Source organism: Bufo bufo, chromosome 1 (assembly GCF_905171765.1).
Source record: "Bufo bufo chromosome 1, aBufBuf1.1, whole genome shotgun sequence".
NCBI classification, from domain to species: Eukaryota; Metazoa; Chordata; class Amphibia; order Anura; family Bufonidae; genus Bufo; species Bufo bufo.
The window spans coordinates 184,564,010-184,624,957 of NC_053389.1; the positions used below are offsets into that span (position 1 = coordinate 184,564,010).

The 60,948-nt window shown below is 43.8% G+C and overlaps 1 long non-coding RNA gene and 10 other non-coding genes across 13 annotated transcripts; all 11 read left to right on the plus strand.

Annotated features, from left to right (window-relative positions):
* The first annotated feature begins 36,094 nt into the window (after positions 1-36,094).
* On the plus strand, positions 36,095-45,198 carry LOC121001892. 3 transcript variants are annotated; one of them, XR_005779169.1, is made up of 11 exons: positions 36,136-36,168; positions 38,193-38,227; positions 38,422-38,485; positions 39,204-39,238; positions 39,433-39,496; positions 40,605-40,639; positions 40,834-40,898; positions 44,030-44,071; positions 44,278-44,350; positions 44,848-44,891; positions 45,068-45,198. It is a non-coding gene; the product is annotated as an uncharacterized LOC121001892 (long non-coding RNA). The 3 variants fall into 3 exon arrangements; XR_005779170.1 differs by lacking the exon at positions 38,193-38,227 and having other exon boundaries at positions 36,132-36,168; XR_005779173.1 differs by lacking the exons at positions 38,193-38,227; positions 38,422-38,485 and having other exon boundaries at positions 36,095-36,168.
* Positions 38,032-38,102, plus strand: LOC120987473. The gene has a single exon (XR_005776071.1). It is a non-coding gene; the product is annotated as a small nucleolar RNA SNORD50 (small nucleolar RNA).
* LOC120987469 lies at positions 38,271-38,360 on the plus strand. Its single transcript, XR_005776067.1, has one exon. It is a non-coding gene; the product is annotated as a small nucleolar RNA SNORD35 (small nucleolar RNA).
* On the plus strand, positions 39,047-39,117 carry LOC120987474. Its single transcript, XR_005776072.1, has one exon. It is a non-coding gene; the product is annotated as a small nucleolar RNA SNORD50 (small nucleolar RNA).
* On the plus strand, positions 39,282-39,371 carry LOC120987470. The gene has a single exon (XR_005776068.1). It is a non-coding gene; the product is annotated as a small nucleolar RNA SNORD35 (small nucleolar RNA).
* On the plus strand, positions 40,448-40,518 carry LOC120987475. Its single transcript, XR_005776073.1, has one exon. It is a non-coding gene; the product is annotated as a small nucleolar RNA SNORD50 (small nucleolar RNA).
* LOC120987468 lies at positions 40,683-40,772 on the plus strand. Its single transcript, XR_005776066.1, has one exon. It is a non-coding gene; the product is annotated as a small nucleolar RNA SNORD35 (small nucleolar RNA).
* Positions 42,713-42,780, plus strand: LOC120987477. Its single transcript, XR_005776075.1, has one exon. It is a non-coding gene; the product is annotated as a small nucleolar RNA SNORD50 (small nucleolar RNA).
* LOC120987467 lies at positions 44,122-44,210 on the plus strand. The gene has a single exon (XR_005776065.1). It is a non-coding gene; the product is annotated as a small nucleolar RNA SNORD35 (small nucleolar RNA).
* Positions 44,712-44,779, plus strand: LOC120987476. Its single transcript, XR_005776074.1, has one exon. It is a non-coding gene; the product is annotated as a small nucleolar RNA SNORD50 (small nucleolar RNA).
* LOC120987465 lies at positions 44,927-45,003 on the plus strand. The gene has a single exon (XR_005776064.1). It is a non-coding gene; the product is annotated as a small nucleolar RNA SNORD34 (small nucleolar RNA).
* Positions 45,199-60,948: the final 15,750 nt, after the last annotated feature.

A 60,948-nucleotide genomic window follows, 5' to 3' on the forward strand; every position in this document is an offset into this window, starting at 1 on the left:
TGCATAAAGTTCTTGAGTAAAGGCTGCTCTGGTAGGCAACGATGAGGGGCTTTAGGAAAATAATATACTGCTTCCTTTTTGGAATGTCATCACAAGCGGATTCTCCCTCCACTATTCTCTTGACTTTTTTGATAAGGGAAGAAGCTTTTTCTTTTGGAAGAAGATAAAAATCCTCAGGGCCTCCCCTATCACTGGAGCTGGAATCTGAATCCAATTCCCCTTCTGAACGGATCTGAGTATCCGACTCCTCAGTAGATAATGCTGACGGGATGGGAGAGCCCCGTCTTGGACGTTTACAGGATGTTTACTAAATTCCTGAAAAACCTCAGAAAGCTGGTTTTGAAACCAGCCTAAAACCTAGTGAGTTTTAGATCCAAAGAGATCGTCTTCAGAAACAGAGCACTGACCACAGATGTCTGCAGGATGGTCGTCTGGAAGTAGGCACAACGAACCCATCAAACCTGAGACGCGGCCTCAGCTGGATTTGAAAAAGAACACCTAAAAAGGCAAAAATCAACAGGGTCCCCCCTAGGTAACGGGACAGGAAAGCTCCTTCCCTACCTGGCTGCAAAAGCAAGGGAGCGGGGGGTGGGCTGAGCCTAGGAAACCCCAGGTATGCGCATTTAACCCTCAACTTCACACTAGAGGAGATAGAAGAAAAAAACATGAGCGAGGGTTGTTTTAATGTGGTTTTTATAGTATCCGCCCCTGGATGGTTCTTTTTAATTTGAATACTGTTCTTTTTTTCTGTACTAGTAGGGAGAAAGGAAGATTAACCCTTTAGTGTGCTGCTGAGGGACGATATGGAAAGCTGAGTTTTTAAATGTATTGCTTTATCCAGTATTTACACATAATTCTCCATTATCCCAGCAGTATAAAATGATACATTATTTCAAATGATATGTTATTTCTCATATGAAATAAAGTGACAACGTTTCAGTCGTAGTTAGATTCTTGTCAAGTCTCATCTGTGTTTATAAGTGTGGAAGGTGTACTGCAGAACTGTCACGGTCCCTTAGGTGACTGATGTCAGGAAATCAAGGAGATTGTCTGAGCGTGGAGGAATCTAACGCCTCCTTAATTTCTCTTGATTCGGTGTTGATAGGGTTAACGACCACTTCCCTTTTCTCAGCTGTTGCTCAGTGGTCATCACTTCTACCCTTTATAGTCTCACCCCACCCTTCTGACTGTGCGGTTGATAGCTTAATTTCGGTTTGGCTGAGCTGGTGTGAGATCCTCTCTGGTGTTCCTGTTCTTCCATCTCTACAGAAGTTAAGTGTCGCATTTGTTTTCATTTGTTATATTCCCTGTTGTTGTTTCTGGGCCTGAGACAGAGACTTCCATTCGTCCATCTGCGGAGGAATGGGTTGTCTCTGGTCCTATACTTATTCCAGGGCCTAGGTATCCTGCTTATGAATATTCCTACCTTCAAGGTCTATTCATATTGATAGGTAGTCAGGGCCCGGATTAGGGTTGTCTAGGAGGTGACCTGTTTCTTCTCTAGTTTCAAGGCTCAGTTACTGTTCCCCTTCCCTCCTGTGTTCAGTGTGGAGTTTCCGCCCCACACCGATCGTGACATTATGAACCGCCTGAAAAACCACCATTTCGTTCAGGTCAGTGCAGCTATGGATCCTATGTCTGTACTGGTCGAACAGCTGCAGGGACTGTTTTTGGAGGTAGCTGACCTCCGCGCACCAGTCTTATGGATTCAGAGACCACAGGCGGCTGGTTCCGATGGTGGGTACCAGGCCTGCCCTGAACCTGACAGATTTTCTGGGGGTAGTGACAATTTCATTCGGTTCAGGGAATCGTGTAAATTGTACTTTAAAGAGGACCTTTCACTAGAATAAAAAATCTAAACTAAGCATGCAGACACGGAGAGTGGCGCCCAGGGATCTCCCTGCACTTACTGTTATACCTGGGTGCCGCTCCGTTCTCCCGGTATAGGCTCCGGTATCTTCTTATGTTCGGCTCCACCCAGTTGAGCCTGCCGGCGTCTCCTTCTCCCAGGCTGTAGCGCTGGCCAATCACAGCGCTCAGCTCATAGCCTGAGAGAAAAAAAAAACTTTCAGGCTATGAGCTGAGCGCTGCGATTGTCCAGCGCTACAGCCTGGGAGAAGGAGACGCCGGCAGGCTCAACTGGGTGGAGCCGAACATATGAAGATACCGGAGCCTATACCGGGAGAACGGAGTGGCGCCCAGGTATAACAGTAAGTGCAGAGAGATCCCTGGGCGCCGCTCTCTATGTCTGTATGCTTAGTTTAGATTTTTTATTCTAGTGAAAGGTCCTCTTTAAGCTGCGTCCATACTCTTCTGGGGATGAGTGTTAAAGTGTGGGTATGATCATTTCTTTGCTTAAGGATGATGCACAGTCTTGGGCTTTTTCTCTGCAGACTGGATCACCATCCCTCCAGTCGGTAGATGAATGTTTTAGAGCCTTGGGTCTTATTTATGATGACCCGGATCGGATCTCTCAGGCTGAGACCAAGTTACATGGTTTACGGCAGGGAGAACGCTCCGCGGAGATCTATTGCTCTGAATTTAGGAGATGGGCTATGGATACGGAGTGGAATGATCCTGCTCTCCATAGCCAGTTCTGTCAGGGTCTATCTGAGAGGCTGCAGGAAGCGTTAGCCTTTCATAAAAAACCTGAGTCATTGGAAGCAGCCATGTCCCTTGCTGTACGTCTGGCTAGACTCCAGAGAGGGAGATCTAAGGGTCCTGATCCTCAGGACGTACTGTCAAATAAGCAGGCAGCTTCCTTTGACACTTATGGTAAAGAGACACCTGTGGTTATGCCTTTTGAGGAGCCTATACAGTTGGGGGGAGGTACTCCTGGGACTGCTGGTAAGAGCTCTGGTCATATAAAGGGAGTCTGTTTTTGTTGTGGAAAGAAGGGACATTTCGTGAATATTTGTCCGTACATTCAGCATCAAGGTGTAATAAAAAAAAAAACGCTTAATCCCCAAATTACTATTGGTGGTGTGGGTGGGGAGTAAGAAAACTTACTTTTGTCATTTACTGGTAGTACCCGATTTCTCCTGTCTGCTGAGTTGGCGCTAGAGTCCAAAACTGTGGAAATCGAGGTATTTATCGACAGTGGTGCTGGGGTTAACCTGATTGATGGACAGTTTGTTCGTATTCATGGGTTGACTACTAGTGCACTAAAGAGAAGCATTTCTGTCTTTGAAATTGATTCTGCACCTCTTACCCAAAAATGCCTGTCGCAGGTGGTAAATGACATCCATTTAAGAGTGGGTGATTTCCATCAGGAATCTATCTCGTGTTATGTGTTGGAGGGTCTGCCTGCTCTGATGGTTTTGCGCTAACCTAAGCAAACATAACCCTACTATCGACTGGCAAGCGAGACAGATTCTCAAGTGGAGTGATTTTTGCATGGACAACTGTCTTAATGCGTCTTTCTCTGTGGTCACCACTAAAACTGTACCCTCGTTCATTTCTGAATTTTCTGATGTGTTTTCCGAGAGTGGAAACCAGGAGTTACCCCCACAGCGGGAGTATGATTGTCCCATCAATCTTATTCCTGGAGCTAAACTGCCCAAATTTCGGTTGTATAATCTTTCGGAGCCTGAAAGATAGGCTATGCGAGAGTATATTACCAAGAGCTTGGCGAGGGTCATATCAGACCATCCAAATCCCCAGTGGCTGCTGGGTTGTTCTTTGTAAAAAAAAAAAAAAAAAAAGATGGTACCCTTAGACCATGTCTGGATTTCCGTGGGCTCAACCGTATTTCCGTCCATGATCCTTACCCCCTTCCTTTGATCCCGGATTTGTTTAGTCAGATTGTCGGTGCCAAGGTGTTCTCTAAATTGGATCTGAGGGGGGCATATAATCTGGTAAGGATCAGGGAGGGGGATGAGTGAAAGACGGCATTTAATACCCCTGAGGGTCATTTTGAAAACCTGGTCATGCCCTTTGGGTTAAACAACGCTCCAGAGGTTTATCAACACTTTATCAATGACATCTTTCATCATCTGGTGGGGAGATTCGTTGTATATCTGGATGACATACTAATCTATTCTCCAGACATGGAGACTCATAAGGATCATAAAATTGTTGGTGAGCCGGGTATCTCAGGTGTCCTGATAATACCCAGGGGGCGCCACAAACTCCAGTGTTACCAATAAAAATTATAGTGGATTACACTATTAATATCCTAGCGAAAGGTTGCACTTACTTTACCGGGGAGAAGGGCATAGGATAAAGCTCAACACCTATACCTCAACCTCCCCCGCCGAGATCGCTTCCCAAGATGTGATGATAGCTTCCTAGTCCCCAAAAGGATGACACCGGGGGTCCAATATATGCAGGAAGTCTTTTATTAGTTCAGCTCGACGCGTTTCGGGAATAAATCCCTTTTTCAAGAGCACATACATATAACAGAAAAGGACGAACTTAAATAGGGGAATACAAACACATGATATGGGGTCATCCTCCTTAGGGGAGGGGAGCAAAGGCCAAAGAATGAGGTCATTTCCTGTCCATTGTTGTATCCATTAGGCATAATGATAAAATCAATACATTCAATAATCTTATGTTCACTCTTTATCCAAAGTGTCCAGTGGATTTGTAAATAAAGAATATTTATGTAGCCATACCTAAAAACTGAAGAAAAATGGAACCGGAAGTGGTCATGTCTTGTGTTCCACCATGGAACGCAAAAGTTTTCCTGGAGTGTATCTCACCGTAGAACGCAGTGTTGGGCCTAAATTAATAAATGGAAGATGAGCTATTATTGTTCAGAAGCCGATGCGCTCAAAATAGGAGCGCATCAGCTGAGACTGCTGTTCGTATGAGGCCTGACAAAGTGAAAAACGCTCCGATGCGTTCCACTGTGGAACGCATTGGGCAGGAAGCATACTGTATCGGCACCGATACGTTTCACTGTGGAGCGCATCGGGCAGAAAGCATGGGGGCAGAGTCAATGTAAAGGAGCTCGCCCCAATCCACTTGTAGATGGGAGGGCTGAGTATTATACCGGTGCGTTCCACTCTGGAACGCATCGGTGGGTAAAATCATATTGACTTTTTGACTGAGAAATAAGGTTAACTAAATGATTGTTATGTATGTACTTATCCTATTAACCTGTTAAACATAAAGCTAATAATTATTATTAGATATTGGGGAATGAAATAAACATTGGGTATATTTATGATGACAACCATTCAGGGGCATTGGCTAGGGACAGAGCTTATAAAATATGAGGATAAATTAGGGATTGGAATGAAAATACGAATCAAAAATGAAAAGTAATGATAAATAAATAAATAAAATAAGGTTTGGAAATTCAATTAATAAGAAAAAAAATCCATATAAACACATAAGAATATATAAATATATAAATGCATATAAATACATAAATACGTAAAATACTCATGGAATTATGAAATAGAAATAGAATAAATAAATAATATAAATAAATAAATAAATAATGAATGGTATCATATATCTCAAAGCGTGTATAAAATAGCAGACGTTCCAGTAGGTGTGCACATATAAAAACGTAGGTATATAAATAAATAAACGTAATGCAATATGAATGAATACAATTACAGAATAGTCAATAAAATATGGGTATAAGTATATTAAAATCTATTACTAACATAATAGGGGGGGATTATATATAAAAACACATAAAAGAAATTAATTAAACCGTCTGTATCACAAGAGTTATTAGTAATTACTGTATTCAAGAGATTCATTTAAACCAAAGGGAGTTAAAGTATTAAAACGGAAAATCCAGTACATCTCCTTCCTACAAAGTTGTTGGAAGGATTTAGGGACCCATTCAATGGGAGTCAAACATAGGAGGGATGCATCGCCATCATGTTTTTGTGCAAAGTGTCTGGAAACGCTATGTTTATCATATTTTTTCTTAATATTAGAACGGTGGGAGTTAAGTCTCTCTCGGATGCTTTGGGTGGTTCGACCTATGTATTGTAGCCCACACGGACATTCCAACATGTATATTACATTTGTGGTGCCACAATCCATATAGCTTGAAAAGGGAGATTTTTTCTTTCGAGGGATTGATAGTGACCTCATTTATGCCATGGATAATTGTTTGGCAGCATTTGCACAATTTATGCCCACATTTGTATGATCCCTTGGGTTTCTCTGAGTATCCCAAGGACTTTGATCCGATGATGGTAACCGTATTGAGTTTGTTCAGTTTCGGACGGGATGGGGCTAAAATTTGCTTTAATGTTTTAGCTCTACGGAATGTCATATGTGGTATTTTGGGCATTGATTACCCCAAAAAGGGGTCCTTTAAAAGTAAAGGCCAATGTCATTTTAAAATTGCTGTGATTGAGATGTGGGATGATGTATATCGGGTAATGAAGTTGTAGATATACTGGTTCTTCTCACTTGTTTGTGTTCGATGTTTCGGTCGCAGACAATCCGTTTGAGTAGTTTTCCCAATTTTATTAATTGAGTCGAAAATCAGACCCTCTGGGTATCCCTTTTCTAGAAACCTAGACGCTATAATTTTTAATTGGTCTTTTAAAATTACCGTATTTTTCGCTTTATAAGACGCACTTTTTCCCCCCCAAAAGTGGGGGGAAAATGGCAGTGCGTCTTATAAAGCGAACACTGCCATGTTTACTTTGGTCACGCTGATACATCGCAAGCCGCGATGTATCAGAGGGGTGGGAGGAGGGGACGGAGGCTGGCAACACTCGCGGCGGGGCCCGATGCAGTCACTGTACTGTAATACATCGGACCCCGCTCACGGTAATTATCACATGTAAAGTCTATAATCTTCAAGCAGTGTCTCTGCTTTAAACTAGGGCAATCCTCTGTAGTGCAACTCACTATGAAAGCGGCAGGCAGAGCGGCAGCGTAACCTCGCGATTCTCACTCATTCATGGGAAGGAAGTGGGAGGAGCATTAATGAGTGAGAATCGCGAGGTTACGCTGCCGCTCTGCCTGCCGCTTTCATAGTGAGTTGCACTACAGAGGATTGCCCTAGTTTAAAGCAGAGACACTGCTTGAAGATTATAGACTTTACATATGAAAACGGCTTCATTACACTCTGCTTTCTTCTATACCAGTACTCACTATGAAAGCAGCGGTCCTGCCGGCGCGTGACGTCACTCACTCGGTCATGCTCCTCCCACTTCATTAATGAAGCTGGCAGGAGCGTGACTGACTGAGTGAGTGACGTCACGTGCTGGCCGGACTGCTGCTTTCATAGTGAGTACTGGTATAGAAGAAAGCAGAGCCATTAAAAGATTTTACATATAAAGTCTACTGTGTGCCCTGTGGTGTAATGGGGGTCACTATTCACACAGGGACAATATACTGTGACACATGATACTGTGACCAGCATAAGATCATCTTATGCTGGTCACAGTATCAGATGTGTCACAGTATATTGTCCCTGTGTGAATAGTGACCCCCATTACATAAGATGCTATATATGATGCTACATCCCCCGTAGTAGTGCGTCACCCACAGGTCCCCCCATAACAGTGCGTCATCCACAGGTCCCCCCATAACAGTGCGTCACCCACAGGTCCCCCATAACAGTGCGTCACCCACAGGTCCCCCCATAACAGTGCGTCACCCACAGGTCCCCCCATAACAGTGCGTCACCCACAGGTCCCCCCATAACAGTGCGTCATCCACAGACCACCATTAGTTCAAAACCCCTCCAAAAGCACACCATTAGTTCAAAACCCCTCCAAAAGCACACCTTTTGGTTAAAAAAAATTTTTTCTTATTTTCCTCCTCAAAAATCTAGGTGCGTCTTATCATCAGGTGCGTCTTATAAAGCGAAAAATACGGTACATCATTGGAGCAGTTTTTTCTAACCCGCCTCATCTGACCATAAGGTATATTGCGTTTCCACTTGTGATAATGACAGCTTTTGTAGTCCAAATAGCTGTTTGCATCGACCTCTTTGAAATGTGTGCTTGTCTCAATTGAATTATTAGTGATGGTTAGTTTCAGATCGAGAAAAACAGTGGTCGAGGAATCTATCTGCGCAGTGAATTTCAAGTTCCAATCATTTAGATTGATGTCTGAGATGAATTTATCAAGTGTGTCTCTTCTTCCTTCCCAAATGAAGATAATATCATCAATGTACCCTCTATACAATTTAATGTTGGGGTGATCCAATAGGCCAAAGGTTTCTTCGAATGCCCCCATAAAAAAATTAGCATACGATAGCGCAAATTTCGTGTCCATCGCTGTTCCCCGTTTCTGGATATAAAAAACATTGTTGTAGGTAAAATTTTTGAAAGATTGTGTCCACCGGAGGGTGTGCTATCATCTTTCTCTGAGAAGGCCAGTTTCAAGTCATTCAGCACAAGATTGTAGAAGGTCTCAATATGGGACCCTCTACTTTTTTCTTGTGGGCGGAGAGGAAGTGGAATTTTGGATTGAACTGGGGGGTTGTCACATAAAATCGGAGTGAGTATTTGTATACTGGAGAATATTGATCGGGGAGGGGTAGGAATAGGGGAAAGTTGATGAAGAGGCAGATTTTCGGAGAGATTGTGAGGTAATTCTAAAAAATTATCCGGACTGGAGAGGGATTCGCTATAGGTGGAAATATTGATATAGAAACATAGAAACATAGAATGTGTCGGCAGATAAGAACCATTTGGCCCATCTAGTCTGCCCAATATATCTGAATACTATGGATAGCCCCTGGTCCTATCTTATATGAAGGATAGCCATATGCCTATCCCATGCACGCTTAAACCCCTTCACTGTATTTGCAGCTACCACTTCTGCAGGAAGGCTATTCCATGCATCCACTACTCTCTCAGTAAAGTAATACTTCCTTATATTACTTTTAAACCTTTGCCCCTCTAATTTAAAACTGTGTCCTCTTGTGGTAGTTTTTCTTCTTTTAAATATGCTCTCCTCCTTTACCGAGTTGATTCCCTTTATGTATTTAAAAGTTTCTATTATATCCCCTCTGTCTCTTCTTTCTTCCAAGCTATACATGTTAAGGTCCTTTAACCTTTCCTGGTAAGTTTTATCCTGCAATCCATGTACTAGTTTAGTAGCTCTTCTCTGAACTCTCTCTAGAGTATCTATATCCTTCTGGAGATATGGCCTCCAGTACTGCGCACAATACTCCAAGTGAGGTCTCACCAGTGTTCTGTACAGCGGCATAAGCACTTCACTCTTTCTACTGCTTATACCTCTCCCTATACATCCAAGCATTCTGCTGGCATTTCGTGCTGCCCTATTACATTGTCTTCCCACCTTTAAGTCTTCTGAAATAATTACTCCTAAATCCCTTTCCTCAGATACTGAGGTCAGGACTGTGTCAAATATTCTATATTCTGCCCTTGGGTTTTTACGCCCCAGGTGCATTATCTTGCACTTGTCCACATTAAATTTCAGTTGCCAGAGTTCTGACCATTCTTCTAGTTTTCCTAAATCCTTTTCCATTTGGCGTTTCCCTCCAGGAACATCAACCCTGTTACATATCTTTGTGTCATCAGCAAAAAGACACACCTTCCCATCGAGGCCTTTTGCAATATCACTTATGAAGATATTAAACAAAATTGGTCCCAGTACAGATCCCTGTGGAACCCCACTGGTAACATGACCTTGTTTTGAATGTTCTCCATTGACTACAACCCTCTGTTGTCTGTCACTCAGCCACTGCCTAATCCACTCAACAATATGGGAGTCCATGCTCAATGACTGCAGTTTATTGATAAGTCTTCTATGTGGGACAGTGTCAAAAGCCTTACTAAAATCTAGATATGCGATGTCTCCTGCACCTCCACCGTCTATTATTTTAGTCACCCAGTCAAAAAAATCTATAAGATTTGTTTGACATGATCTCCCTGAAGTAAACCCATGTTGTTTTTCATCTTGCAATCCATGGGATTTTAGATGTTCCACAATCCTATCCTTTAATAGGGTTTCCATTAATTTGCCTACTATTGATGTCAGACTCACTGGTCTATAGTTGCTCAATTCCTCCCTACTACCTTTCTTGTGAATGGGCACGACATTTGCCAATTTCCAATCTTCCGGGACGACTCCTGTTACTAATGATTGGTTAAATAAATCTGTTAGCGGTTTTGCCAGCTCACCACTAAGCTCTTTTAATAATTTTGGGTGTATCTCATCAGGCCCCTGTGACTTATTTGTCTTCACCTTAGACAGCAAACTTAGAACATCTTCCTCTGTAAAGATACATGCATCAAATGATTTATTAGTCATCCTTTCTAGTGGAGGTCCTTCTCCTTTTTCTTTTGTAAAAACTGAACAGAAGTATTCATTAAGGCAGTCGGCTAGCCCTTTATTCTCTTCTACATACCTTCCGTCCTTTGTTTTTAATTTAGTTATTCCTTGTTTTAATTTCCTTTTTTCATTTATATATCTGAAGAATGTCTTATCCCCTTTTTTCATAGACTGAGCTAGTTTTTCTTCTGCCTGCGCTTTAGAAGTTCTTATAACTTGCTTGGCCTCTCTCTGCCTAATCTTGTAGATTTCCTTATCTTCATTGCTCCGGGTTTTTTTATAATTACAAAATGCTAGCTTTTTATTTTTAATGATTTGGGCCACTTCTGCTGAGTACCACAGTGGTCTCTTCCTTTTTTTGCTTTTACTGACAAGTCTAATGCAATTTTCTGTTGCCTTCAATAATGCACCTTTTAAGTAGTCCCATTTCTCCTGGACTCCATGTAATCCGTTCCAGTCTGATAAGGACTCATTTATGACTAATTTCATTTTTGAAAAGTCTGTTTTTCTAAAATCTAAAACTTTTGTTTTTGTGTGGTGGGACTCTTGATATTGATATTAGGAACTTCTTCTTCGGAGGGAGAGGGTGGTGGGGACCTGTTGTTGAAGTGGTCTGGTAGAACAGCAGATGTTTGTTTTGACAGAGGGGACCTTTAAGTAATATTCTCAATCTGAGTCCTGTCATATTCTATATGTCTGTCCTCGGTGTTAGGTATCATATCCAATGAGGTCGTTATTGTTAACGGTTGGATTCCTAAACGATCAGTAGGTATCTGGTTGGATCCAGATGAAGAGATTGGTGGACCCGGGGTCCTTGATGTAGTATGTGTATTAGTAGAATGGGGGACGGTTTTTTGGGGGAGGTTCCTCAGGGGGGGCAATAGAGTTGGAACCGGCTCTGGTCGGGGATGGAGGCACCGCCCATAGTTACTGTTGTAAAAGGTCCTGGTCCTCATATTAGTTCTGTGATATAATGGTAAGGGAGGTGGGGGCCTATGTGGAAGTGGGTACTTAGGGGCAGGACAGGTGACCGACTGCACTGTCTTCTTTCTGTGGCGATGGATGTACATTAAGATCTTTCATGTCTCGGGTGAGTTTACCACATTTATTCCGGACCGTGATGTACTCTTGTTTATGTAAGGAGATCCTATCTGGAGTCAAAGTGTTCTGGGACAGGGCCCTCCTGGGGTCTAGGTGGAGTTTAATAAGGGACAATAATTTATTACACAATGATCGGCGTTTCATGATAAGCAATTTCATAAACTGTATAGAGCATTGTCTAGTTATGTTTACCCATTCTAATACAAAGCTTTCTTCATCTGGGAAGGTCGGCTTCAGACATGAGCGTAGACCTCTTGGTATCAAATTCAATTTCAAATATATCTCTAAGAAAAGGCAGTCTAATTTGTGATGAAGATAATTCTGTATGTCGCTTCTATAGTTTTGATTAGTATACGGTTGGTTATCAATCAGGATTTCGGGCATCTCAGATAATGAGTGCAATGGATTATCAGTCAAAGTTACGGGCATCTCAGGTAATGAGTGTAGCCCAGTGTCACTTATCTCCAATATGATGTCTTCTTTCTCGGTCACGATGTTCCATCTATGTAGTTCATTAGAAACTCTTGTCATTAAAGTCGGTAGATCCTCCATCAGGTATATGGTTAATCCCGAGTCAGCCTCTTGAACTCTGATCATGTGAGACAGGTGTTACAGATCTTAAGAGAGAATAAATTGTATGCGAAGATGGAAAAATGTGTTTTTGCTGTTCAGGAAGTGCAATTCCTAGGTTACCTGCTCTCACACTCAGGTTTTTGTATGGATCCCCAGAAAGTCCGTGTGGTGTTGGACTGGGATCGACCCGAAAATCTGAAAGCGCTTATGCGGTTTTTGGGATTCACCAACTACTACCGTAAATTCATCTTGAACTATTCAACTGTGGTTAAACCTTTAACAGACATGACTAAGAAGGGGGTCGATTTCTCTGTTTGGTCTGAGGCGACATTACAAGCCTTTTCTGCTGTGGAATGGGATGTTTTGCTTTAGCCCCTATTCTGGTGCAACCGGATGTGTCTCAGCCATTCATTGTAGACGTTGATGCATCCGAGGTAGGGGTGGGAGCAGTTTTGTCGCAAGGTCCTTCACCTAGTAAATGGCGCCCATGTGCTTTTTTTCTCTAAAAAAACTTCCAACTGCTGAATGAAATTATGACGTGGGTAATAGGGAATTGCTGGCCATTAAGTTGGCTTTTGAAGAATGGCGCTATTGGTTGGAAGGAGCAATTTATCCTATTACGGTAACTACTGATCACAAAAATCTGGCTTACCTTGAGTCGGCTAAACGACTGAATCCAAGGCAGGCCAGATGGTCGCTGGTTTTCACCAGATTTAACTTAATTGTCACCTACCACCCTGAGGTTAAGAACGTCAAGACGGATTCTTTGTCGCGCAGCTTTCCTGGAGGGAGGGGGTGATTCTAAAGATCCTAGCCCTATTTTGTCTGAAGGGTCGTCATATCTGCCCTATATCCTGATTTTGAGGCTAAGGTGTTGGAGGCCCAAGAGGATGCTCCGGACTCTTGTCCTCCAGGGAAATTGTTTGTTCCTTCAGACTTACGTCATAATGTATTTGGGGAACATCACTGTACTGTCTTGGCTGGACACCCTGGGAGTAGATCCACTGTTGTCGGTTTAGCAAAATGGCGCATTTTATAGCATTGCCTGCTCTACCTAATACCAAGACTCTTGCACAGGTGTTTGTCGATAACATTGTGAAACTACATGGCATTCTCTCTGATGTGGTGTCTGATCGGGGGACTCAGTTTGTTTCCAGATTGTGGAAAGCATTCTGTACTCGACTGGGGGTACAATTGTCCTTTTCTTTGGATTTTCATCCTCAGTCGAACGGACAGACGGAGCGCACCAATCAGAATCTGGAGACTTGAGATGTTTTGTTTCGGAGAACCAGGAGGAGTGGTCTTCATTCTTGTCATTAGCTGAGTTTGCCATTAATAACCGTAGACAGGAGTCCACTGATAAGTCGCCGCTTTTTGGGGCATATGGATTCCATCCACAGTTTGGCACATTTTCTGGTTCTCAAACTTCCGGTATTCCTGAGGAGGAACGATTTTCCTCTTCTTTGTCTTCGATTTGGCGGAAAATTCAAAATAACCTGAAAAAGATGGGCAACAGGTATAAGCGTGTGGCTGACAGGAGACATATGAATGGTCCGGACCTGAGAGTGGGTGATTCTGTGTGGCTGTTCACAAGAAACATTAAGCTTAGGTACCTTCTTGGAAGTTGCTGTGCTGTTATAGAGGTGAAGCACAGCACACCGTTATTGCTGGTGCCAGCAAAGACTTGTAAGTTGCAGTTAAATAGTAGAGAATTGCGGCACAGAGTCTCTTTTTGTCTGCAATTGATTATTTATTTATATTACATCACATAAAGTTCATGATCCAGTTCCGTCATAGGAAATTTACAGTGATCACATTCATAAGATATAGCGACAAGACGTTTCGGCCAGTGAAGGCCTTCCTCAGCGGTCTATTATCATGATGTGGCTGCCTGTCTGAAATAGCGCTGGATCACCTCCTTCTTGGAAGTTGGGCCCAATATTTATTGGTCTAAATTAGATCATTGCCATTGTTAACCCTGTAGCCTTCCGTCTTGAACTTTCTCGGGCTTTGAAAATTCATAATGTATTTCATAAGTCGTTGTTGAAGAAATGTGTCGAACCTGTTGAGCCGTCCTCCTTGCCTCCTGCTCCTGTTATGGTGGACGGTAATTTAGAATTTCAAATCAGCAAGATTGTGGACTCCTGAGTTCTCCGTAGATCCCTCTAGTATCTCATCCACTGGAAGGGTTACGGACCAGAGGAGAGGATGTGGGTTCCAGCGGCCGATGTTAATGCGAATCGTCTGGTGATAGCTTTTTACAGAGCCCATCCTGATAAGGTCAGTCCTGGGTGGCAGAGGTCACCCGTAGAAGGGGGGTACTGTCACGGTCCCTCAGGTGACTGATGTTAGGAAATCAAGGAGATTGTCTGAGCGTGGAGAAATCTAACAGCCTCCTTGATTTCTCTTGATTCAGTGTTGATAGGGTGGGTTAATGACCACTTTCCTTTTCTCAGCTGTTGCTCAGTGGTCATCACTTCTACCCTTTATAGTCTCACCCCACCCTTCTGACTATGTGGTTGAAAGCTTCATTGGGGTATGGCTGAGCTAGTGTGAGATCCTCTCTGGTGTTCTTGTTCTTCCATCTCTACAGAAGTTGAGTGTCACATTTGTTTGTATTTGTTATATTCCCTGTTGTCGTATCTGGGCCTGAGACAGAGACTTCCATTCGTCCATCTGCGGAGGAATGGGTTGTCTGTGGTCCTATACTTATTATTATAGGGAAATCAGGGCCTAGGTATCCTGCTTATGAATATTCATACCTTCAAGGTCTATTCATATTGATAGGTAGTCAGGGCCCGGATTAGGGTTGTCTAGGAGGTGACCTGTTTCTTCCCTAGTTTCCAGACCCAGTTACTGTTCCCCTTCCCTCAACACTGATCGTGACAAGAACAGAGTTAACATGTCAATTATACTACACAGAGAAATATGTAAAAACAAATAAATAAGAAAAAGCAGAGGCACCATTGTTTCCCCATTGCCCCCCCCCCCCCCTTAAAAACAAAAACATTGTTTAACTACATGTAACCCAAATATAGTCATTAAAAATAAACTCATTTTCAAGTATGGAAATTGGATAAATAAATAAAAAAATTAACATTTAAAAAAATTGCTGTAAAAGGACCCATCGATCAGGATGAGCGAACTTCAACTTTTGAAGTTCAAGTTCGGGTTCTGGTATATGCAGCATTGCGTTAGGAGTTCAGTTGCCACGGACCATAACACAATTCAAGGACGGAATGCATAACGGAATGCTTTTAGAGGCATTTTGTTATGCATTCCATCATAATGGAAGTCCATGGCCAGCATAACAGATCCAGACTCCTGCATAACGGAAACCAGACGGATGCGTTATGCTGGCCATAGACTTCTATTATGACGGAATGCATACTGGCAATGCTTGGGGATATCCTGCGTATTTAAGTTTTATTTAGCCTCTATTTTTAAAGTAATTGTAAAAAGAATGTATGGCACAAAATAAATATGTAATTACTAAAAAATATATAAAATGATACTTCTGATATATATGGATACATAATACATACTGAGGTGGTTAAGGTCCTTACCTTTAATGTAGATAGTTGTGAGTTCAAATCCCGGCAGAAAATAAAAACTTTGGAGAAAAAAATTTGATTTTCTTTTTATTCCGTTTTCTTGGGAGATAAAGTGATGAAAAAACGGCGAAACGTCCATTTTTATTCTTTTGTTACGTCATTCACCAAATTGGCTAACTTTTCTATATTTAATGGACATTTGTATGGGCATTTTCACACATTGCAATGCCCATCATGTTATTAATTTTTTTGTTTATACATATTTATTTTTATTTTGGGGAAAGGGGGTGATTTGAATGTCTATATATTTAAAAGTAAATCAAAACTTTTTTTTAACTTTTTGTTAGGTCCCCAATTGAACCACATCTTGCAATGATCCGATTGCAACTTACCATATACAGAATAATGGAAATTGCTCCATTATTCTGTATAGAAATCACTATATCACAGTTCAGTGCTGCCATACTAATAATAAGCCTGTAAGCCTAGTACAGGCTGTGGCTCATTATTAGAACAGGGTGCTTTCCCCGATCTCCGCCGGGGAAAGCGCGCCAGAACAGAAAGCACGTGCTTCCGGTTTTTAACCCTCTCAGATGCAGTGGTTAAATATCCACGGTCAGCATTACCGCAGATCGAATACATTCCCCGCGGGTGTCTGCTGTATGAAACAGCAGGCATCCAGTTGCTATGGCGAGCGGGCACCATGTTTAAATACCCAACATGTGCCATACATTTACGGTGGATGTTGGGAAGGGGTTAATGGTCACATGACCAAATGTTTATAGGACAGAGTTTTCTTTATGCACAGACTGCTGGAGCTTGTGGAGGTACGTTGAGAGAGGGGTTGTGTATGCCTGCAAGAGGACAAGTGAGGGAGGATCAGTGGTGTGCAGCGCAGTCCTGGGGTACCTGCTGCATGACGACCCGCTCCGTTGATTTGGGACGTTTTTGATTTTACCCATGGCCATATTTTGTCTAAAACCAGCCCTGTCTGTAGTGAAGGTAATCTTCTCATCAGTGACTGTATACAGTTGCAAGAAAAAGTATGTGAACCCTTTGGAATGATATGGATTTCTGCACAAATTGGTCATAAAATGTGATCTGATCTTCATCTAAATCACAACAATAGACAATCACAGTCTGCTTAAACTAGTAACACACAAAGAACTAAATGTTACCATGTTTTTATTGAACACACCATGTAAACATTCACAGTGCAGGTGGAAAAAGTATGTGAACCCTTGGATTTAATAACTGGTTGAACCTCCTTTGGCAGCAATAACTTCAACCAAACGTTTCCTTCTATGCTTTGGGTATTTGTCCTGTTGCAACACCTATCTTCTGTTGAGCTTCAGCTGGTGGACAGATGGCCTTAAGTTCTCCTGCAAAATGTCTTGATAAACTTGGGAATTCATTTTTCCTTCGATGATAGCAATCCGTCCAGGCCCTGACGCAGCAAAGAAGCCCCAAACCATGATGCCCCCTACCACCATACTTCACAGTTGGGATGAGGTTTTGATGTTGGTGTGCTGTGCCTATTTTTCTCCACACGTAGTGTTGTGTGTTTCTTCCAAACAACTCAACTTTGGTTTCATCTGTCCACAGAATATTTTGCCAGTACTGCTGTGGAACATCCAGGTGCTCTTGTGCAAACTGTAAACGTGCAGCAATGTTTTTTTGGACAGCAGTGGCTTCCTCTGTGGTATCCTCCCATGAAATCCATTCTTGTTTAGTGTTTTACGTATTGTAGATTCGCTAACAGGGATGTTAGCATATGCCAGAGACTTTTGTAAGTCTTTAGCTGACACTCTAGGATTCTTCTTCACCTCATTGGGCAGTCTGCACTGTCCTCTTGCAGTCATCTTTACAGGACGGCCACTCCTAGGGAGAGTAGCAGCAGTGCAGAACTTTCTCCATTTATAGACAATTTGTCTTACCGTGGACTGATGAACAGCAAGGCTTTTGGAGATACCCTTTCCAGCTTTATGCAAGTCAACAATTCTTAATCGTAGGTTTTCTGAGAGCTCTTTTGTGCGAGGCATCATTCACATCAGGCAATGCTTCTTGTGAAAAGCAAACCCAGAACTGGTGTGTGTTTTTTATAGGGCAGTGCAGCTGTAACCAACACCTCCAATCTCATCTCATTGATTGGACTCCAGTTGGCTGACACCTCACTCCAATTTGCTCTTGGAGATGTCATTAGTCTAGGGGTTCACATACTTTTTCCACTTGCACTGTGAATGTTTACATGGTGTGTTCAATAAAAACATGGTAACATCTAATTCTTTGTGTGTTATTAGTTTAAGCAGACTGTGATTGTCTATTGTTGTGACTTAGATGAAGATCAGATCACATTTTATGACCAATTTGTGCAGAAATCCATATCATTCCAAAGGGTTCACATACTTTTTCTTGCAACTGTATGTGAGTTATTCCCCCCTTCTGATCCTCAGCTGTGTCATGTGACCAACTCTCTGATCTCCAACTGACACAGGAAGTCAGTTACTTCTCTATTCATTCCTATGAGACTGAGTGAGGCTCCCTTAGGAATACATAGATAAACTGACTTCCTGTCCACACATAAGATGCTGTGTCAGTTGGAGAGTCTGATTGCTGGTCACATGACACATCTGAGGTTATAACTAACAAATGCAGCCACTGATAAGATTACATTCACCACAGATTACATCATGTACCTTTCTAATAAGTCAGAGAATATACACTGCTCAAAAAAATAAAGGGAACACTTAAACAACACAATGTAACTCCAAGTCAATCACACTTCTGTGAAATCAAACTGTCCACTTAGGAAGCAACACTGAGTGACAATCAATTTCACATGCTGTTGTGCAAATGGGATAGACAACAGGTGGAAATTATAGGCAAATAGCAAGACACCCCCAATAAAGGAGCGGTTCTGTAGGTGGTGACCACAGACCGCTTCTCAGTTCCTATGCTTCCTGGCTGATGTTTTGGTCACTTTTGAATGCTGGCAGTGCTTTCACTCTAGTGGTAGCATGAGACGGAGTCTACAACCCACACAAGTGGCTCAGGTAGTGCAGCTTATACAGGATGGCACATCAATGCGAGCTGTGGCAAGAAGGTTTGCTGTGTCTGTCAGCGTAGTGTCCAGAGCATGGAGCCGCTACCAGGAGACAGGCCAGTACATCAGGAGACGTGGAGGAGGCCGTAGGAGGGCAACAACCCAGCAGCAGGACCGCTACCTCCGCCTTTGTGCAAGGAGGAACAGGAGGAGCACTGCCAGAGCCCTGCAAAATGACCTCCAGCAGGCCACAAATGTGCATGTGTCTGCTCAAACGGTCAGAAACAGACTCCATGAGGGTGATATGAGGGCCCGACGTCCACAGGTGGGGGTTGTGCTTACAGCCCAACACCGTGCAGGACGCTTGGCATTTTCCAGAGAACACCAATATTGGCAAATTCGCCACTGGTGCCCTGTGCTCTTCACAGATGAAAGCAGGTTCACACTGAGCACATGTGACAGACGTGACAGAGTCTGGAGACGCGGTGGAGAACGTTCTGCTGCCTGCAACATCCTCCAGCATGACCGGTTTGGCATTGGTCAGTAATGGTGTGGGGTGGCATTTCTTTGGAGGGCCGCACAGCCCTCCATGTGCTCGCCAGAGGTAGCCTGACTGCCATTAGGTACCGAGATGAGATCCTCAGACCCCTTGTGAGACCATATGCTGGTGCGGTTGGCCCTGGGTTCCTCCTAATGCAAGACAATGCTAGACTTCATGTGACTGGAGTGTGTCAGCAGTTCCTGCAAGACGAAGGCATTGATGCTGTGGACTGGCCCGCCCGTTCCCCAGACCTGAATCCAATTGAGCACATCTGGGACATCATGTCTCGCTCTATCCACCAACGTCACGTTGCACCACAGACTGTCCAGGAGTTGGCAGATGCTTTAGTCCAGGTCTGGGAGGAGATCCCTCAGGAGACCGTCCGCCACCTCATCAGGAGCATGCACAGGCGTTGTAGGGAGGTCATACAGGCACGTGGAGGCCACACACACTACTGAGCCTCATTTTGACTTGTTTTAAGGACATTACATCAAAGTTGGATCAGCCTGTAGTGTGTTTTTCCACTTTAATTTTGAGGGTGACTCCAAATCCAGACCTCCATGGGTTGAAAAATTTGATTTCCATTTTTTTATTTTTGTGTGATTTTGTTGTCAGCACATTCAACTATGTAAAGAACAAAGTATTTCAGAAGAATATTTAATTAATTCAGATCTAGGATGTGTTATTTTTGTGTTCCCTTTATTTTTTTGAGCAGTGTATATATATTTTTTTTACTGGAGTTCTTCTTTAAAGACTTCATAGAAGAAATGGACAATGAAAATGTTGCATTAACTGAAAGCCAGTGGACACAAACAAAAGACCTAGAGAACCTTCTTTCTCACCCCTTCACTGTCACCAAGAGGTTCCAATGTGACGATCTAACCCCGGGTAAATTCTTCTTGGAATTGAAGAGCCTGATATATTGCCTGAACAAAAATGGAGGGTTAATAGCTGACAGCATTGCATCTTCAATGATGAATAGAGAGTCTTTTGCTGGAAAATGAAATCTTGTTAGCGGCTATTTATGTCGACCCAATGAGCCAAATTTTAGCTTGGGGGGAAGCATGGGGGCAATGACACCATAGGTATTATTTAATTAGGGTTCTGTAGGATCCATGTTTCTTTCCCCTGTTTGTCTTTTCCCGCCCTTTTTTCTATTACAGGTGAATTTACCTCAGAAATTGTCTTACCTGCGGTCTAGAAGATTCTAGCTTTACAAGTGAAGAGCGCAGCTGATTGGTTGCTGCCTGTTGCTGGGGGAGATTTCCAGCCCTCTGATTTGTTGTTTGTTTCGGAGCTGGCTCAGATGTGCCTGAAGAACTGACCAGCGTGGGACATGGAAGAACTCCTGCAGCAGCTGATGAAGAGAGCGGGGTCTGCTGGCGGAGAAGAGTGGCTGTGGAGCTGTTTGAAGATTCCAGCGCCGCTCCTATCAAGCCCACCTGAATTGCTGACATCGCCACCGAGTTCATCTGTACCGCCGCTGGGGTCCCTGATGTTACCGCCGCCATCGCTGGAGTCACCGCTGCCGCCAGCTGTAGAAGAAGGGCCGGTGCCAGCATGGGGAAGCCGTCCGGAGCAGCGCACCACCAGAGGATCCAGCGGCCGTTTCCGGGAGGAGGAGGCTGCAGCGCTACCCAGCAAAAGAGCTAGGAGAGCAGAGAGCGCTTGTACTCCTCCCCCGGGGGCGGGGCGTCGGCGCAGCACTAATCGTAGAAGAGCGGCTTCACAGAGTGGCCGGCAGTCCTCCAGGATCAGAGAGTCTGGAGGGCAGAGCGGCAGTTCAGCCTATACAGAAGGTGCTCTCACTGGGGGGAGCGTCATCAGGATGCTGCCAGTGAGGTGCTGGAGCAGGAAGTGGAGCAGCGGATCTTACAGGATGATTTACAGGGGCTGCCTGTTGAGAGGCTCCCACCCCTGCTGGTTGAGCCATCTCCGGGCCCCCTGGGAAGATTACCACACCTATCGTCTGCTGCCTATGGTCCACGCCAGGAAGGGCAGCCAGTGGGTGAGAACATCAATGTTGTCCCTTTGTCTGAGTCGTCTGTGTTAAATAGTCTGGTTAGGCTGCTAGCTGAGTTTTCTAGCAGGCATATGGTTCATGCGGCTTCAGATGTCTGGAGCAGTGGTCAAAGTACAGCGGTTATTCCGTCTGGTGTTAGTAATGCTGGTATTGTGGCGCCTGTGATGGAGAGAGGTGCAGGGGTTAAGGAGACTTGTTTAAAGGAGGCGCTAGCTTGTGAAGTGTCTCCTTTAGGTTATCATCTTAGTGCAACTATGAAAGAGCGTATTTGGCGGATGGAATACGTGGAATTAATGGCGTTATTACCGTCCGTTTAAGAAGGATGAGAAAATGGAAGATAAACGCTTTCCTCCTAGATCATTTAATAATTGGCTCCAGGCATTTTGTGTTTATGCTGCGGTTTTGGGGGAGAAGCACTCTGAGCTGTGTTCAGGTCTTTTCCAACATTTGGATATTGTTATTGAAGCCTACAGGAATTTTGGCGGGATGGCTTGGTTTCAATACGATGAGACATTCCTCCAAAAGTTAGCTGTCCATCCATCCCTTAAATGGGGTGTGAAAGACATTGGGCTATGGGTAAATTTAATGTTGCCGCAGAAAACTATACCGGCGAAGCCGCCGGCGTCGGCTCAGACAGTCATGAGGAAAGGTGTTTGCTTTGCTTATAATGAGGCTACCTTTAAATGGTTGAATAATTGCCGTTTTAAACATGAATGTTCCTTTTGTGGGGGATCCCATCCTATGTGCCGTTGCTTTAAAAGAAACTCCCAGTCAGGCCAGCAGCAGCCAAACGTCAGGGAACAGGTGGCGAAAAGCGTTGAGTCCAGTGAAGTTAGAAGAAATGCAACCATGGCTCGCTCTTTATCCAGACCGTCAGAAAGCTGATTTAATTTTGTATGGTTTTCTATATGGTTTTGAAGTTCCACTTTTTTCTGGTGTTGGCTGCTGTTGGGTTGAGAACTTAAAATCTGTGAGCTTGCATAAAGAGGTAGTTCGTAGTAAGATTCAGAAGGAGCTTGTTTTGGGAAGGATTGAGGGCCCCTTTTTAGAGCCGCCGTTTGCTAATTTTAGGCTTTCTCCTTTGGGCGTTGTGCCAAAGAAGGAGCCTGGAGATTTCAGGTTGATTCATCACCTGTCGTTCCCAGAGAAAAGCTCTTTGAACGATATGGTGGATAAATCTAAGGCCTCTGTTTCATACGCCTCTTTTGATAATGCACTAGCTTTGGTCAGGTCTTTCGGTAAGGATGCCCTGTTAGCTAAGGCTGACATTAAGTCTGCATTTTGTTTTTTGCCTGTTTGTCCAGATGGCTTCAACTCATTAGGTTTTCATTTTGACGGTTATTTTTATTTTGATAAATGCCTGCCAATGGGTTTTTCGTTGTCCTGTTATTATTTTGAAGCATTTTCTTATTTTATTCAGTGGGTTGTTGAGTGTGATTTAAGTTTTAATGGTGTTCTTCATTATTTAGACATTTTTTTATTTGTTGGTTCTTCTAATTCTAGTGCTTGTTCAGATTTGTTAAGTAGGTTTTTGGATATTTGTTCTTGTTTTGGGATTCCAGTAGCGGAGGAGAAGACGGTTGGTCCTTGTTGTTGTTTAGAGTTTCTTGGGATAGTTATCGACTCTAGTCGCATGGAATTTCGACTGTCAGAGGCGAAATTAGAAAAAAATTCGGATGTTACTTTTGCTTTTGTTAAGTAAGAAAAAATGTACTCTTAGAGAAATGCAATCTCTTCTTGGGTCTCTTAATTTTGCTTCCAGGGTTATCCCCATAGGTAGAGTTTTTTCTAGTAGATTATATTTTTCAACTAGGGGTCTTAACCACCTCAGCCCCCAGTGCTTAAACACCCTGAAAGACCAGGCCACTTTTTACACTTCTGACCTACACTACTTTCACCATTTATTGCTCGGTCATGCAACTTACCACCCAAATGAATTTTACCTCCTTTTCTTCTCACTAATAGAGCTTTCATTTGGTGGTATTTCATTGCTGCTGACATTTTTACTTTTTTTGTTATTAATCGAAATTTAACGATTTTTTTGCAAAAAAATGACATTTTTCACTTTCAGTTGTAAAATTTTGCAAAAAAAAATGACATCCATATATAAATTTTGCTCTAAATTTATTGTTCTACATGTCTTTGATAAAAAAAAAATGTTTGGGTAAAAAAAAAATGGTTTGGGTAAAAGTTATAGCGTTTACAAACTATGGTACAAAAATGTGAATTTCCGCTTTTTGAAGCAGCTCTGACTTTCTGAGCACCTGTCATGTTTCCTGAGGTTCTACAATGCCCAGACAGTACAAACACCCCACAAATGACCCCATTTCGGAAAGTACACACCCTAAGGTATTCGCTGATGGGGATAGTGAGTTCATAGAACTTTTTATTTTTTGTCACAAGTTAGCGGAAAATGATGATTTTTTTTTTTTTTTTTTTTTCCTTACAAAGTCTCATATTCCACTAACTTGTGACAAAAAATAAAAACTTCCATGAACTCACTATGCCCATCACGAAATACCTTGGGGTCTCTTCTTTCCAAAATGGGGTCACTTGTGGGGTAGTTATACTGCCCTGGCATTCTAGGGGCCCAAATGTGTGGTAAGGAGTTTGAAATCAAATTCTGTAAAAACTGACCAGTGAAATCCGAAAGGTGCTCTTTGGAATGTGGGCCCCTTTGCCCACCTAGGCTGCAAAAAAGTGTCACACATCTGGTATCTCCGTATTCAGTAGAAGTTGGGGAATGTGTTTTGGGGTGTCATTTTACATATACCCATGCTGGGTGAGATAAATATCTTGGTCAAATGCCAACTTTGTATAAAAAAATGGGAAAAGTTGTCTTTTGCCAAGATATTTCTCTCACCCAGCATGGGTATATGTAAAAAGACACCCCAAAACACATTCCCCAACTTCTCCTGAATACGGAGATACCAGATGTGTGACACTTTTTTGCAGCCTAGGTGGGCAAAGGGGCCCATATTCCAAAGAGCACCTTTCGGATTTCACTCGTCATTTTTTACAGAATTTGATTTCAAACTCCTTACCACACATTTGGGCCCCTAGAATGCCAGGGCAGTATAACTACCCCACAAGTGACCCCATTTTGGAAAGAAGAGACCCCAAGGTATTCGCTGATGGGCATAGTGAGTTCATGGAAGTTTTTATTTTTTGTCACAAGTTAGTGGAATATGAGACTTTGTATGAAAAAAAAAAATATATAAAAAAAATCATCATTTTCCACTAACTTGTGACAAAAAATAAAAAATTCTAGGAACTCGCCATGCCCCTCACGGAATACCTTGGGGTGTCTTCTTTCCAAAATGGGGTCACTTGTGGGGTAGTTATACTGCCCTGGCATTTTCCAGGGGCCCTAATGTGTGGTAAGTAGGTAAATGACCAGTAAATTCCGAAAGGTGCTCTTTGGAATATGGGCCCCTTTGCCCACCTAGGCTGCAAAAAAGTGTCACACATCTGGTATCTCCGTACTCGGGAGAAGTTGGGGAATGTGTTTTGGGGTGTCTTTTTACATATACCCATGCTGGGTGAGAGAAATATCTTGGCAAAAGACAACTTTTCCCATTTTTTTATACAAAGTTGGCATTTGACCAAGATATTTATCTCACCCAGCATGGGTATATGTAAAAAGACACCCCAAAACACATTCCCCAACTTCTCCTGAGTACGGCGATACCAGATGTGTGACACTTTTTTGCAGCCTAGATGCGCAAAGGGGCCCAAATTCCTTTTAGGAGGGCATTTTTAGACATTTGGATACCAGACTTCTTCTCACGCTTTGGGGCCCCTAGAATGCCAGGGCAGTATAAATACCCCACATGTGACCCCATTTTGGAAAGAAGACACCCCAAGGTATTCAATGAGGGGCATGGCGAGTTCATAGAAATTTTTTTTTTTTGGCACAAGTTAGCGGAAATTGATATTTTTTATTTTTTTCTCACAAAGTCTCCCGTTCCGCTAACTTGGGACAAAAATTTCAATCTTTCATGGACTCAATATGCCCCTCACGGAATACCTGGGGGTGTCTTCTTTCCGAAATGGGGTCACATGTGGGGTATTTATACTGCCCTGGCATTCTAGGGGCCCTAAAGCGTGAGAAGAAGTCTGGAATATAAATGTCTAAAAAATTTTACGCATTTGGATTCCGTGAGGGGTATGGTGAGTTCATGTGAGATTTTATTTTTTGTCACAAGTTAGTGGAATATGAGACTTTGTAAGAAAAAAAAATAATAATTCCGCTAACTTGGGCCAAAAAAATGTCTGAATGGAGCCTTACAAGGGGGTGATCAATGACAGGGGGGTGATCAATGACAGGGGGGTTGATCAATGACAGGGGGGGTGATCAATGACAGGGGGGGTGATCAATGACAGGGGGGGTGATCAATGACAGGGGGGGTGATCAATGACAGGGGGGTGATCAATGACAGGGGTGGTGATCAATGACAGGGGTGGTGATCAATGACAGGGGGGTGATCAATGACAGGGGGGTGATCAATGACAGGGGGGTGATCAATGACAGGGGGGGTGATCAATGACAGGGGGGTGATCAATGACAGGGGGGTGATCAATGACAGGGGGGTGATCAATGACAGGGGGGTGATCAATGACAGGGGGGGTGATCAATGACAGGGGGGGTGATCAATGACAGGGGGGTGATCAATGACAGGGGGGTGATCAATGACAGGGGTGGTGATCAATGACAGGGGTGGTGATCAATGACAGGGGGGTGATCAGGGAGTCTATATGGGGTGATAACCACAGTCATTTATCACGCCCGTGTAAGGCTTCATTCAGACGTCCGGATGCGTTTTGCGGATCCGATCCATCCATCAGTGGATCCGTAAAAATCATGCGGACGTCTGAATGGAGCTTTACAGGGGGGTGATCAATGACAGGGGGGTGATCAGGGAGTCTATATGGGGTGATCACCACAGTCATTGATCATGCCCCTGTAAGGCTTCATTCAGACGTCCGGATGCGTTTTGCGGATCCGATCCATCTATCAGTGGATCCGTAAAAATCATGCGGACGTCTGAATGGAGCTTTACAGGGGGGTAATCAATGACAGGGGGGTGATCAGGGAGTCTATATGGGGTGATAACCACAGTCATTGATCATGCCCCTGTAAGGCTTCATTCAGACGTCCGGATGCGTTTTGCGGATCCGATCCATCTATCAGTGGATCCGTAAAAATCATGCGGACGTCTGAATGGAGCTTTACAGGGGGGTGATCAATGACAGGGGGGTAATCAATGACAGGGGGGTGATCAGGGAGTCTATATGGGGTGATCACCACAGTCATTGATCATGCCCCTGTAAGGCTTCATTCAGACGTCCGGATGCGTTTTGCGGATCCGATCCATCTATCAGTGGATCCGTAAAAATCATGCGGACGTCTAAATGGAGCTTTACAGGGGGTTGATCAATGACAGGGGGGTAATCAATGACAGGGGGGTGATCAGGGAGTCTATATGGGGTGATCAGGGGTGATCAGGGGCTAATAAGGGGTTAATAAGTGACGGGGGGGGGGTGTAGTGTAGTGTAGTGGTGCTTGGTGGGACTTTACTGAGCTACCTGTGTCCTCTGGTGGTCGATCCAAACAAATGGGACCACCAGAGGACCAGGTAGCAGGTATATTAGACGCTGTTATCAAAACAGCGTCTAATATACCTGTTAGGGGTTAAAAAAAACACATCTCCAGCCTGCCAGCGAACGATCGCCGCTGGCAGGCTGGAGATCAACTCTCTTACCTTCCGTTCCTGTGAGCGCGCGCGCCTGTGTGCGCGCGTTCACAGGAAATCTCGCGTCTCGCGAGAGGACGCGCCGGCGCGTCCAGGAGGAATGAATCAACCACCTCCAGGACGCGTCTGTGCGTACAGCGGTCCGGAGGTGGTTAAAGGGCTTCTGTCACCCCACTAAAGTCATTTTTTTTTTTGGGGCTAGTTAAATTACTTATACTGCGATATATGAAAATATAATGGTCTTACTTACTTTGATTCAGCAGTTTCTTCTAAAAACGAAGTTTTATAATATGTAAATTAGGTCTCTACCAGCAAGTAGGGCGGCTACTTGCTGGTAGCAGCTGCAGAAAACCGCCCCCTCGTCGTGTTGATTGACAGGGCCAGCCGGGATCTCCTCCTCCGGCCAGCCCTGTCGGCATTTCAAAAATCGCGCGCCTGTGTTCATTCGGCGCAGGCGCTCTGAGATGAGGCTCGCCTCCTCAGAACTCCCTCAGTGCGCCTGCGCCAATGACATCACCGAAATAGAAGACGTCATCGGCGCAGGCGCACTGCGCCGAATGAACACAGGCGCGCGATTTTTGAAATGCCGACAGGGCTGGCCGGAGGAGGAGATCCCGGCTGGCCCTGTCAATCAACACGATGAGGGGGGCGGTTTTCTGCAGCTGCTACCAGCAAGTAGCCGCCCTACTTGCTGGTAGAGACCTAATTTACATATTATAAAACTTCGTTTTTAGAAGAAACTGCTGAATCAAAGTAAGTAAGACCATTATATTTTCATATATCGCAATATAAGTAATTTAACTAGCCCAAAAAATATGACTTTAGTGGGGTGACAGAAGCCCCTAAAGTCTCCTAATTCCCATATTCGGTTGACTAAATGTTTGAAGGAGGATATGGGTGTTTGGTTAGAATTCCTCCAGGAATTTAATGGTTCTAGTTGTTGGCAAGAGGAATTTGAGTTCAGACGCTTTGGGTTTATTTACGGATGCGGCCAGTAGCTGTGGATATGGGGCTTTCTGGAACGGTAAATGGTCGGCTGAGAGGTGGCCAGCTTCTTGGGTTGATAATGGACTCACAAGGAATATTGTTCTATTAGAGCTTTTTCCCGTGATTGTCGCTGTTGTTCTTTGGGGCTATGATTTTAAGGATAAGAGGATCTTATTACACACGGATAACAAAGGGGTTTGTTTTGCGGTCAATACTCTTTCGTCCAAATGTGATGTAGTTGTGAAATTATTAAGGCATTTAGTTCTGTTTTGTATGAAGTTTAATACCGTATATGGATCAAAGCGAAATATATTGTAGGGTCATCTAATGTGTTGGCTGATTCTTTATCTCGTTTACAGTTCCTGAGATTCCGCGAATTAGCTCCGGAGGCGGACCTGGATGGGAGCCCGTGTCCTCAACATCTGTGGGGTTTGATTTAGGACTGATGTCTGAAGCTATTGAGAGGACCTTAGCCCCGAGAACATGGGCAGCTTACTCTGCTGCATGGCGGGATTGGTGGTATTTTTTAAATGCTTGCTCAATAGATATTAAAGGGGATGTTTTAAGTTGCGGTGTATTGTTTGTTACTAGCTTATTTAATAGAAAATTGGCGGCTTCATCTGTTGCGAAAGTAGTGGCTGGTGTTTCATTTTTTCAGAAACTGCGGGGTCAGATTAAGCAGGCATTGAAGGGTTACAAGAAAGGTGTTTGTAAGTTGGTTGCTAGGAGGCCAATTTCTATCTCTTTACTGGGAGATCTTTGTAAAGTTTTGTGTGACGTGTGTAAGGACCAGGGTGAAGTATTGCTTTTTCGTACAGCTTTTGTGTTAGCCTTTTTCGGGGCTTTTAGGGTTAGTGAGTTGGTTGCGGCGAGCCGTAATAGAGTGTCAGGTTTGGAGTTTTCTGATGTTGTGGTAATTAACGATAAAGTTGAGATTTTTGTTAGGAGGTCAAAAACTGATCAGTATGGTAGGGGTCAGGTAGTTAGATTACATTCTTGGGTGGGTTCTGAATTTTGTCCGGTTAAATTGGTAAGGTGTCTGTATGAGATTCATCCCGCTAAAGGTCCATTCACACGTCCGTTTTTTCTTTCCTGATCTGTTCCGTTTTATGCGGAACAGATCTGGACCAGTTCTGTACCCATTCATTTTCAATGGGTCCTGGAGAAAAATCGGACAGCACAATGTGTGCTGTCCGTTTCCGTTGTTCCGTATGTCCGAAAAAATATAAAACTTGTCCTATTCTTTTCCGCAAAAATCGGATCCTGGTACAATACAAAGTCAATGGATCCGCAAAAAACGGAAGACATTCGTATGTCAGTACGTATGTCATCCGTTTTATGCGGATTCCGTTCCTGGAAATTAAATATTTATTTTATAAACTTTTATTCACTTTTTTTTTTTCAATTTTTTTTCAAAGAAATCCAAACAACTTTATTTGCTTATTGAAATTTATACATGTTTCCGTTTTTTGCGGATCCGCAAAAAACGGATGACATACGGAAACATTTTCAGGAACAACGGATCCGCAAAAAGCGGACCGAAAATCGGGATATAGAAAAATACTGACGTGTGAATGTAGCCTAAGTGTGGTTCCTTTTTAATGCACCAGGATTCCTCCCCTCTCACTAAATTTCAGTTTAACGCAATTTTGAAAAAATGTTTGGGGAAGTTGGGGCTTAGTTCTGCGAAATTCTAGTCACATTCATTTAGGATAGGTGCTGCGACGGAGGCTGCCAGGTTTGGGCTAGATGATTCAGTAGTTAAAAGAATTGGGAGATGGGAATCGAATAGATTTAAAATTTATGTTAGACCGGATTTAATGCTACCAGTCTGAATGTTTTTCTATTTTTGCAGGGAGTCAGTTTGTGATTTGGATTGTGGGACATTCATTTGTGTTTTGGGCTTAGAAGCGAGCTGAAAAAAGAATATACTCAGAGAATTTGTCTTTTAATACATCTGAAGTTCTTATTCTTTGGCAGGGTATTAGAGGGATGTGTTGGAAAGGGTTAATGAATGAAATTAATAAGCTTATTAAAAAATGGCCTGTTCCTCATCTGATTATCATTCATCTTGGGGGAAATGATTTAGGTAGGATAAGGACCTGTGAGTTATTATGGGTCATGAAGAGGGACCTGGCCTTATTACATCATAGAAAAAATGTGGGTGATTGAGTCAGCACAACCCTGTATGTAGGTGCACATCACTATGGCGAAATACATATACAAACGCAAAATACAAATGTGATAGCACTCTGCAACCAGCATTCTGCCCTGACTATGCTGGATGAGGCATTGGTGTACATTTTGACCAAAGCGTAATAAGCCACTCACCACGTCAAGGTCGCCTCTGAGTAGTCCCTAACACTATTTCCTACCTGTTTATGGGCCATGATAGCCACACAAAGTCCAGGGAATGCAGGCTAGCATGCATGCCAAGCACACTCTACTTTTAACCCCGTCCAGTGCCATTACAGCTTTCATCAGATCCAGGGATGCAAGTACCAACATGCATGCTGAGCCCACCATATACTTCTCCTGGAGCCAAATGGCTACTGGTAGGTTCTATATAAGCAGACTCAGTTTTATACTGACTTTAAAACCAGCCTCCAGGGCAGACTAGCTGGTCAGGTGTGCATGACTGCATGGAGATCGCCACGCCTCCAATATATACTACAAAGAAAAAATGTGGGTGATTGAGTCAGCACAACCCTGTATGTGGTGCACATCACTATGGCAAAATACATATACAAACGCAAAATACATAGAGTGTGCTTGGCGTGCATGCTAGCCTGCATTCCCTGGACTTTGTGTGGCTATCATGGCCCATAAACAGGTAGGAAATAGTGTTAGGGACCACTCCATAGAGGCGACCTTGACGTGGTGAGTGGCTTATTACGCTTTGGCCAAAATGTACACCAATGCCTCATCCAGCATAGTCAGGGCAGAATGCTGGTTGCAGAGTGCTATCACATTTGTATTTTGTGCTTATTACATCATAGTCTTCCTAGTACTAATTTAGTTTTTTCAGAAATTGTCCCTCGCTTAGTTTGGTCTGGGAGGGATGGTAAATTTATGGAGAAAATCCGAAAAAGAGTGAATAGGGCCCTTGAAAAATTTCTCCCTTTAGTGGGTGGGTTTAGCTATAGGCATTCAGACTTTGAGTGTTTTTTGCCTTGCCTTTTTAGATCCGATAATGTTCATCTTTCTGAGGTAGGGAAATATCTTGGCAAAAGACAACTTTTCCCATTTTTTTATACAAAGTTGGCATTTGACCAAGATATTTATCTCACCCAGCATGGGTATATGTAAAATGACACCCCTAAACACATTCCTCACCTTCTCCTGAGTACGGCAATACCAGATGTGTGACACTTTTTTGCAGCCTAGGTGGGCAAAGGGGCCCATATTCCAAAGAGCACCTTTCGGATTTCACAGGTCATTTTTTACAGAATTTGATTTCAAACTCCTTACCACACATTTGGGCCCCTAGAATGCCAGGGCAGTCTAACTACCCCACAAGTGACCCCATTTTGGAAAGAAGAGACCCCAAGGTATTCGCTGATGGGCATAGTGAGTTCATGGAAGTTTTTATTTTTTGTCACAAGTTAGTGGAATATGAGACTTTGTATGAAAAAAATAAAATAAAAAAAAAATCATCATTTTCCACTAACTTGTGACAAAAAATAAAAAAATTCTAGGAACTTGCCATGCCCCTCACGGAATACCTTGGGGTGTCTTCTTTCCAAAATGGGGTCACTTGTTGGGTAGTTATACTGCCCTGGCATTCTAGGGGCCCAAATGTGTGGTAAGGAGTTTGAAATCAAATTCTGTAAAAAATGACGAGTGAAATCCGAAAGGTGCTCTTTGGAATATGGGCCCCTTTGCCCACCTAGGCTGCAAAAAAGTGTCACACATCTGGTATCTCCGTACTCAGGAGAAGGTGGGGAATGTGTTTTGGGGTGTCTTTTTACATATACCCATGCTGGGTGAGAGAAATATCTTGGCAAAAGACAACTTTTCCCATTTTTTTATACAAAGTTGGCATTTGACCAAGATATTTATCTCACCCAGCATGGGTATATGTAAAAAGACACCCCAAAACACATTCCCCACCTTCTCCTGAGTACGGAGATACCAGATGTGTGACACTTTTTTGCAGCCTAGGTGGGCAAAGGGGCCCATATTCCAAAGAGCACCTTTCGGATTTCACAGGTCATTTTTTACAGAATTTGATTTCAAACTCCTTACCACACATTTGGGCCCCTAGAATGCCAGGGCAGTATAACTACCCCACAAGTGACCCCATTTTGGAAAGAAGAGACCCCAAGGTATTTTGTGATGGGCATAGTGAGTTCATAGAAGTTTTTATTTTTTGTCACAAGTTAGTGGAATATGAGACTTTGTAAGAAAAAAAAAATCATCATTTTCCGCTAACTTGTGACAAAAAATAAAAAGTTTTATGAACTCACTATGCCCATCAGCGAATACCTTAGGGTGTGTACTTTCCGAAATGGGGTCATTTGTGGGGTGTTTGTACTGTCTGGCCATTGTAGAACCTCAGGAAACATGACAGGTGCTCAGAAAGTCAGAGCTGCTTCAAAAAGCGGAAATTCACATTTTTGTACCATAGTTTGTAAACGCTATAACTTTTACCCAAACCATTTTTTTTTTACCCAAACATTTTTTTTTTATCAAAGACATGTAGAACTATAAATTTAGAGCAAAATTTCTATATGGATCTCGTTTTTTTTGCAAAATTTTACAACTGAAAGTGAAAAATGACATTTTTTTGTAAAAAAATCGTTAAATTTCGATTAATAACAAAAAAAGTAAAAATGTCAGCAGCAATGAAATACCACCAAATGAAAGCTCTATTAGTGAGAAGAAAAGGAGGTAAAATTCATTTGGGTGGTAAGTTGCATGACCGAGCAATAAACGGTGAAAGTAGTGTAGGTCAAAAGTGTAAAAAGTGGCCTGGTCTTTCAGGGTGTTTAAGCACTGGGGGCTGAAGTGGTTAATAAAGCTCAGCGGCCATTTCCTCCACTATATTGTTGGTGTCAATCATTTATTAGCGATAAGTTAGTATTAAAGTGTGTCATTTGCCCCCATGCTACTGGGAAAAGTCGAGAGTCTGAGGAGTCAGAGCATTTATCTACCGACTCCACAGCCCTGAGCAGGAGGAGTGACAGGGGAGAGTTTACCGCTGCGCCGTCTCAGCTAGTGTGCTCGGCGAACGACAGCAGCCTCCTCCTCCTGAGTGTCCTCCCCAGAGTCAAGCAGCCAGCATAGTAGGTGCCTGGCTACTGTGCCAACAATGACAATTTTAATACAAATACAGGAGGCGGGTGCCGGTTGTACCCGCCTCCTGTATCTGTATTAAAGGTTAATTATCATTGGTGGCGCAGTGCGCCCCCCAGTATTAAAGTCATTGGAGGCAGTGGCCACAGGGCCCCCCCCTAACCTAAGTAATTTCATTGGTGGCAGTTCTGATCGGAGCCCCAGCAGTGTAATCGCGGGGCTCCGATCGGTTACAATGGCGGCCAGGACGCTACTGAAGCCCTGGCTGCCATGGTGAGCTCCCTGCTGCTGTGTCTACTATGCACAGGGCAGCAGGGACAGTGTAAGATCCTATTCACCCTAATAGAGCTCTGTTAGGGCGAATAGGGAATATCGGTATAAAAGTTATCGGCTATCAGCCTGAAAGTTCACAGATTATCGGTATCGGCTCTAAAAAATCTATATTGGTCGATCCCCAGTGGGGATATGTCATGATAGGTAGGTAAGTGGGGAAATAACCAAACACAGGAAAACAAACAGAACAAACGACTAGGCCCAAAAGCTAGGGAGAAAAGGGTCACCTTCTAGCGATCCCTAAGAGCTTTCCCTAAACTGCTGTGCCCATGTGCATACCCTTATGGTGGATATGCACATGCCCTCGTGCCTAAACCTAAACACCCTGGGCAAACCCTAAGCAGCAGGGAAAAGAGAAGAGGCAACCTGCTTCTTCAGACCAGGAGGAAGCAAGCATCTCCCTAGAGGCCTAGATAAAACACACAAAGGGAAATAACGGAGAGTACTTATCTTGAGCAGAGTTGGAGCAGACAATCACCACACATCAAGAACTCCCAAGAAAAATCTATAACCCACACAGGTCACTGGGGGAAGGGATAAATAGCCTCACTAACAATGAAACCCAGTACACCTGAGGGAAGGTGGATCCAGCTCAAACCCAAATCAAAACAGAGAAGTCAGACATGTGCAGCCAGTCTGACAGACCTCCGCACATTCACAGGGCAAGGCGTGACAGGATAATACAGTCCTAACTATAGATGATAATATACAGTATATTAAGGCCTCCTTCACACGAGCGTCACGGATTGGCTCTGGATGCGTTCAGTGAAACTCGCACCATTTTGCAAGCAAATTCAGTCAGTTTTGTCTGCATTTGTGTTCAGTTGTTCAGTTTTTTCTGCGCAGGTGCAATGCGTTTTGATGCGTTTTTCACGCGCGTGATAAAAAACTGAAGGTTTACAAGCAACATCTCCTAGCAACCATCAGTGAAAAACACATCGCATCCGCACTTGCTTCCGGATACAATGCGTTTTTCACTGAAGCCCCATTAATTTCTATGGGGCCAGGGCTGCGTGAAAAACGCAGAATATAGAACGTGCTGCATTTTTTCACGCAAAGCAGAACTGATGCGTGAAAAAAAACGCTCATGTACACATACCCATTGAAATTAATGGGTCAGGATTCAGTGCGGGTGCTTTGCGTTCACTTCACGCATTGCACCCGCGCGGAAAACTCACTTGTGTGAAAGGGGCCTAAGGGTCCATTCACACATCCGCAAGTGTTTTGCAGACCGCACATGGACGGCCCTGGGATAGAAATGCCTATTCTTGTCCGTGTCTGCGGACAAGAATAGGACATGTTCCATCTTTTTTGCGGGGCCGCGGAGCGGAACTACAGATGCGGACAGCATGCGGTGTGCTGTCCACATCTTTTTCGGCCCCATTGAAATGAATGGCTCCGCAATTTTGCAGACCCATTCAAGCGGACGTGTGAATGGACCCTTATATATAAATATCTACACTTCCTTCTAGTGTGGCCAGTGCTATCACTTCTCCCGTACTCTGGCGTGCTGTATACTGAACAAGCCGCTGAGAGAGAAGCGCTCGCTACTGGTAATGCAGGGAGAAGCTCCTCTACTGTACATAGGGACAGTTACATTCTATACCTGCCCCTATATATACAGTAAAATAGTGTACACCCGACAGCATAATGGCATATTTTTATAGTGCTGGTCGTCACGAACACAATACCAAATGTGTACCTTTTTTTTTTTATTATTTCTTTGAGTTTTTCAATAACAAAGGGGTTAATAGGGGGATAATGTTTTTTTTTTTTAGCTTGAAACTTTATTTATTTTACTTTTGGCAGAGAGAGAGAAAGGGAAAAGAAAAATACGTGCCGCCGCCATTATTTGTTCAGGGGCCTTTACTAATCTAATGGTGGCCCTGAAGATTGTGTGCCAGTATCCACCCTCATGCTCATGTGCCACATTCATCTGCATGGATTAAACTTGCCACTGATCTCCTTCATAACTCTAATTGGAAAAGTGCCAGAAGAGATCCCTGAATCTCATTCACCCCATATATATTTTCTGAAACAAAGTGAAGAAACATGCAGTACATGGACTTCAAAAAGATGGCTTCTGTCTTTCAGTGGCAGAACATTAGCTTCAGTACATAAATAACAGTGCCCCAATATCCCTGACACGAATATACTGTAGTACATCTGCATGAAAAACTGCTACAGGAAAACCACACGAGGACCTGCTGCTTATGTTCCCAAGAACTAAGGCTCAGCAGCTGCTTGAGCTTCATAAATATGGCGGCTACTACCGACATGAACCACACACCTCTAGGGCAATGGCTTGGACCTGCAGTAGAAGTACGCAGAACCTTACTAATTTAGTAACTTATTTTGTACTGAAATTGTCGGGGATGTGCTGTGAGGGATTGTACACTGAAATAGCAGGGGGGTGGTTGTGGATGCAGAGGGAAGGGGGTATATCTGGTTGTATGTTGGGGGCGCGCGCTGTGTATTATGGTGGTGTCTAATTGTCTATGGGTTGTTCCTCTAGTGTTTCTCCAGTGACGTCAGTTCCGAGGAACCGCCCACAGATTCCAATAATGGCCGCGCTAGTCCAGGCTTCACCCTATTACCGTAACGGGGGAAAGCCACGCCCACTGCCAGGTGATGAGCTCATTTCCGCTCATTGGGAGCTTTAAGGCGATTCGCGCCTAGGGGAGGTCCTCTTTGCTTGCAGCATGCTCCCGGGGAAGGTGAGGGGCGCTTGTGGTCCTGTTTTTTTTTTTATAGGTCTCCGTACAATGTAGCGGAGCCGGGTTTCCTGCGGTACGCTCCTGCTTAGGCGAAGTAGCTGCATGTGAGAGCGGGGCTGATCCACCCAGCACTGCTACATTAGGAGTGCAGGCCTTTTGGCTGAGACTAGTGGAATTCCCTCCCTGCAGCTAGAGCTGTACCTGCCTGCTCCAAGGTTAGGGCTGAATAGAATTTAAGTGGAGTGCTTTTATTTCCATGTTTTGGGGATCATGGGGGGGGGGGGGGGGGGGGGGTTGTCTCGCCTCGCCTCGCCTCACACTGGGGGTGTATTCCGAGTATATGCCCCCAGTGTCCATTCATTACTATAGGAGTGCTGACAGCTTGCTTTGTGTGATCCCACTCACTTTAGTGGGACTGCTGAAAATGGCCGTGTGCTGCACCCCCCTTCACTTTGTGGGCTCTGACCTAAAGAGCTGCTTGTTCCAGTGTGGGGTCCCCACCTATCAGACATTGGGGGCAACACCTAGAAGAGAAAACTTATCAACATTGCCCCTTAAAGGGGTTGTTTAGTATTTGGCTCTAAATCTTCCCTCGTTACCTGCTCCCTGGCTCTTGTGTAACTGCCATCTTTATTGTGCTCTGGTCCCTGCATGTGAACCCCTGGAATCGATGGCACATGGTGTGAAGCACAGTAAAATGGTGGTCACAGGGGGCTGAAAAAGCTATGCTTCCCTTCAGTCTGGATGGGTGTCTTAAAGGGGTTGTCTGGGAGTTTGTGACTTATCTTCAGGATAGTTGGGGGCTGTCTCTAGTACTGTGGTCAGTCAGCTGAGGATTGGCTGTCAGTGTGAAAATCTTTAAAAGCAAGGTAGTCTGATTCTTTTGTGGGGGAGTCTTCTGACTCTACAGACATAACTTTAAAGTTAAAGGGCTTCTGTCAGCCCACTAAACCTTTTTTTTTTTTTTTTCTTTACTAATCCCTACACTGCGATTTATGCATACATAAGTTAAATAATCATTTCTGTTCAGTAGAATTTGCTAAAAAGCGATTTTTAGAATATGCAAATTACCTTGCTACCAGTAAGTAGGGCAGCTACTTGCTGGTAGCAGCCGCATCCTCCGATCCTAATGACGCCCCCTCCGCATTGTGATTGACAGGGCCAGGGAACGGAATCGTTCTCTGCTGGCCCTGCCTGTCGGCATTCAAAATCTGGCGCCTGCGCTGCGGCCGTATGTATCTTCAATCTGCGCAGGCGCATTGAGAGACGGCCACTCGCTCGGCCGCTCCATCCTCAATGCGCCTGCGCGGATGATGTCACATCTACGCAGGCGCATTGAGGAGAGAGCGGCCGCCTCTCAGTGCACCTGCGCAGATTGAAGATACATACGGCCGCAGCGCAGGCGCCAGATTTTGAATGCTAACAGGCAGGGCCAGCAGAGAACGATTCCATTCCCTGGCCCTGTCAATCACAGTGTGGAGGGGGTGTCATTAGGGTTGGAGGATTCGGCTGCTACCAGCAAGTAGCTGCCCTACTTACTGGTAGCAAGGTAATTTGCATATTTTTAAAATCGCTTTTTAGCAAATTCTACTGAACAGAAATGATTATTTAACTTGTGTATGCAGAGATCGCAGTGTAGGGATTATTATTAAACAAAAAAAAACGATTTAGTGGGCTGACAGAAGCCCTTTAAGGTTTTGATTAAACCTCCCAAAGCTGGTATTTGGTGGCTGACTGCTTGACCTCTCCTTGGGTGGGTGCTGTGATTAGACGCATATTTTGCGGTCTTGGTTTTATTATAATGGTAGCCCAGAATGGCTCCCAGTGTAAAACGACAATCAGTTTACGGCATTGAATCTACCTGAACTATGATGAGTCTATCCCGAACCTGACCTGTCTGATGACACCTTTACTATGGATCTGACTGCTGAGTTCATGGTGGTTCAGTCTGGTTAGAGGAGCTTCTCAGGACTAAACTGTTTGGCTTGTAACTTGTATACATAATTATTTTGTTTTTATTGTAGATGAAACCATGGCAGTGCCATATGAAGCATCTGAGGTGAGACTTCCAGCACTGCTCATTAAGTGAACAGATTATTAAATGCAAGTGATGTTCATTCTCACGATGGTCTTCCAAGCCTCATTGAAGAGGTTCTGACGACATTGCCTACTGGCTTTACTGATGCTCTACATGACACTGGAGGCAACATGGACACTATATATCCCAGGTGTAACTGTAGCTTTATGTTGTAGGTTGTATCTCAAGGTGTACTGAGAAGATATAAAAGATGTCCTCACTGAGCTGGATCACTTTCAGGTATGAAGGAACTTGCAGTAGCTACTATCTTTAACCAGGCTTGGGGTTCAGTGCAATTAGTGAGACAAACAATTTAAGTTAGTTTGCCGAGGTGGCTGTAGGTCCAATAGCCCAGTGTGTGGATCTTCCAGTGTTAACCTGTCACCTGGAGTGTGATAGGGCACAGATCACTGGACAGTGCGGTCAGTGTGCTCTTCACTTCCAGTATTGGGGTGGCGATGCAGTGAGGAGCAGGAGCTCCACCCAATAGTATCTAAAGTAGGAGCATGCAGGAGCTCCAATCAACATCACACACCATCCTTGGTGGCAGTACTACAGGAGCGATTTCTAAATAACGCCCAGTAGCTCACATTAGTGTGTTGTAATTGAGTTTCTCCCGTCATAAGCCTGATGGTTTTAAATACTGTATTTTCCGATGTATAAGACTACTTTCTAACACTAGAAATTATTTTCAGAAGTCGGGTTGTCTTATAGCTCCCATTGTGACAGGGAAGCTTGCCTGGGGGTTAGAATATACCATTGAATTTGAGTTTTCACAAGTTTACTGCATTGAATCTACCTGAACTATGATGAGTCTATCCCGAACCTGACCTGTCTGATGACACCTTTACTATGGATCTGACTGCTGAGTTCATGGTGGTTCGGTTTGGTTAGAGGAGCTTCTCAGGACTAAACGCTTTGTCTTGTATACATAATTATTATTTTATTTTTATTGTAGATGAAACCATGGCAGTACCACATGAAGCATCTGAGGTGAGACTTCCAGCACTGCTCATTAAGTGAACAGATTATTAAATGCAAGTGATGTTCATTCTCACGATGGTCTTCCAAGCCTCATTGAAGAGGTTCTGACGACATTGCCTACTGGCTTTACTGATGCTCTACATGACACTGGAGGCAACATGGACACTATATATCCCAGGTGTAACTGTAGCTTTATGTTGTAGGTTGTATCTCAAGGTGTCCTGAGAAGATATAAAAGATGTCCTCACTGAGCTGGATCACTTTCAGGTATGAAGGAACTTGCAGTAGCTACTATCTTTAACCAGGCTTGGGTTTCAGTGCAATAATTAGTGAGACAAAAACAATTTAAGTTTGCCGAGGTGGATATAGGTCCTATAGCCCAGTGTGTGGATCTTCCAGTGTTAACCTGTCACCTGGAGTGTGATGGGGCACATGGATCACTGGACAGTGCGGTCAGTGTGCTCTTCACTTCTTCTCAGTATTGGGGTGGAGATGCAGTGAGGAACAGGAGCTCCAATCAACATCACACATACCATCCTTGGTGGCAATACTGCAGGAGCGATTTCTAAATAACGCCCAGTAGCTCACATTAGTGTGTTGTAATTGAGTTTCTCCCGTCATAAGCCTGATAGTTTTAAATACTGTATTTTCCGATGTATAAGGCTACTTTCACACTAGCGTTCAGAGCGGATCCGTCTGGGGTCTGCCCAGATGGATCCGCTCATATAATGCAGACTTTGGATCCGTCCAGACTTTACATTGAAAGTCAATGGGGGACGGATCAGTTTGAAAATTGAGCCATATAGTGTCAAATTCAAACTGATCCGTCCCCATTGACTTACATTGTAAGTCTGGACGGATCCGTTTGCCGCCAGGCGGACACCCGAACGCTGCAAGCAGCGTTCGGGTGTCTGCTTGCTGAGTGGAGGCTGAACGCTGCCAGACTGATGCATTCTGAGCGGATCCGCATCCACTCAGAATGCATTAGGGCAGTACGGATGCGTTCGGGGCCACTTGTGAGAGCCTTCAAACGGAACTCACAAGCAGAGCCCCGAATGCTAGTGTGAAAGTAGCTTTAGACTACTTTCTAACACTAGAAATTATTTTCAGAAGTTGGGGGTTGTCTTATAACTCCCATGGTGACAGGGAAGCTTGCCTGGGGGTTAGAATATACCATTGAATTTGAGTTTTCACAAGTTTACTGCATTGAATCTACCTGAACTATGATGAGTCTATCCCGAACCTGACCTGTCTGATGACACCTTTACTATGGATCTGACTGCTGAGTTCATGGTGGTTCAGTCTGGTTAGAGGAGCTTCTAGGGACTAAACGCTTTGTCTTGTATACATAATCTTTATATTTTTTTAATTGTAGATGAAACCATGGCAGTACCACATGAAGCATCTGAGGTGAGACTTACAGCACTGCTCATTAAGTGAACAGATTATTAAATGCAAGTGATGTTCTTTCTCACGATGGTCTTCCAAGCCTCATTGAAGAGGTTCTGACGACATTGCCTACTGGCTTTACTGATGCTCTACATGACACTGGAGGCAACATGGACACTATATATCCCAGGTGTAACTGTAGCTTTATGTTGTAGGTTGTATCTCCAAGGGGTCCTGAGAAGATATAAAAGATGTCCTCACTGAGCTGGATCACTTTCAGGTATGAAGGAACTTGCAGTAGCTACTTTCTTTAACCAGGGTGAAGAGCTGTTACAGATGACTGGTTCAAGTTGCTAGCAGGTCTTCATTATCAGTGGGTCTGCCTTTACCCATGGCATCAAGTATTATACTTGTCTTCCATACTGAGGCATTAATTAATCATAGACCCATCAGATTGGATCTTGTGTCACATTGATTCCCGCTTGTACTCTAATAACCATATACAGGTCCTTCTCAAAAAATTAGCATATTGTGATAAAGTTCATTTTCTGTAATGTACTGATAAACATTAGACTTTCATATATTTTAGATTCATTACACAACTGAAGTAGTTCAAGCCTTTTCTTGTTTTAATATTGATGATTTTGGCATACAGCTCATGAAAACCCAAAATTCCTATCTCAAAAAATTAGCATATTTCATCCGACCAATAAAAGAAAAGTGTTTTTAATACAAAAAAAGTCAACCTTCAAATAATTAAGTTCAGTTATGCACTCAATACTTGGTCGGGAATCCTTTTGCAGAAATGACTGCTTCAATGCCACGCCGCATTGAAGCAATCAGCCTGTGGCACTGCTGAGGTGTTATGGAGGCCCAGGATGCTTCGATAGCGGCCTTAAGCTCATCCAGAGTGTTGGGTCTTGCGTCTCAACTTTCTCTTCCCAATATCCCACAGATTCTCTATGGGGTTCAGGTCAGGAGAGTTGGCAGGCCAATTGAGCACAGTAATACCATGGTCAGTAAACCATTTACCAGTGGTTTTGGCACTGTGAGCAGGTGCCAGGTCGTGCTGAAAAATGAAATCTTCATCTCCATAAAGCTTTTCAGCAGATGGAAGCATGAAGTGCTCCAAAATCTCCTGATAGCTAGCTGCATCGACCCTGCCCTTGATAAAACACAGTGGACCATCACTGACTGTGGGTACTTGACACTGGACTTCAGGCATTTTGGCATTTCCCTCTCCCCAGTCTTCATCCAGACTCTGGCACCTTGATTTTTGCTTTCATCCGAAAAAAGTACTTTGGACCACTGAGCAACAGTCCAGTGCTGCTTCTCTGTAGCCCAGGTCAGGCGCTTCTGCCGCTGTTTCTGGTTCAAAAGTGGCTTGACCTGGGGAATGCGGCACCTGTAGCCCATTTCCTGCACACGCCTGTACATGGTGGCTCTGGATGTTTCTACTCCAGACTCAGTCCACTGCTTCCGCAGGTCCCCCAAGGTCTGGAATCGTTCCTTCTCCACAATCTTCCTCAGGGTCCGGTCACCTCTTCTCGTTGTGCAGCGTTTTCTGCTACACTTTTTCCTTCCCACAGACTTCCCACTGAGGTGCCTTGATACAGCACTCTGGGAACAGCCTATTCGTTCAGAAATGTCTTTCTGTGTCTTACCCTCTTGCTTGAGGGTGTCAATGATGGCCTTCTGGACAGCAGTCAGGTCGGCAGTCTTACCCATGATTGCGGTTTTGAGTAATGAACCAGGCTGGGAGTTTTTAAAAGCCTCAGGAATCTTTTACAGGTGTTTAGAGTTAATTAGTTGATTCAGATGATTAGGTTAATAGCTCGTTTAGAGAACCTTTTCATGATATGCTAATTTTTTGAGATAGGAATTATGGGTTTTCATGAGCTGTATGCCAAAATCATCAATATTAAAACAAGAAAAGGCTTGAACTACTTCAGTTGTGTGTAATGAATCTAAAATATATGAAAGTCTAATGTTTATCAGTACATTACAGAAAATAATGAACTTTATCACAATATGCTTATTTTTTGAGAAGGACGTGTGTGTGTATATATATAATTTTTTTTTTTTTTTTTTTTTGAACTATGATGAGTCTATCCCGAACCTGAACTGTGATGACACGGCTTTATGGATCTGACTGCTGAGTTCACCCAAGTCCTGTATGTGGCTGCAGTAGTATCTGCCATGGGCCTCAAGTGTGGTTTATGGCTTATTTAAAGGGTTTGTGTCATCAGAAAAATCGTTACATAGCTGGCTGGCATTAGCCATGTGCTAATGTCAGCAGAACATAATGACTTTTATAATATGCAAATGAGCCTCTAGGTGCTAGTGTGGCGTTGCTGCAGCACCTAGAGGCTCGGTCTTCTCACCGTTTGGCACGCCCTTGTAAAGGTGATTGACATCTTTGGTCTCCTCCGTGCGCCTGCGCCGTCCATTTTAGTATCAGGCACAGTGAGGAAAGGACACTCTATACTGCTGCCGTCCTTCACTCACTGCCTGCGCCTAATACTAAAATGGACGGCGCAGGATTTGTGAGGCACGGGGGAGACAGCATGTCAATCCCCTTTACAAGGGCCTGCCAAAAGGTGAGAAGACAGAGCCTCTAGGTGCTGCAGCATCTAGCACCTAGAGGCTCATTTGCATATTAGAAGTCATTATTTTGTGCCAGCGGCGGCAGGCAGATATAGTTCTGCTGACATTAGGGCATCGCTAATGTCATCCAGCTACATAATGCTTTTTCTGATAGAAACCCTTTAAAGGGTTAAACTTTGAACTATGAAGGGGCAGAAGTGCTACTCAGAGTTTTTCCTTGGCTTTCCTGTTGTGTAGAACAAATCCATAAAGTGCATTGGATCTGTACTGTACACACTTGCCCTTTTTCAAAAGTGTACTAGGGTGAGGTTTATTTTGAGTAGTTTCTGCCCTTTTTCAAAAGTGTACTAGGGTGAGGTTTATTTTTCCCCCAAAACATACATTTTTCTTAACTTTTGTATCAGGTTTTTAGGTGCACAGTTCTGATGTATGAAAATTATTGGTTAACTTTTTTAGCCTCTGTGTAACTGCCTGCTGCGGTTGCACTGTTCTTAAATTAGTATTGTTGTAGAAAGGTGAATTGATCAAATTCAATTACCCAGCCCTAGCTAACTGTTAACACTACTGATGCATATTGGACAGATTTCTTTTTTTTTTTGGCATGGGAAAGGGTGAAATCTGCAGAAACGTGCCATAAAGGAGTTTCTGCCATGTGTAAATGAGAATTGCCAAACCCCTTTACTTCACTAGTACTGTAGAACACTGCAGAAGTGCCATGCATAAATCAGCGACAGCTAGTTGGTTATGTGCGAATCTTCCCCCAACGTGACATCACAAGTCTAATCTTCTATATACCTTCTCTAGGTCCATGGAGATGTTGTGGATTAAAGACGTGAAAGGACAAAGGTAATTCTGTTCTACCTGTATTAGGTTAATGAGGTGGAACAACTGTGCATTGCAAATGATGTTTTACTCACGATGGTCTTCCAAGTCTCACTGAAGAGGCTCTGACGATAGTGCCAGATGGCTTTGCTGATGTCTATGCTATAGCTTAGTAGATATTTGGAAAAAAATAGCTGACTGGTTATTGACTTCTGACTCTTTAATTTTAGGTCCTGGGGATCATAAAATCCTTGTCTGTAACAGGGCTTGTTTGGCAGATGAGGCTGCTGGTCTCCTTATCAGGTATGCCATGGTGTAAATGTCCCTTGTAGGGGATAGGTGTTGGTGGGCACCACTGTATGCTAGTTGGTAAGATGCATCCTTGTCCAATTTATAAGGGTTGACATATCTGTGAAACCTTTCTGACAGATTAAGACCTATAGGAGTGAAGATTTATCAGGTCAGAAGGCAAGCCTTGTTTGACAGACTTGGACCATAAGTCTTGTCCTGTCAGTGAGCCAAACCCAAGATTTCCTCACTTGGTACAAGCTCAATTTCTTTTGGCAATATACTTCTGTGTAGGCTCCACCTGGTTTTGTCTTAATCACTTTGTATGAACAGTCAAACTTTGCCACTGTGGCTTTCTATACTTGGCCATATGCCAGAACCATGATGAGTCTATCCCGAACCTGAGTGTATGATGACACTACTTATGGATCTGACTGCTGAGTTCTGTGTACAGAATATGCCTAAACTTCCTAATTGTGAATTGAGCTCACTGGTGTCTGTCCTCCTTACAGGGTCTCCTAGGATTGTGGAGCATTTGAGTCTTTGCTTCTATCAGGTAAGTTACTGCATTTGCCCACAAACTTGTGTATAATCTGTCAATGATGCTTTTGTATTTTACCTACATTGTTTGAATGCCTGTGAGAACATTCTTGTACACTGAGACAGATTAAGTCATCTGTTGGCGCTGTCCTGCCATTGGTAGAATACTAATACACTTATTTCTTCTTTCAGGGCTTTGGATTGAAGTGAGTGAATGGATTTTGGTTCAAGCAACAAGGACTTTGCCATGTGGATAACGTAGCAGATGTCTTGAATGTAGTACTTGCATTTCTGATATGAATGAACCTAATAAAGGCAATTTAAAGTCAGTTGTTGTGACTTGTGGTTTTTCTTTAAAGGTCTTCTGTCACTCCACTAAACATTTTTTTTTTCTCAATCCCTATGCTGCGATTTCTCAATATATAGGGCAATTACTCAGTTTGGTTCAGTAGTTATATAAAAAAAACTGACTATTATAATATGCAAATTACCCCTCTAGCAGCAGGTAGGGCGGCTACCTGCTGCTAGCAGCCGCATCCTCCATTCATAATGACTCCCCCCTCATGTTGATTGACAGGGCCAGCGGACACACTTTCTCTGCTGGCCCTGTCTGCATTCAAAATCTGGCACCGGCGCCGTACCGGTCTTGAGTCAGTGCAGGCGCACTGAGGGGAGGACGCTTGCTCGGCCACTTCATCCTCAGTGCGCCTGCGCCAATGACATCACATGTACACCCGGTGCAGGCGCACTGAGGATGGAGCGGCAGAGCAAGCGTCCTCCACTCAGTGCGCCAACTGAAGACCGGCTCGAGATTTAAAATGCAGACTGGGCCAGCAGAGAACAAGCGTGTCCGCTGGCCCTGTCAATCAACATGAGGGGACGTCATTATGAATGGAGGATGCGGCTGCTAGCAGCAAGTAGCCGCCCTACCTGCTGCTAGAGAGGTAATTTACATATTATAAAAGTCTTTTTTTTTATATAACTACTGAACCAAATTGAGTAATAGCCCTATATATTGAGAAATCGCAGCATAAGGATTTTAAGGAGACAAAAAAAATGAGTTTAGTGGAGTGACAGAAGCCCTTTAAGGCCCCTTCCAGATGGCATCTTCAGTTTTTGGTGCAGATTCGATGTTGAAAACCACTGGTCTGGTGACTAAGCCATGACTTCCCATTGAACAATGGAAGGTGAATTCAGTGTTTATGGCTTTTTAGTAGGGCTGCACGATAAATCGAAAAAAATCGAATCGCGATATGGCTATTTGGTCGACCCGAAAATGCAGCGATTATATATGAAGGGGCCCCGCGCACATAACTGGCTTTGTGTTAAGTATTTTACTAGTGTGTGTGAAACAATCTCTCCTATTGATAACAGGTCCAGCCTCTGTACTCACTGTCACAATGAATGCACTGCGGCAGCTAGCTGGCCGGCGCGTGACTGACATCACTTGGTAACGCTCCTGCTCCCTGAAGTGGGAGGAGCATTACTAGTGACATCAGTCACGCGCCGGCTGGCTAGCTGCCGCTCGCTGCAGTGCATTCATAGTGACAGTGAGTACTGAGGCTGGACCTGTTATCAATAGGAGAGTTTCACACTAGTAAAATACTTAACACAAAGCCAGTTATGTGCGCAGTTTAGGACACATAGGGCCATGAGGGGGACCAGCATAAGATCCTCCACAGATCCCCCACATAACAAACACTGTCCTCCACAGATCCCCCACATAACAAACACTGTCCTCCACAGATCCCACCCCCAACACTGCCTCCACAGATCCTCCCCCACCCGAGTCAGCGGCTCATATGGGAAAATCCAAGCAAATAGACCTCTAGCACAATTCCCTTAAAATATCGCACATCGTTATTGCAATTTTTAGGGCCGCAATCGCACAAAATTCCCATATCGTGCAGCCCTACTTTTTAGGGTGGGGTCAATGTAAACCTTTGCTGTCCAGAGACTGAACATGCCTCTTAAAGGTGAGCAAATCTGTAGAATACAATAGGAAGAAACCACCATTCTCATATTAAATTCTGTTAATTCTCTTGCCATTACTGCTTAATGGCAAGCAACACCAAGTTGCTTTTTTTTTTACCCCTCGCCTATGACTGCACCCTTGGAGAGACCGCTTCCTCAGGACTGGAAACGGGAACCAGAACCGCTCTAAGAGGGACCACTCTACCTCTCATTCGGTTTCCAGTCCTAAGGGACAGGAGGGAATTGGAAACTGCTTGGTCCCTAGATCAGAGTGTTTTCAACAAGATTTCGGCCTTATGTGGTGTCCCAGAGATGGGCCTCTTTGCCAACAGGACAAACTAAGGTGGGGGTTTCTTTTTCTTTCCCTAAAGGCGCAGCCGAAGGCTGTAGATGCATTGGCTCAGTCCTGGAGAGTCTTTATGCCTCAACTCCACCCCCGAAGCTGTTGCCAAGAGTCCTTTAAAGAACAGGGAAGATTGCGCTACAGTCAGTGGTGGCTCCCTTTTGGCCAAGGAGGGTTTGGTTCTCCTGGTTCCACAGAATGTAGATGGCCACCCCCTTAGGTTTTTCCAGTATTCTGGGTCAAATACTTCACCCAGAAGTAAAGTCTTCACCTGCCTATTGAGAGGGAAATTTTAAAGTGCTCTCCAGAGGTTATGACTACTCTGTTGGCAAGTCTAAAAGGGGTTGTCTGAGTTATGAAAAAAATATATATCACTGAAAATCTGATGGGCAGCAATATATAGCTAAGCAAGTTTTATGCAATATATAATTTTTTTTTCCTAATTTCCCTGGTTCTTTTCTGGCCCTTAGTTTTATTGCATGTAAACAATCTCTGCCCCTGCACTGCTAAGGGAGTGAATACAAGAGCTTCCCTGAGTGACATGTCTGCCTGCTGGGAGACTCTGCAGCATGTTGTATGTGTAGAACTACAAGTCCCAGCTGTATAATGACACTGCTAATACACAGGATCTTCCCCCTACCTTCTTGTGCAATGCTCTCTAGTCCTTCAGATCCTGTGCCCAGAATAGTCACTGCTTCAGATACCCAGTGTGTGCAGCTGAAGGGGTTAAGAATCCTAGGGGGGAGAGCAGATGGCAGTGATGGGGGGGGCATGGCCAGCACAGTGACATCTTTTATCAGAGCAGGGAGAGAAGCTGACATCACAGGTCATGTGACCCTCAGTGAAATCTGAGAAACCAGCCACTGGAGATGGTGAGTTAATTGGAAAGCTGTTACATTTGCCCAGTTAGAAACAGAAAAATAACTGACAACCCCTTTAAGGTCACTTCAGAAACTTATGAGGTCGGAGGGCTTTCTGCAGATTTGCCAGTAGACCAGTGGATGTATTGGAGGCTTCAGACATTCCGCTTGTGTAGGATTTATTTTTTTGCAAGAAGGTTGGAGAAGAAAGTTTAGACCTAGCACTTTAAAAGTGCAGATTTCAGCCTTAAGTGCCTTATTGAAATTGGCAGGTCATCCATGGGTTAAATGAACTATTACTGCAGTTTCAAAGTTATCCCCAGTTTGTAAGGATAGTATCCCCCCCCCCTTTCCCCCGGGGATTTAAACTTGGTACTTTCTAAGCTCACCAGATCCCTTTGAACCTATCACTAGTATGCTCTCCCTGAAACTGGCCTTTCTCCTAGCTATTACCTCTGCTAGGAGAGTTAGTGAGATTGATGCTCTTTCCATTGACCAGCCTTACTTAAAAACCGTGGAGAATTGGGTTTTTTTTTTTTGTTTTTTTTTCTGTAGGCGTCTTCATCTTTTCACTGTTCCCAGGATATACTTCCTCCCCTCTTTCTGTGCCTCTCCAAAGAATGAGAAGGAATCATAATTCCATTGTTTAGATGTTAGGAAATGTATAATTCAATATCTACAGGTCACTCAGCCCTGGAGGTCCTCCTCCCATCTATCGCTTTCTTTTCAGAGACAGGGCTCTGCTGCATCTTCCCAGACTACTGCTAGATGGATCAGACAAGCTGTTTACTTGGCATACTCATCCAAGGGAGCTGGTCTGCCATCTGGGTTTGGAGCGCTCTACTAGATCAGCCTCCACTTGTTGGGCAGAGAGGGCCTCTGCTTCCATAGAGCAGATTTGTAGGGCTGCCATACTTTTTCCATTTCATCCACCATGACGGCCCACAATGAGATTGACCCTTGACCTCTGTAGGGGCAGGAACACAGAGTTTAAATCCCCCCCACCAAGTGCTTTCCTGCCCCTACAGGGGCCAACATGTGGAGAGAGCCCTCCTTCCAGGAGGGTAGTATCGTTATTCTTTTAGAGGAATCTCCTGCAGCATGGGCTAAGGCTGGACAGCATGGAGCAACAAGGACCCTCGTCTCGGCTCATGCTGAGGCCTGCAGTCCTTCAGACCTTCTTCCGGGAAGCAGTCTGGGGTGCCGGCTTTACGAGGTGTCTCGCGCGCTGCGCTTGGCGTCCTCCTTCACTGCAGCATGTGACCGGCTGGGGGAGTAGGTGCGGCGCATGGAGCGCTTTAGGCGGCGGGCCGTGCGGCGCACATACCTTTCAGGAGGCTGGTGCGGCGCAGGCACACGCCGGGGTAGGATTCAAAATGATCGCAGTTTCAGTCAGCCCTTGCCTGCAAGCACCGCGATGTCTGAAGCACCTAGTCCCCGCCAGGAAGGCTCTGATCCTTCGGCCATCAGTACCGGGGGGGTTGTATTTCAAATTTTTTCATTTTTATATTTGAATACTAATTGCGGTATATCTGGTTGCTTCCTCATTTCCAGGGCAGCAAAGAGTCCAAAACTAAAGTTAAACTCTTAAAATGCAATGCGTGCTCTAAAAGGCTCCCCGAAAATTACAAAAAATATGGAAAGAGCAACCAGATATTCTTTCTGAAATGAAAACCTTTATTGTGGATGAGATCAAATCCTCTTTGGCCACTGTCAGCTCCCGCTAGTAACCCCAACCCTCCCAAGAAACGCAAACTATCCGTTATCTCCTCATCTGACGCCGAGGATATAGAAGAAGTTAGATCTAGACAAATACCTAATGAGGATCCCTTGTCAGAAGGGGAAATTATGGAGGAAGATAAAAAATATTTTTTCTCCTCAGATGAGATGGAGGAATTACTAAGAGCTGTCAGGTCCACAATGGGAATTGAGGATACCCCTAAGCCCCGTACTATCCAGGATGAGATGTTTTGGGGTCTTAGATCAAAAACTTCCATTGTCTTTCCCATAAACGAAAACATACGGGAAATGATCATGGAGGAGTGGTCGGATCCAGAGAAGAGGCTAGGGGTCCCCAAAGAGTTTAGGAAATAGACTTTGCTTTGACCCAGCGGAATGTAAATTATATAATGAGACCCCTAAAGTTGACATACAGGTTGCCAAGGTGGTAAAGAAAACAGCTCTACACTTTGAGGACTCCTCTCAATTGGGTGATCCAATGGATAGAAAAGCGGACGGGCTCCTAAAAAGATCCTGGGAGTCAGCAATGTTCGGAGTTAAGACAAATATTGCAGCAACATCCGTAGCCAGGGCTATGTATATTTGGATAGGTGAGCTCGACGAACACCTAAAAAACAAAACTTCCAGAGAAGAGATCAGGGATTCTATCCCTCTCCTTCGATCCGCCACAGCATTCTTAGCAGATGCCTCTGCGGAATCCATCCGTTTTTCAGCCAAAGACGCTGCTCTCTCTAATGCAGCCCGGCGGGCTCTATGGATGAAAGCCTGGTCAGGGGACAAAGCATTCAAAGCCAAACTCTGCTCTATCCCGTTCTCAGGGGAATTTGTTTTCGGTCCCACTCTAGATAAAATTTTAGAAGGAGCAGCAGATAAAAAGAAAGGGTTTCCGGAAGACAGGGAAACTAAAAAGAAGCCCTTTCGTCAGTTTCAGCCCCAGCAAAGATCTTACAGGGGTAAAGGAAAAACTGGCAGATGGAGCTATCCTAAAGGGGGAAGAGGGAGAGACTTCATCCTCAATCCCCAAAACAGACAGAATAAACAGCAATGACGCCAGAATAGGGGGGCGACTGAGAGGTTTTTTATCTTCTTGGGAACTAATCACCTCAAATCCCTGGGTTCTAAATGTAGTCTCCCAAGGCTACAAGATAGAATTCACATCAGTCCCCCCAAGAAGATTCTGTATCTCGGCCCAGAACAGAACAAAAAAAAAACAGACCAGTCCCTTCGAACCATAATAAACCTAAAGCCTTTAAACAGATCCATTCTATACAGGAAGTTCAGGATGGAAACCATCCCATCCACAATTCCTCTGATCCAGAAAGGGGCTTTTATATATCGTCAATCGACCTCAAAGACGCATACTACCATATCCCTACCATATCCCTATTCATCATCTCTCTCAGAAGTACTTAAGATTTGCACTAAAAGGGATGGACGGTATGATCCACCACTTTCAATATGTCGCCCTTCCTTTCGGCATCTCCTCGAAAAGTCGTGGTAGAGATGGTGGCCTATCTTCGCCGGGAGGGTATAACAATTATCCCATACCTTGACGATTTCCTAATTCTGGGCAGAACAGAAGCAGAAAATCTATCAGCAACTCAAAGATTTTCAGAAATTCTAAGAAGTCTGGGTTGGATCTTAAACATAAAAAAATCCTCTCTTATTCCATCCAGAAGAATAAGGTTCCTAGGTGTAGAACTGGACTCAACCTTGTTAAAAACCTTTCTTCCTCAGGACAAAACAGCGGCGCTGATAAAGTCAGAATGTTTCAGAGTTCCCACAGATGCTCCATCAGAAGGGCCATGAGTCTACTAGGAAGTCTAACCGCCTGCATACCTTCGGTCCCCTGGTGCCAAAGCCACACAAGGGTAATCCAAAGTTGGATTCTAAGAGTTTGGGACGGAAAACAGGTAAACTTGGACAGAAGTATATGGATTCCACAGTCCGTAAAGACGGATCTAGATTGGTGGAAAGAAAAAAGATTATTTGGAGGTCTACAGTGGCGGACCCATCCGGCTGTTCAAGTAATAACGGATGCAAGTCTCGAGGGCTGGGGAGCCAAAATAGGAGACCATCTACTACAGGGTACTTGGCCAGAAGATATAAAAAGATCATCCAATTACAGAGAACTGTACGCCGTCCTCGAGGCAATAACAAAAGGAGAAGACCTATTAAAAGGACAGCACTTAAAGATACTGTCCGACAATACCACAACAGTGGCATACTTGCGACACCAAGGAGGCACAAGGTCACGCTTACTGGGTGCAGTGGCAAAGAGAATCTTCTCCTGGGCAGAAGAGAACACATTGTCACTCTCCGCCGTCCACTTAAAAGGATGCGAAAACGCAGTGGCAGACTACCTGAGCAGAGAGAGAATAGATCCAGGAGAATGGTCCCTGAACAGGAGAATCTTACAGAGGATATCGGAAAGATGGGGTCAGCCAGAAATAGAGGTAGAGTGCTTTTGCTCCCTAAATCTAGAGGACGGACCGTGGGCAATAGATGCTCTGTCAATACAATGGAGATGGAAACTAGCTTATGCATTTCCCCTAATACCTCTATTACCTCGAGTCATCCAGAAGCTCCTAGGAGAACCAGCCACTCTCATCCTAATAGCCCCCATATGGCCAAAGAGGAGTTGGTTTTCTACTCTGAAACAGCTGTCGCTGGAAGATCCTTGGGAGATTCCCTTTCAGAGAGACATACTAGTCCAGGGCCCTCTTCTTCATCCCGACCCAGGAATGTTCAGACTGGCAGCCTGGATCCTGAAAGCAAGACCTTAAAGAGTAAGGGCCTTTCGGATAAAGTGATTCTCACACTCAGGACCAGTAGAAAAAAGTGACATCTTCCATCTACCTAAAGATCTGGAAAAAATACTGCTCCTGGTCAGGGGTTGATCACCCGGACACCTCCTCTCCTCCCATCAATAAGATTCTGGACTTCCTTCAGAGTGGCTTGGAATTAGGATTGAGACCTAGTACTCTGAAAGTACAAATATCGGCTCTCAGCTCCTTCTACGACTGCAGCCTAGCCAATCACAGATGGATCAGGAGATTCATTAGAGCAGCAACCAGATTAAGACCCACTCTAAAATCCAGAGCTCCAACTTGGGACTTAAACATCGTCCTAGAAGGCTTAACAAAACCTCCATTCATACCGCTGTCAGATATTTCTTTAAAGCATCTTTCCCTAAAAACTGCTTTCCTGATAGCAATAACCTCAGCCAGACGTAGTGGAGAACTTCAGGCCCTTTCTTGCAAGGAACCATATCTCCAAATCAGTGAAAATCACATTCGTCTAACGCTCGACCCAGGTTTCCTCCCTAAAGTAGTCTCATCCTTCCACCGGGACCAGGAAATTTTCCTACCCTCTATCACTAGGTCCGAAATTGTAGGGTCAAGTGATAAGATGCATCTATTAGACGTTAGAAATACTGTCATTCAATACCTTGAGTCTACCAAAGCATTTAGGATAGATAATAATCTCCTAATACAATTCTCAGGAAGTAATAAGGGGAAGAAGTTAGCTAAATCCTCCTCCTTAGCTAGATGGATCAGATCCACCATTGAGTGTTGCTACAGGATACAAGGCAAACCCAGTCCGGTTAACATTAAAGCCTATTCCACTAGGGCCACGGCCTCCTCTTGGCCTCCCACATAAGATCACACCCTGATATCACTGGCATCTCGGTTGGAGGGAAAGAATATAAATTGAGCCTTTTTGCAGATGATATATTGTTGACTATTACAAACCCGGTTATATCCCTCCCCTCACTGATGAAGATGCTGGACTCCTTTTCATTAGTGTCGGGACTTAAGATGAACCACACCAAATCAGAGCTCCTATTATGTAATGTTAAACCCCACATGAAATCTCTTATTCTAGAAAACTTCCCGTTTCAACACAAGCCTCACCATATCCCCTACCTAGGGATACAATTACCCACTTCAATTGAATTGGTCTATAAAACCAACTTTGTCCCACTGTACCGCAAACTTAAAGCCGATCTTTTGTCTTGGAATACATTACCTGTGTCTTGGGTCGGTAGGATTAATATCATAAGAATGGTGGTCCTCCCCAGACTCCTTTATCTGTTTCGGTCACTCCCAGTTATTAGCAGGGATCTAAGAGCTCTCCAGGCTGTCATTATGAAATTCATTTGGGCTAACAAACGCTCCCGAATTGCTAGGGCGACGATGTGCCGCCACAAATCCCAAGGAGGTCTTTCGGTACCAGATCTTATAAAATATTATAAGGCAGCCAGGCTGGCGCAATTGTTCTTAACTCATTTAGACCCTAAAACACATCCGCTGTGGATCCCATTGGAACAGTCTTTGATAGCCCCATACACCTGGAGAGCTCTGACCTGGTCCAACCTTCAACTACCGGGTATCATTCGCACTAATTCCATACTAACACACTATTCCCTTATATTATGGAGGTCAGTTAGATTTAAGTACTCACTACAGTCCAAAACCTCACCGCTAACATTTAGTAGGCAATCCTGCTTTCCTCCCAGGCATCCAAACACCCTCCATGGATTGGTGGGTCTCTAACAAGCTGTGCTCCCTTTACAGGTTTCTGACTAGGGGTAAATTACTTTCTATGTCAGACTTTGAGGACAAATACTCCCCCCCTGTTCGGGAAAGGTTTTTGACCAGGCAGATTTTCTCCTTCCTGCAATCACTTTGCACAAATAACCAGTCTGTCGATTTTACCCAGTTCGAGCGATTTGTTACCTACTCAATGTGTAAACAAGGCCTATTATCTCAGATTTATGGAATACTTAACGCACCCCAAGAGGGAGTTAAGCTGCCTTACATGAGGGCTTGGGAGGAGGATATGAACGAGAGTTACTCTACATCCAGATGGCACCAGCGTTCACAAAAACTCACTAAAGGGTCATGGCAAACAACATTAGCAGAAACCTCCATAAAAATTTTACACAGAACCTACCTGGTACCATCCAGACTACATCATATCTACCCTGAAGTTTCTCCCAGATGTTTTAGGGGATGTGAAGATATTGGTACAATGCTCCACATCTGGTGGACTTGTCCAGTAGTCAGGAGATTTTAGAGCAAGATTAGCAATCTTTTATCCTCCACTCTAGGATGTACTTATCCGACATCTCTACAGCTTTGCCTACTAGGTGATAAACCTACTTGGCTTCGATACTCCAACTTTAAGCTATCACAGTTTATACTATTAGCGGCTAGAATACATATAGCTTATAAATGGAGGTCACCTGACCTAAGTTATCAAGCGGTATTAGATAGGGTCAACAGGATCTTATTGAATGAAAGATTATCGGCCATTCGGATGGATACTTTCTCCACCTTTGAAAAATTCTGGGAACCTTGGCTTTCATCCTCTCATTCCTCAGACATACGTTACTGTATTACTTTATGATTGGTAGTGACATGCCGAGAGATATATCATTAACTCACTGTCTGGCTTTGTACTCTGTCTTTATTTTTTTTTAAGCTACAGATATTGCACTGACTATGCTAAATTGTGTACTGCAATAGGAATGTCAACATGTACTGTTATTTCATTTGAAGTATATTCAAGTTTAATACCTGAATTATTCTGTATTGAAATGTTATACATTTTTTATATGCTTTCATCAATAAATACCCCATTGAAACGGAAAGGAGGTGTCTCGCTTGACCAAATTTGTAGGGCTGCAACCTGGTCGCGCAAATACCTTTGTAAGACACTATCGTCTTAATCTTCCGGACTCGAATGAAGCTCTTTTTGGCCGGAGTGTTTTACAGGCGATATCCCCACCCACTTAGTCATTTGATACATCTCATTGTGGGCCGTCATGGTAGATGAAATGGAAAAACCGCAATTAGACTTACCGGTAATTCCGTTTCCTTGAATCCACCATGACGGCCTGTACTATTCCCATCCCCCCAACAACAAAAAAAAAGGTGAAAAGAAAAGTGAGTTTAAGGGTATGAATCAAAATCCTTTTACTTTCTGTTCCACCTTTCGGGTAATTTGTAAAGCACTGAGGAAGTGGAGGGGTGGGGGGAATTTAAACTCTCCATGTGTTCCTGCCCCTACAGAGGTCAAGGGTCAATCTCATTGTGGGCCGTCATGGTGGATTCAAGGAAACGGAATTACCGGTAAGTCTAATTGCGTTTTTTTTTTTCTTCAAACACTATAGACTTCAGCTGCCTTCTAATGAAGGACTGGCTTTTGGCCATAAGGTGCTCCCACTCTAAATCTCTCAAATCTCCAGGGGTGCTGTCATAAGTGAGGGAGGGGGGGGGGGGTTAGATTACACTTACCAGTAATCGGGTTTTCTTTGAGCCTATAAACAGCACCTGACTAATTGCCTTCCCCTTAATTTTTTTTAAATAAAAAAGAATTTATATATAAATATAGAATTAATTCTTGAAAAGACTGGAGGTAGAGGGGGGGTTGTTCTGTTTCCTGTACTGAGGAGGCAGTCTCTCCAAGGGTGCTGTCATAGGCTCAAAGAAAACTGATTACTGGTAAGTGTAATCTCATTTTTCTTGTATTACTAGGTTGGGTTTCTCAGGCTCTTTAACCCCTTAACGCAACATCACGTACATGTACGTGGGGGAATGTGGTGCCTCACCGCATCCCCACGTGCATGTACGTGATCGGCTTTCTCTGTCAGCGCAGGGAGCAAAGCGCTGAAGGTTCAGTGAAGCTGGGGTTGCTAGGCAACCAGAGACTCCGGCGGGAACTACATCGGAGCTCTGACCCGCCCGCGATCGCTGTGATTGGTCCAATACTGCAGAGGCAGCGCATCGGGGCCTGTAAGGGGGGGTTAGGGAGGGACTATGTGCTTCTCCTTCTCGGATAGTCCCAATTCCTGTCAGGGAAGCGATCAGAGAAGGAGAGAGTGTGAAAAGCTGCTGTACATTAATACCTACCAGATCGAATTAACCCCTTTTGTGCCGAAAAGCTGCTTCTGTGCCCCAGTCAGTGACACAGATCAGTTCTGTGCCTCATCAACAGCCTGTCATCTGTAGTCAGTTTTGTGCCTCATCCCCTGCTTAGTACATAATTAACCCCTTCAGTACCGATTTGCCACTCTTCTGTGCCTGATTTGCCCCAGTCAGTGAGATTAGTCCTATCCAGTCCTCTCATCACCTCATCCAGACACCTGTCACTACTGTCCGTCCGTTAAGACAACTGTCTGCCCGTCAAGACACCTGTCACTCCAGCCTGTCCGTCCGTTAAGACAACTGTCTGCCTGTCAAGACACCTGTCACTCCAGCCTGTCCGTCCGTCAAGACATCTGTGACTCCAGTTTGTCTGTTCAATAAAGACACCTGTCACACTATCCTGTCTGTCCATTAAGACACCTGTGACTCCAGTCTGTCCGTCAATCAAGACACCTGTCACTAAAGTTTGTCCATTCAATAAAGACACCTGTCACTAAAGTTTGTCCATTCAATAAAGACACCTATTACTCCAACCTGACCGCCCATCAAGACACCTGTCAGTCCAGTCTGTCCGTTCAATAAAGACACCTGTCACACTAGCCTGTCTGTCCGTCAAGTCACCTGTCACACACTCCCAAGTTACATAAAAAAATTTTAAAAAATAACCGTCAATAGGTGTGCCCTCCTCCTGTGTGTACATACTCGTGTCCTGTGCTTGAGTGGCACCATTCTGTAAAATATAAGTCTCTTATGCCCTATGTGGCTTTGTGCCACCTAATACTGTAAAATAATACATTAATTAACCCCTTTTCTGCCCCAGTAAGGATATTGGCACTACTCTGTGCCCCATACTAGACCCCTGGCTCATCGCCAGCCATCTGTGCTACCTGTGACACCTGTCAATAATTTCCAAGTGACTCGGGGAGATTTTATCCTATCCTAAAGGATATACAGTATTTTAGTCTGCTGTTCTATTTTAAAAAAAAAAAATATATAATATATATATATATATATATATATTAAAAAAAAAGACTAAAAAAATTTACGTTCGTTTACAGTTTAAAAAGACTAAACGGCTTTTCACTGCCAAAGAGGCATATGCCGTACTTTTTGAGGACACTGACTCCAACAGTGGAGATGAAGTGACATTTTTATTTTCATCTTCCTCAGATGATTCATCTAATGATGAACCCCCTCATAGGCGTCCTAGGGGTAGTGCGCAGTTGCAGCCCCGTACAAGTGACTCTTCATGGATCCCCGCAAATAACTATGTGCCCCACTTGCCTGAATTTACAGCCACTCCAGGCATCAATGTAGATACAACAGGTTTCAGTGAAATTAATTTTTTCCAATTATTCTTCACTGATGACCTAATTAACTTGATGGTGGAACAAACAAATATATATGCAGAGCAATTTATTGCCTCCCATCCAGACAGTTATCTCTCAAGGCCCCGCAAATGGACCCCTACTAACACGACTGAAATGCAAAGGTTTTGGGGACTTCTCCTAAGCATGGGCATTATAAAAGAACCAACAATACGTTCGTATTGGAACAAAGATGTTTTATATCACCCCTCTTCACTGTCTTGCCATGCCCCGGGCCCATTTCGAAGCTCTTCTAAGATTCCTTCACTTCAGCAATAATGATGAATGCCAACCCCCAAGCGACCCCAGTTATGACAGACTCTTTAAAATTAGGCCAGTGGTTGACCACTACAATTTCAAATTTGGTCAAGTATATACCCCCCAAAAATGTCTCTCAGTGGATGAATCATTGATCCACTTCAAAGGCCGATTACATTTCCGCCAGTACCTGCCCAATAAAAGGGCTAGGTATGGTGTGAAGTTGTATTAGGCCTGTGAAAGTGTATCTGGGTATACACTGCGCTTTCTTATTTACGAGGGAAAAGATTCCAAAATTGAGCCACCCGATTGTCCCCCGGTTCTGGGTATAAGTGTGAAGATAGTATGGGATTTAGTCCACCCCCTGCTGGACCACGGATACCATCTGTATTTGGACAACTTTCACAATAGTGTCCCTCTCCTGAAGTGCCTTGCTGCCAGAGGCATAGGCACATGTGGCAGAATTAGAAGAAATCAAAAAGGGCTCCCTAAATCAATTATAGATCAGACAGTGCATCGTGGGGAAAGCAGGACTGTTTGCTCAAAAAATTTGATGCTGCTAAAATACAAGGACAAACGGGATGTTCTTGTGCTGACTACCCTCTATGCAGATCAGTCCCCCCCAGTCCCAGTCCGAGGAACCACAGAGCAGAACATCAAGCCTGTGTGTATCCAGGATTACAACAAGTTCATGGGTGGAGTGGATCTTTCAGACCAGGTACTACAGCCCTACAGTGCCTTAAGAAAATCTAAGGTGTGGTACAAAAAATTTGCTGTGTACCTAACCCAAGTGTCACTATATAATGCCTTTGTCATCCACAGAACAGCTGGTCATGGGGGGACCTTCTTGGAATTTCAGGAAAAAATTATAAAAAAATTGATTTTTGGCGTTCAGGAAGGAGCGGGCAGTTTTTCATCCAGCAGTGCTTCTGGGGTATCAAGAATAATACATGGGCAGCATTTCCCTGGAGTACTTCCCCCCACAGAAAAAAAAAGGCGACCCCAAAAAAGGTGTCGAGTTTGCTCGGCTAAAGAGATTAGGAAAGACACCACTCACTACTGTCAGACCTGCCCCTCTAAACCGGGCCTCTGCATTGGAGAGTGCTTTCAAGTTTATCACACCTCCACTGATATCCATTAAGTCCATTTCACTAATTTCTTAATTAATCCGTGGCAAGACATTTTCAGTTGAGCATTTTTCCATTTGGCAATCCAATAATAGCTCCCCCCAAAAAAATAATTAAAAAAAACCTTAAAAATTCCCATTATACCCCTAGATGAATACATTGAAAGGTGTCATTTTATTAAATGAGGCAATTCTTCAATTTCCTTTTATGTTCTGGCACCCCTAGAGCCTCGATTTTGCGGTTTTCACTGTTGGGGTGAGTGTCTTCAAATGCGACATGGTGCCTGAAAATTATTCCAGCAAAATTTGCCTTCCAAAAGCCACACGGTGTTCCTCCATTCTGAGCCCCGCTGTGTGCTCATACAGCACTTTGCAACCACATATGTGGTGTTGACGTACTCAGAAGAAAATGGGTAACAGAATATGGGGTTCATTTTCTCCTGATACACCTTGTTAAAATGACAAATTTGGGCCTAAAGCGAGATAATCTTGTAAAATATGAAATTTTTCATTTTCACTGCCAAGTCTTTCTAAATTCCATGAAACGGCTATTGGGCCAAAGTGCTCAGTGCACCCCTTGAAAAATTCCTTGGGGGGTGTATTTTCCATAATGGGGTCACTTTTGGGGTTTTTTAACTGTTGGGGTGCCTCAGGGTGTCTTCAAATGCGACATGGTGCTTGAAAATTATTCCAGCGAAATCTGCCTTCCAAAAGCCACACAGTGTTCCTCTCATTCTGAGCCCCGCTGTGCCCCCATATAGCACTTTATTACCACATATGGGGTGTTTCTGTAAACTTAAGGATCAGGGTAACAAATATTAAGGTTTATTTTGCTGTTAACCCATGCTGAATTGCAGGAGAAATGGATCTAAATGGAAAAATCTGCAAAAAAAGTGAAATTTTAAAAATTCACCTCCATTTTCCATTAATTCTGGTGGAACACTTAAAGTGTTAACAACGTTTGTAAAATTAGTTTTAAATTCCTTGAGGGGTGTAGTTTCTAAAATTTTGGTCATTTTTGGGTGGTTTCTATTATATAAGCCTCACAAAGTGACTTCAGACATGAACTGGTCCTTAAAAAGTGGGTTTTGGAAATGTTCATAAAAATTTAAAATTTTGCTTCTAAACTTCTAAGCCTTCTAACATCCCAAAAAAATAAAATAACATTTACAAAATAATGCAAACATGAAGTAGACATATGGTAAAAGTAAAGTAATAACTATTTTGTAAGTTACCACTGTCTGTCACAGAACCAGGGAAATTCAAATTTAGAAAATTGCACATTTTTCCAAATCTTCTGTAAATTTGGGCATTTTTTATAAATAAAGGTGAAACATATTGACTCATATTTACCACTAACATGAAGTACAATATGTCACGAGAAAACAATCTCAGAATCGCTTATATAAGTAAAAGCGTTCCAGAGTTATTACCACATAAAGTGAAACATGTCAGATTTGCAAAATGTGG